This window comes from Diabrotica virgifera, chromosome 9 (genome assembly GCF_917563875.1).
Source record: "Diabrotica virgifera virgifera chromosome 9, PGI_DIABVI_V3a".
In the NCBI taxonomy this organism is placed as follows: domain Eukaryota; kingdom Metazoa; phylum Arthropoda; class Insecta; order Coleoptera; family Chrysomelidae; genus Diabrotica; species Diabrotica virgifera.
In genome coordinates this window covers 76930990-77003078 of record NC_065451.1, presented here as the reverse complement: position 1 = coordinate 77003078, position 72089 = coordinate 76930990, and the positions used below count along the sequence as shown (strand labels likewise).

Genomic DNA, 72089 nt, shown 5'->3' with positions numbered 1-72089 from the left:
TTAATCAAATTTTGTATTTGACTTATTATACAGGGTTAATCGAAAGGTGGTTTTTTATCCTAACTTTGAAACGTCCTGTGGAATAATTCCGTTTACGAATTTTTGTAAAACATTATTTTTCGATTGCAACCATGTCTCCAAAGCATTGTGTTTTTTGTTTCATGTCAAAATATGCATTGGTTCATTTTTTAGAGCCAAATGAATTTGCCACCCACAATTTAGGACATTTTTAATCATGATTATTTTGGAGTTATTTTGTAATACGACCAGGTGGCTTTGGTGACTGTTATCATGATGTCATATTGACACTTACATTTTGTTTACCTATAATTGATCATGGTTCTTAGTGTCGAAGATTGTGCGAAAGCCGTTGCTCTGGTTGAAGATGGGCGAAATTATGAATATGTGGCTGGAGTACTACACACTCATCGCTCTACCATCCAAAGGGCAGTGAAACGTTTTATACGAACTGGACAAGCGTAAAGCTGCACACCGGTATATTGACGAAATTTTAGTGAATCACGTAGTACCCTTTTCTCAATATATCGGTGATGATTTTCTATTAATGCAAGATAATGAGCGACCCCACTCTGCAATGTGTGTCACGCAATATTTAAAGGAAGTTGGTATTAATAAAATGAACTGGCCAGCGTGTTCGCCAGATCTGAACCCAATAGAGCACGTTTGTGACATGCTTGGTAGAAATATTAGAGGTCGCGAAGCCGCACCAGCCTCAATTAACAAACTTCGTTTGGCTCTAGAAGAGGAATGACACAACATCCACCAAGATGATATTCGCAACCTCATAGACAGCAAGAGCCGACGCGTCGCGACGTGTACAGTAGGGTGGAGCGCAAATTTATTTTTTCGAATTTGATTTTCGCGTGGTGCGGAATTGATGCGTCTTCCATTTTCGAATGAAAAACTTAAATGACATTTTTTCGTATTTTCAGTCTAAAAAGTGCCCCACTGCGGTTGAAATTTTAGAATTTCTTAATTTTTTTTTTTAATTTGATAGAGTCAACGATGATGTTTTTTATTCATTTATTAGAGCTATTAGAACTATAATATGAGGAAAAAAGAATAAATAGTAAATATAAAATAAAAAATATATATACTTACAAATTGAAGAATAACATTAAAATCGCTATGAACTATAGTCTCTCTTAGTATCAAACTTAGGCATCAAAAGGTATGATTTGAGCTTATTCTTAATGAATCCGTCTCTCCTCTGTGACCCACAGACGGCAGCACTTGCTTCTGTAACTAATTTGACACAACTTTCAGTGGATTGTGTGTGACACGGAATTTTTCTGATATTTCTCAGGATTTCATTTTCCACAAGCTGTGGCTCTATGATTGCCCGAGATATTATTTCGGTATTAATACTCTTCGTAAGTGGAGGTTCTGTCTTGGTTTTCCAATCTATCAGATCGATATCCGCATCCATATTTAAGGCATCAGCATCCATATTTAAGGTAGGTACCTGGAAAATACGGAAGACTCCGATCTCTGATCTTCAATATTCGCTTGCTAATATACTTGCACTCCGCAAGTTCTCTGACGTACTGTCTGTTGTCGGCTAACATTCCTAGTAGTATATTTTCTGAATGGCCAAAGAATGCATTTCTTTGTATAACTGGGTCAATAACATCCTTTAAATGGTTTGGCAAATAGCGCGACAGTTTTATTGTATCATCTAAATGTTTGGCACCAAAAATACAAATTGGCTCAGTCTTGATCTTGAACCACATAGGAGCATACACCGTTAAAATAAATGTGCTTAATATGATTAGGTTTTCTGACGGCCTTTGACTTGAGACGTATAATCTCAAAATCCGGTTCGCCATTGTCAACCATCTAGAGTGAACTAGTTTACCAGGATTTCTTTTCGCAAAACTTGCATCACAATGTCCACTATTGATATACTGACATATTTGCAGTAGATATAGTTGATCGGTGCTTAACTCTTGTGTCGATTTGGTAATATCGGGCAACGCACATTGAATTGCATCGAACGGAACAACTGGTAATACCTCACAGTTAGTAACAGCCTTGCCAATGGGACCTATGAAACCTTTTGGTCCACTTGTTGTGCCATCTAGATGTTGAAAAAGATGACTCAACGTCAGTTCATTAGCGTGTAGTTGGCATATGAGCCATTGGAGTGGACGTTGAAACTTGATTTTCAATAAACGAATAACGCCACCTTTGATTCCTGTGTTAACAGCAGTCCCATCACAACCAATAGCCATTATTTGATTTGCATCGATAGACTTGGAGGAAAGGAATGTCAGAATAGAGTTACAAATCGTTTTGGCGTCACCAGTTTTCAAAGAAATATGGCCTAGGTATTCAGAGTCCGGTTCTTTCAATATGGTAATATGCTCCTCCTGAGTCACTCTCCTACGACCATCTTCGTGTATTAACGTTTTATCCTTTCTACCATCGTAAAATAATCCGATGGTGTCAGTATCAAAAATTGTAGGTTCATCTGAGATAGTAGCCCTAGCTTTAGAACGAGCTCTTCGAACTCTGCTTCGGTCTATAACCCGTGATGAATCGCTCTCTGTAATAAGACCAATGTCTTGGAAAGCTGCAGAAATGATTGCAGCACCAGCACGATCTGAAACCCCATAACGGTCTAATGTTCTGGCAACAACCGGAAATGTGACATCAGTCATTGCGAGTGAAGTAGTGGAAATAAGTGATTGCGATTGGAAGTCCTCAATTTCATCACTTTTCTTTAATGTATCTGTCTGCTGAACATTCGATCGTGCCTTTGAAGTTGTAGGTGATTTAGAAGCACTAGGAATAGATTCCACCTCTATTTGCAAGGCTCTTTTTTCTTCACGTTGCTTTTGTTGGTGTAATCTATGTAAATTCATCTCATTTTTTTGGTCGTTTCACGATCTAAACTACCAATCATCATTTTACGGTCAGTTCGTTGGTCGATTAAGAAATTTCGTTCTGGTAGTGGAATTTTTCGGTTTCTAGGACAGTTGCAATCTGTGAACTCTAAATATTTGCAAGTAGCAATATCAAATAATTTCTTGCTATCCTCACCAAACTTGAACAGCTTCGCTTTGTAACCTTCTTCGTCCATCCTGCCTTTATAAGGTTTCAATAATGTTTTATACTTATCGTGGTAAGCTATAATTCTAGATAATATTGTTTTATGTTCTACGATTAGTACTGAAGCTTTGCGCCACATCTCCTCTACTCTGTCCGTCACAATTTCACTGGTTTTCCGCAGACAGTTTTTATACTGTCTTTTATAGTTTTGAGATACGAATATAAACAACTTCATTATATCTTTAAACGTAGGTAACACATTTTTAGGGAGCTCACTGCCAGAAGCAAATATTGGACAAGATACTTCACTCCGGAGTAATGCCATAGTTGTTTATAACAACAGTAAACGAACTCACACAAAATTTGTCACAACACTAAACTTTGACGATTAAGCTTTGAAGCTACAGAAAACGGTACTAAACCAACCGATTATCGAAACAGTACTGAATAGATAGTGAATAATTATTAATACCTACTTAGAATTGAACTGTAGTGGGAGAGTGAAGGTCCACTCGTGTGACAGGTTATAACTGTTTCTTTGCACCGTTAGGTCGGGGGTTGGCCTGCAAATTCAAAATAGACCAATTTCAGTAGCGCCGGGGCAGTTATTCTAATAGAAATAGAAAGAAGTGTTATTGAAGTTTTCGGTTCGTATCCTAAAAGCGAATTGATGCCACGTATGTAAAAAGGCAAAAAAAATTTTTATAATTTCAAAATTAAAATCACGTTGGGGCAGTTTTTAGAGTGAAAATATAAAAAAATGACAATTAACTTTTCGAATCCTTTCCCACAGTAGCATCGATTCCGCACCCCGCGTTTGTGAAAATTGTTATTTCATTTTTCCCCATATAACAGCGCTCCACCCTAGTGTACAGGCAGTTATAGATACTAGGGGAAGCAATACAAAGTTATTAAGTTATTTTTTAGTAGTTTTTCTTTGTTATTTGCGAACTTAGGTTAAGTTACACTTAAGTTGTTTTTTTTATGTTTTGTTATTTTTATCATTGTTCATTAAAACCAAGATCACGTCGTTGCTTTTAATCATTATTTAAATACAGTACTTCTGGGATGTCGATATGACATTCCTTCGATATCAGTCACCAAAGCCGCCATCGTCGTATTACAAATTAATACAAAAGATAATGGTAATAATAGGAAATGTCTTAAATTGTGGGTGGCAAAGTCATTTCAAGTGGGGGAAGAACAGTGTATATTTAAAAAATCTGACGGTTTGAGCGGGGCGTAAGGAAATAGGTGAGTCACAAAGCTTTACAAGAAAAAAGCGAATATTACGAAAAATAAACGTCAGATCGAAAAACTAAAAATTACGTGTTCAATATTTTTCAAAAATTTATCGAATGGTACCAAACACGACCCCCCACGGAGAGGAATGGGGGATAAATTTAAAATTTTAAATAGGAACCCCGCGAAATGAACAACAAATCTAAAAAGTGCAAAAAACACGTATTCAATATTTTGACACCAAACACGACCCCCCACGGATGTGAGGTGGTTACTTTAAAATCTTAAATAGAAGTGCCCATTTTTTATTGCAGATTTGGATTTCTTACATAAAAATAAGTAACTTTTATTCGAGATATTTTTTCGAATTATGGATAGATGGGGCTATAATAGGAAAAACGATTGTTGGAAATGGAAAACTAAATTAAAAAATTGAAAGTCCCCACTTAAATAGAAAACTTTACTTAACTTTTTTTGATTTTAGGACCTAATCTTCACAACCCAATAGGTCCCCATATCGCTCGAGTAACTGCAAATTTAGCATACTTTCCTCCCCTACTATATCTTACATAAAAAAATTTTATATAGAGAAATTACACCATATATTTACTTTTTTATCAGACTGTGAAATTGAAAAATTTGAAGGAACCGAAAAAAACCGTTTGGACCGAAAAAATTGGTCAGAACCGAATCGAAATATTTTAACAAAACCGGAACCGGACCGGACCTAAAATTTTGAATTTTACTAGAACCGGAACCTTTTATTTCATTTCGGTCCGGGTCTGTAAGATGCTTCAGGATGGCTCTCAGTGTTACAGAAAATTTTTTTATTGTGAAGTACTATTTTCGGTCATACGGAAAAGGTCGCTTAAACGGTCTAAGCTTAAAATGAACAATGGTTTCAGCAGGACGGATCAACTTTTTACACGGCCAGGGAGTCTCTTAGAATACTGCGCGATCATTTTGGGAAATCGCCACTCACCAGACTTAAGGGCACCCAAAGTCCTATTTAACGACAATGTTAACATTATGTCATATAGCTCTGTAACCAAAGCACTTAGAGACCAAATTTTTATTTTATTTTGAAACTACATGCATTGTTTAGTCCCGCGTAGATTTTTGTAAAGTTAGAGCGAAAGAAACATTTATTTTAAATTTTTTTAAAATACAGTCGAACCCGCTTATTGGAATAGCCTTTGTGCAAGGCAAAAATATTCTTATAACCGGGATATTTTAATAACCGATCATTGGTGGCTAGTCGAAATAAGTGTTACCGAATATACGTAATAATATTATTTACATACTATGCCAATGTGTAGTTTTACATACTATGCCAATATGTAGTTTTATTACATACTATGCCAATATGTATATCATTATATGTACCTACATAATCAGTGTATGTAAATGGTTTTAGGTCTTTTTACGTCAATAATACAGTAGTGTAACTAGTACTTATCTATGTAGGGGAAGTATGCCTGAGACGGCATACTGGCTGAGATGGCATATCGCGCGTTTTTCGTAAACTATTCCAAATTTGGTGCCTAGTGTGACAGTTTTCAGTTCCTCAAGTTAAAATTTGTCAACATTGTTGAACTTATGCATGTTAGTTTTATTTTGACAGCAGTAGCCTTTGGAATGTTAATTAAGTAGGACAAAATATTTATTGACTTTTTTTGTATCACATTATAATTCGCGAGTCTTTACACCCGAGTTAAGTTTTTAAATTTTGTGATGTTCCTTTACCTTATGCCTATCACGCCTGTATCGATTTATATCTTAAAAATGTGCTTAAGAAAAATTAGGTTAAAAAAACGGTATGATTGCAATGTTGCCTGAGATGGCATAGTAAGCAGGTGGATAAGATGGCATAGGTATGCCATCTCACCCTTATGCGTTTTTACACTGCATTAATTTTGTTATATGATTGAAGTTTGTCGTTACAGTTATGAATCGTTTTAAGAGGAATTCGAACCGACAAAATCGATTCCGTCGATATTGAGACAAGTGACGAGGAAGATGCTGCTTACATTTTTTGTAATGGCCTCTTTTCATTATCTCGTTCTCGAAAAACCTGACTAAGATGTGCCAAATGACTAACCTTGCCAAATTTGTGGCAAGTGGTCATATTCCGAATGTGCCGGTGTACCCAAGACTACAAAAAAAAATTATTTGTGACTTATGAGTCGAGATTAGTGCCTTTATTTCAAGGGTATGCCATCTTACCCACATGTATGTGGGTGAGATGGCACATGTAATACTTTACAATTTATTTTCTCAGAAAAAAACTATAATATGTACCTTGTTAAAAATTAATGTTATATTTATGTAAATGTTCCTAGCACTGACTTTGATTTTTATTACATGTCTAACTCTATCGATTATCGATTACAAAACATTTAAAAAAAAAGTATGCCGTCTCAGGCATATCTCCCCTATGTGTTAAATACCAAATTACATTACATGTATGTAAATGAATACATTAGGTAATTAATATGAAATCTATGCAATATGTAGATATGTAAATATTTTCTTATTAAACTGCATATATAACAAAATTACTTTTTTTTTTCTTCAGAAATTATTGGTAATTATAGCTTTTTCGTTGTTAATCCGTGTGGTCATCCTTAATCCATTGGTTGAATAGAAGTTTTATTGGCGTCAAGAAATGGATTGTTACATTCTTGTTCTTTTCCCTTCTTTTCGAATTTAACAAAGTCATAATTCACATCTTGCAAACAAGTAGGTACTCGCTGACTGAATTCTAAATAAACTGCTTCTAAATAACAATTTTATAACAGGCAACAGTGCCTTTGTGTAGACAAATAAAAATTATTTTATGACCCATGCATTTGTCGGCCATGCTGCCCATGCTAAAGATCGAATTGGTATTCGTAACAAAGTAATAAATATTTATTACCCTAATAATATCTAATCCAGCACTACAGGCCGTTGACGACAATTAAATTTTTAGTAAATTGTAAAAAAAATATTCTTTGACCTGCAAAATATGCTAATAAGCGGTATTATCTAGTTAGGTCCTATTCCAATAAACAGATAAATTTATTAAGGAGTAAATGGAAATGTTTCGGGAACTTGAATTTATATTCCATAAACCGGGATATTCCTATAACAGGGATTCTAATAAGCGGGTTCGACTGTACTCTTACAAAAAAACCCAAAAAAGTTTAGATTTTATTTTTCATTTTACTTGTTTTTGTACATTTTTCAATAAGAATTTAGGCGGGACTAGATATTATCTATCTACAATTACTGTAAAAATTTGGACCTTCGATCATCTAAGGAACCAGAGATATCTGACATCAAAAGCTAAAAACGTAGTATTCGGGAAATCGCAAAAACATAAAACACTCTAATAGGCTATAAAGCTACCGGTAGGTACACGGTAAGTTGAGTGCAGACGTTCAGAAAACAAATAGTTTTGTAACCATGGATATTTTATACTATGTGTTATATATCGTTGGAAAGAGAAGATTTCAGAGAACAATTTAAAATTATAACCCAAAAAACTTAAAAAATTAAATTTTCGGACTTTGGCTGCCCTTAACTCCACTCATGCTTACATATGGAAAATGCTAAAGGAGGTGGGTTTATCAGGACAAGTCCACAAAACTGATTTGACCTGGAAATGACCTTTACCTGACGTGGTAGAGCTCAACGGACCTGTTTTGTGATCAGCGAACCCAAAACCCCTAATATACTTTTTCAGAGCTATTGTGTCGATTTACCTTGATTTGACTTTGAAACAACCTTGGGCTAGACGTGAGAGGTCAGCGGACCCCGGGTTCGTGATCAGCGACCCCCAAAACCCCCTAGTCATATGGTTTCGTCAAATAGTCCAACATTTATTTTTTTTTGTAAACCCGTGATTATTTTTTAATTTGCTATATTTTTTACTTAACCCGGGAGCAGTCGCGTCGTTAGAAAAAATCATAACATTTTATCCTTTTTCGTGATAATTTTATGAAAAATTTTGCACATAACTTTCCACTCGTCAGTGCCTCGAGGAAGGGTGTAGTAATGCGTAGGTTTTTTTTCTTTTTGTGGAATTTATGGCTTTGGTGACAACCAATTAGCTTTAATAAATTGTTCGAAATAATATTTCTAACATAACAAGTAAATAAAAATGCTATAAAATAAAAATTTGTTGTAAATTCGTATTGTTAGATAAAATCTAACGCACGACCGATTATGTGACAGAACTGAGCGAGACTGTTCCCGGGTTGCATATAAACATTCCGTATATCGTGGGCATACTGCAAAAACTGACCAAGTCAAATATTGTGCTTTCGAGATAATTGATGTTGAATATTCTGTAATTTTATTTGAATTTTTGAAGTTGTACTTCTTTACGCGCGATATGAGGGTGAATTTTTATATGTTAAAACCTACGATCCGGGCGCATGCGCATTATAACTTTGTTCTGATTGGATGTTCAAATGACATGTCAAAAATTATCCAATATGGCAGCTGTAGCGCAGCTGTGGTTTGGACGGTTGACGGTTTGGTTATGTATGGTTGTTGCGTTTTAAAATTTGTGGGAAGAGAAACAACAAAGGTTAGTTAATAGTTATACTGCCTTTTTAAATAGTTTTCATATTATATTTTTGAAGTTATACTTCAAAATGTTTTAATTTATGTATGTATCAGTCCAGAAAAGGTGTGGAAAGAATATATTAGTGTTTTTAAATATATTTTTCTACAAACGTGTTAAAAATGCAATTTTTAGGACTCCATAGGAGCGTTAAAATTGCTACTTTAAGGCACTAGTGCTTTAAAAAATTTAAGGCACTGCAGTTAAAAGTGAATTGTCAAAATATTTATATTTCATTTATTAACATTAATATTAATAATACAACTTGCGCAATTTGAAAAAGGTGGTTTAAAAGGTTTTTTATTATAATTTTGCGTCTTTGGATTTGTCTTCCTTGGGCGTAAAATAATAAAACATCTATTTTTATATTTCACTTGTCACCGTGATGTATAATTATGTATATCTGAAAGGTAAGTAGCATGCGGCTTGATGGCCTTGTTGGCAGAGCATTGGACCAGAGATCAAAAAATCGCGAGGTTGCGGGTTCAAATCCCGGACGATTCATACTTTTTTCTTTTTTTTTTTTTTGAAGTTATACTTCTTTACCGGCGATAGAGGGTAAATTTTTATATGGGAAAACCTAGCGACCGGGCGCATGCGCATTATAACTTTGTTCTGATTGGATGTTCAAATGACATGTCAAAAATTATTCAATATGGTGGCTGTGGCACAGCTGTAGTTAGATTATTTATGGTTGTTGCGTTTTAAAATTTGTGTGAAAAGAAACAACAAACAAAAGTTAGTTAATAGTTATACTGCCTTTTTAAATAGTTTTCATATACCTATATTTTTGGACTTTTGGACTATTTTGGACAAGGAAAACTCATTCTAATTTGGTAAGTACCTAGTTTTTATTATAATCATATTGTAATTATACATTTGGATTAGGTTGAAATACATACATTTATTTTCTCAAGAATGCGGATTTTAGAGGGAAATCCCAAATTAGGTTCGATTTTTATTTTTAAATTATGATTTTTTGGCGTAGATTTATTTATCTAGTAGGTATGTAATGCTTTGATTTACATACTTAATTTGATTACCAACAAAAGTTCTACCAATCTTCATCTAATATATTGTTTTCTTACTGTTTTGTTATATTTTTATATTTTCTTCCACAAAATTTAAACTACATAATTTTCAAAACAATTGTCAAACAGTAAAACGTTCAGTTACCGTATTTTTCCACATGATAAATAATGTGCGATTGGACGAGTGAGTCTACGCTTCGATTACGAGTCAAAGCGGCACGAAATTCAAGGGTTCAATTCCCGATGCAAGTTTTATTTTTTATGCATATTATGATTGTAAGTATATTTGTTATATAACTTTTTTTCAGCAAATGCGTATTTAAAATTTTTGCCAACAATTATTATCGTCCAGAAATCATTTTTTCTTTGTGGCATTTTTCAATGTGTTTGTGTGCGTTTTATTCTTTTATTTTTTTAAATTTTTGGTATAGTCTTAAAAATCACATAATATGTAGTAGAAGTATAACTTCTTACGTGCGTAAAAAGTACACACACATTCTTGTTTTTTTAATATTTGGCATTGTTAAGTTTTGGTTCATTTTTGGTAATTATTGTTAATATTTTGTATTGTAACTGTTAAGTAGGTATATTTATTTCGTTGAAATTATATTATAATAGAAGTATAACTTCTTACGTGCGTACAAAGTACACACATTCTTTTTTTTAAATAATTTTAAAAGGATATGTATTTTTTCTTTCCAGGTATTAAATGGTTGAAGTTAGTGATTCTAAGTAGCTCTAAAAATCGCATTAACCTTTTTGTTTTTCGAAAAAAAAATTAACTTGGTCACTTTTTGATGTAGAAATTTGCTCAAATTTAAATCATGGTCACAAAAATATGATAATTTATCAATAATAAATCACAAAGAAAATACTTTTAATTTTATTTATTTACAGTGTAAGGCTGAAGTTTCAAATAAAAACATTTACTTTATTTTTTAAATTTGAAAATGATAACAAAAATGTAAACGTTTCTCTACTAGAATTAATCTGAATCCGAATAGGAGAAGTAGAGCTAATCTGAATCCGAATCGGACAATACTGACGGCTTTGGAGCAACATCTTCCCACTCTGGTGGTATTGACCGATACCCAAGCACGGAATTCAGAGGGAGTTGTTCCTGTCTAAACAATTTTAGAAGATCCTGCTTTTTAAGTTTAGAAATAAGAATTTCTTTAGAGTAAAATAGTAGTTGAATTTCTTCTATAAGATTTATAACTCGTTTAGTACGCCCAATTACATTGAACATAACAAAGTCTTGATCACTATAGTTGTACTTAAAAAATATATTGCAGTGTGTCTTCTTCATATCACATACATATAATTTTTAGCCAATTAACACGATTTCAGTTTTCGTCAATGGTTCTATTTTTAAGAGTACCTACATTAGCAGCTAGAGTATTTATATCAAGAAAAGCATTATACCTTAATTCGTGTACGTTATATGCATCACTTTTTTTGTTTAGGCCAGTCTAAAAATGTGTAACTAATCATGCATAGCGTTTACTGGAACATTATTTTTAGCATTTTCTATGGCACTGTACATGTAATCTACTTCCATTTAAGAATGCCCAGATTCTAAAAAAATATACTGCACAATATTTAAATTTGTTTTATGCGATAAAATGAAAGATAAACTTATATCTATTTCAGTCTGTTGATACGCATACCCAGACATAGACATTTGTATGTTATGTGTGTTGCGGCATCAAACCTTATAATTTTGCCTTGGGAATGTTTTCAGGTATTCGGTTAGTTCTTTGGAGTGACTTGGTCACATAAACTAAAAATCGATAAAAATTGACTTTGTCAGTTTTTGCAGTATACCCAGTACCCACGATATGTATTTGGCACCTAGGACTTTTCTATTGGTTCTTTGCAGCACGCGGCCATATTTCAACCAATAGGCGGCGAGGTGCCAAACACGTATACGGAATGTTATTCGGTGCGAAATTCATATACGGAATGTTAAATTTTCGTAGACCGAAAAAGACAACTTTTTATTAGAGTCAGTTAAAAGGAGATTGATTAAAATACTTGTTAATATATTATTAAATAAAAATAAAACAATTATATATTATTTGGAATGTTATTTGGTGCGAAATTCATATGCGGAATGTTAAATATTCGTAGATTAAAAAAGACGACTTTAAAGTCAGTTAAATAAAACTGATTTTAAAATATTTTGTTAATGTATTATTAAAGAAAAATAAAACAATTATTACCTATATGGAATGTTATTAGATGCGAAATTCATAAATGGAATTGTATAGATTTGAGAGACATTAGTATTTCTTTAATTGACTAAGGTTTCGCTTTCGCAGAATTTTTATTGACTTGCACGCGTTGTTTAGTATGTTTAGATCTGTTTCAGCTATTCAATTCTGTTGGTTTAGGGCTGTGTGCTACCAGACCAAAATACGTTAACTTGGTTATATGTTTGCGGTTGTATTTTAAATATTATTTATTCTATAAAATATTGTTTATTTACATAATGGATTTGCCAAAAAGTTTTCAATACATTGTAATCAACGTAAATAAATACAGAGTCGACATTAGAAATGAAGAGACATGAATAAATGGCTAAATGAATACAAAGTATATGAATTTCGCACCAAATAACATTCCAAATACTATAATTAATGTTTTTATTTGTATTTAATAATACATTAAAAAATATATTAAAATCAACCTCCTTTTAACTGACTCTAATAAAAAGTTGTCTTTTTCGATCTACAAATATTTAACATGGGTCGCGGACGTTTCCCTAACTGTCATCAATACCACGAACTTCACGCGTAACTTTGATACGAGAATTATAAAAATAATATGCATTGAAATCCAGATCCCGTAATTCGTTAAGCGTGATAAAGTGAGTACAAAAACATAATACATATTTGTTTCTTTTGTAATTACAGCTTCAATTTACCGTACATTACTCGTAGACTCTGCCGATAAGGTAAAGTCGAGTTGGGGAAAAGTCCGCACCCCATTTAACATTCCGTATATGAATTTCGCAAAGAATAACATTCCGTATACGTGTTTGTGTTACACCTCGCCGCCTATTGGTTGAAATATGGCCGGGTGTCGCAAAGATCCAATACAAAAGTTCTAGGTACCAAATACATATACGGAATGTTTATATGCATCCCGGGTTAAGTATAAGCAATCTCACAAATAAATATTATCACATGTCACATGTATGAAAATATTGTATGCAGTAAGGGAGAAAACATAATTTCCTGAATAAAACATACATACTATATGAATTTAGTATAGGTAATTAAGATAAAAGTAAAATAGAATTTTGAGAATTTTTTAATTGTTTATTAAGTTGAATTTTAATAAATCAATTATACAAGAAGGTACAAAAATACAAGTAGGTACAGTGTAAATACTTTAAGTTAACAATATTTAAATGTTAATACAAAATACAATGCAATAATCTAAACATACTTTTACAAATATTTTATAAAATAATTAACTCTCGATCAATAATTTTGGCATTAAGTAGATTTTTGACCAAATTCGTCGATAATTTCATCATTTTTAAGCTCATAAAAGCTTATTTTTCTATAGCCATTAGAATAAATGTTTCCAAGTGTTCGTGTGTTAGGTACTTCTTAACCGATTTTTTTATATATATTTCAACGTTTAAAAGCTTCTTTAGCAAGATACTTAAAATCATCCCTCATATTTTCTGTAGACTGAACATATTCATCATTAAATCGATCTTCTATAATTAAAGTATTTTGCAAAATCCTATTTTTTAATACAATCCATTTATCAGAGAGATCCACGAGTTCTTCTTTAATTGCAGTAGCAGATATGATAGGATAAAAATTTCATAATTTTTTAGTAAAGTCGTTTTTTAGTAAAATTTAGAGTGCTTATATCAACATAAAATGATGTGTATTGATCAAATCGTTTTTTTTTCGATACTTCCAATAATTCAATCAAAAATGTGCAAGATGTTTTTCAATTTTTTTATTCTGCAGAGTAGGAACCTACATATTAGATGTTTGAAGGAAATTGGAAAACCATAAATATATTTGTATGTATGAAAATAAATATTGTCTGTAGCAAACCATTTATATGTGTAGAGTCATTCATTTACTTAAACTGTATTTTACAATTAAAAAAGATTTAATTTTTTTTTTAATGTTTTGTTAATATCATTCGATTATAAATTAAAAAGAAAGTTTCTTTGTTACATCTAGAAATTTTTGTGAAAAAAACTTATTAGGTCAAACCGGCAAACAGGTGTACGTTCTCAAAAAATTGATAGTGTGTAAAAAAATTTTTATCTACTCTATCTCATATTGTGCATAAGTTTTTAGTTTGTGAAAACTGTCATTATAGATAGCAGTGCGTGAAGGATTTAAAGTGTGCGTGAAGTAACAATGTATTTTAAATGGGGTTTACTTTTTCGCATTGTTTTTGGCACACTTTCATAACGAGCGATCCACAATTATTGGGATCAAAGCTAGCCGTGAAAAACTTACGTATGTCTTGTTTTAATCTGAATTTATATCATTGGTTTATCAATTAATTTTGATTAATATTATAAAACATAAAAAATCAGTCAAAACCTTTAACACAAAATTTTAATCAAAAATAAAAAGAATTAACAAAATTATAAGTAACAATAATAAATAAAATCAAACAAATGCTGTATATGTCCACCACCAACATCTCTACATAACCTAACTTTTCTTGTTAAGTTGACGTACACTGCAAAGGTGAGGTAAACTGGAAAGTATATCTGAATTAAGAATAGACATGTAAGCTATCTCTGTCGTTATAATCAAATATCGTTAACTCGCGTTGTCATGGTGATGACATTTGAGCAATAAATTACAACAACACTTTTGACAGTTTTGTGGTTTGAAAGAAGTTTGAATTTTTAAATGTCAAAGTTCTAAAAATTGTAGAATAGAAATGAATTCCAGTGACGAAGAGTTAGTTTTTTTATTTGTTTATCGTAGATAAAATATTGTATGAAACTGTGCGTGAAGTACTTTTTGCGAACTTACGCGATATATAGCACTCGCTCCGCTGTCGCTCGTGCTCTAAACATCGCGTGCGTTCGCAAAAAGTATACTTCACGAACTGTTTCATAAATAACTATTATTAATTAGCTAAGTACTTTCAGCACATCACGTGCCATCATCAGAGCTTTCTAAAAGGATATTTAAGAGATTTTTTTGTAAAAATACAAGATTGAAAAAACTTACCGTCCTATAGGTATAAATTCTTCATAGAAGAGAAATCCTTTTCTATTAACAATATTCTTTATAGACAGGCACAAAGCCTTGCAATCTTATCACCCTTATGGTAGGGGAGCCCAAGCGGTGGATTTATTATCATATGGGGAGAAACCTGATACCCTGCAGAAGTCATCATCATCATCATCCAACCAACTGCAGAAGTACCTCTACCATATATTGGCTCTTAACACAGGGGAGTTCGTTAAGGGGGGCCCGAAAAAAAATCTATCCTTAAAAAAACTCGAAATTGTCAGATTAAAATAAGGTAAGTTAAGTACATGCAAAAGAGTGTATATTTAAAAAATCTGACGATTTGAGCCGGGCGTGAAGAAATGGGTGAGTCCCAAAGTTTCACAAGAAAAAAGCGAATATTTCGCGAAATGAATGACACATCGAAAAACTAAAAAATATGTTTTCAATATTTTTGAAAAATCTATCGAATGATACCAAACACGACTTCCAACGGAGAGGGGGGGTAGTTAATTTATTATTTTAAATACGAATCCCGCGATATTTCGCGAAATGAACATCAGATCGAAAAACTGTAAAATACACTTATTCAATATTTTTGAAAAATCTATCGAATGGCACCAAACACGGCCCCCCACGGAGGTGGGGTGGGAGTTACTTTAAAATCTTAAATAGGAGCCCCCATTTTTTATTGCAGATTTGGATTCCTTACGTAAAAATAAGTAACTTTTATTCGAAACATTTTTTCGAATTATGGATAGATGGCGTTATAATCGGAAAAAACGATTGTTGGAAATGGAAAATTAAATTAACAATGGCAAGTGCCCACTAAAATGGAAAACTTTACTTAACTTTTTTTGGTTTTAGGACCTACTCTTCACAACCCAATAGATCCCGATAACGCTCGAGTGACTGCACATTTAGCATACTTTGCTCCCCTACCATTATTAGCAGATTTGTTCCTAAATAATCTCGAGATTAATATCTTTGACAATCATTATTTGAATCACAATTCTTTGCAAAAGATCTTATATTGGGTCTAGCTATTATAGATGGAAATTCCTCAGATGCAGAAAATATTCTAGTTTCGTTCAACAATTTACATCCAGCCATAACATTCACTTTAGAAACAGAGTCTAACAATTCTATTAATTTTCTAGACCTAACATTGACTAGAATAGAGAACAAATTAAGTTTTTCAGTCTTTAGAAAACCAACTCAGACTGACCATACTATCCCTCGATCTTCTAATCATCCTTTTCAACAGAAGATGGCTTCTTTTATTGCTATATCCACCGTTTACTTAGCTTACCATGATCAGACACAAATTTTATTTCTGAATTAGATCTTATTAAACAACTTGCATTTAGTAATGATTACTCCCCTACTTTGGTTAATAACATACTCAACAAATTAAGGAATAAAAGGAACAGATCTCTAGCTTATAATGCTGCCCCTGACAATTCCAATTCGGCAGTTATCATACATAGTTTATCCTTCAGCCAATATATCCAAAACCTTAAATAACATTCCTAACTTAAAACTTTTATTTAAATGTAAAGAAAATATCAAGTCTATTTTTTCTCATACTAAAGGCAAAATTAACAAAACCTCTAAAAGTGTCATATATAAATTGTCATGTGGTGACTTTTCTGTGACCTACGTGGGTAGAACGATGCGACCTTTGACTACACGTATTAAAGACCATATAAGATCGATAAATCTAGCTTTGGTCATCATTTGCATGCATCGAAACATAACTTTAGTCCCCAAAGAGATAGTAATATCCTACACAGCATACCTAATAATAACTATACTAAAATGAATCTACTAGAATACTAGAAGATCTACAAATTGAAAAGAAAAGCAAAGAATTGAAAAGAAACCCTCAAAACTGTGTTAACACCCAGATTCAATTAAATTGTAAATTTGATCCTATCTTTAAGAAATTTCTTTGATAATTATTTTGGTTTAGTATACAGTATACCCAACAATTGCTGCAAGTTTTTTGAACATTACTTTTTATGTATTCTTGAGTTTTCTTTCATTGATTACATACAGGGTGATTGATTAGTGGCGTAAAGCTCAATAGATCCGCTATAGTAATAGATAGAAATAAAAGTTAATAACAAAAATTGTAGCCAACTTCACATTACAAAGTTAGTTACAATATTACAGGTTGTTCGATAACACAGTGGCAGACCAAACTTATGTTTTTTTTAAATGGAACACCCTATATTTTATTTTATATTCGAAATTCTGTTACCTTCTCCATCACAAAAATATAAAGGTTTGTTATGTTTAAAGACTGGATTATATGCAAAATGCATATGCATATATATGCTGCATATTTCTCATGTTTTTCATAAATGCATATGCCTTGCATATTTGGAGATTTAAGAGCATATAAATGCATATTTTGATGGGAATTTACTCTACCCCATTTAAAAATAAGGTATATATTAGTAACATCAACATCCATTAAAATAAAATGTGAAAGTAAATATTTTGCTGTTAAGCTCCTTTGTTGTTGTACCCATAAACATAATGGGCGTTATTTATAGCTGCAGGTATCATTATCCGGATATTTAAGATTTATAGACTTCTCAGAATTTACAAATTACCTAAGTAAATACCGATTATATTTTGAATAACATTACAAATATTACCTGTACTTTCTGCTGGTGTCGGCCAACTATGAATTATTCTGGGAAAACCAACCAAAACGAAATTTTAAGCATTTTAAGGGTAGGATAGATTATTTTATTTTATGAATGGTTAGTCTTAAATCAATCGCCGATTATTCAACTTTTGTGATTGCAAGTTATTGACTATACTGTGTAAAAAAATCATTTTATTATTATTGTGAAAATGCCTAAAGTAGCAAGGGAAAAATCAAGTCTTCTCAGAAGTTGGATTGGAAGTAACAATCATCTAAAAGTTATCGACAGTGAAAGTATGTTTTGCACCATTTGTGATAAAAAGGTAAGTTCTCCACTTCAATAGATTTTTAAACTTATCAAACTTCTTTGCACATCTATGTGTCTGTCTATTCTAAAATGACAAACCGTCCCATTTCTTCAAAAACTGTTTTTTAAAGTTCGCAACGGTTTGGCTTATACAGAGCGAGGTGTTGAGAGTGGCCCACCCTGTATACTACGGTACACTGACTGTACTTTATTGTTTGACGATTTCAATTTCACTTTGAGAAATAAAAAAAAATTGGGGGAGGTTTAAAAAGTTTGATCATTTTAATGTAGGTATCTATTTACGAAAACATCTAAAACATCATTATCATTATATTCCAGATTCCATGTCAAAAGAAATTCCAAGTAGTTCAACACATAAAAACTTCACTTCACCAAACTAAGCTATCAAAAAATGATAATAAACCTCGCCAGCAGATTCTACAGAACAGTTTGCAGATTCAGAATACGTCAGTTGGGCAAGAAACCTTTGCAAAGGATTTATGCCATTTTTTTTTGAACTGCAATATCCCTCTGCACAAGTTAGAACATAAATCGTGTCAAAACTTTTTAAAAACTTATTGCAAGATTAAAGATAAACCAGCTCAAATACCAAGTTCTTCAACTCTTCGGAAAAAATATGTCAGTGCATGTTACAAAGATGTGATGACGAGTATTAAAAATCAGTTAAAAGCCGAATATCTTTGGATTTCCGTCGACGAAACAACGGATACAAAGGGTCGACAAATTGCGAATCTAATTGTTGGAGTTCTTAACGACTCTGGCGATTTTAAAAACTCATACTTAATTAGTGTAAAATGTTTGGAAAAAACAAACTATGCTACAATAGCTAGATTTGTTAACGAATCCCTAACAAATTTTTTTTTACCTGATCAAGTACCATTTGAAAAAATATTATTAATGCTTAGTGATGCCGCCTCATATATGATGAAAGCTGCATCCAATCTTAAAATCTTTTTCCCTAATTTAATTCACTGTACATGTTTGGCGCACGGCCTAAACAGAGTTGCAGAGAAAGTTAGAATTGAATTTCCCAATGTAAACACCTTAATAAATAATGTAAAAAAAGTATTTCTGAAAGCACCACTACGTGTACAGGTATATAGGGAGATGCTTCCCGATATTCCTTTACCACCAGAACCAGTATTAACCAGATGGGGAACTTGGCTTAAAAGTGCTATATTTTTATCTGAACACTACGACGACATCAAAAGCGTTATTTCAAGTTTTGATCCGACTTGTACCGCTATTGATAACTGTCAAAATATTTTTAAAGAAAAGTCTATTAAAAATCAATTGTTGTATATAAAATCGAATTTCGATATCATTGAAAGTTCAATTACAAAATTAGAGGCTCAAAATTTATGTCTTCACAATAGTATGTCTATTGTTGATTCGGTTAAACAGAAAATAACAAATCTGAATGGGGAAATTGGAGTAAAAATTAAAGATAAACTTGATGACGTTTTAAACAAAAATGAGGGTTTCACTTTATTGCGTTCAATAAATAATATAATCAATTTTGGAAACTTCGATGAAAATATTAATATGGATCCGTCTCTAATAGCAAAGTTTAAATATGCCCCAATTACATCTTGTGACGTTGAGAGATCTTTTTCTGCCTATAAACAAATATTAACAGATAGAAGACATAATATTAGTTTAGAAAATATGAATCAATATATGATTATTTATTGTAACAATAAAAATATGTAAATTTGTTTTATTGTACTCTTTTTATAATATTAGTTTAGAAAATATGAATCAATATTGTAACAATAAAAATATGTACATTTATTTTATTGTACTCTTATTTATCTTGTGGTCAAAATAAAATATTTTGCCGTTTTATTTGTCACAAAACCTGAAGTTAAAAAAATATATTAAGAAATAATAATACAATTTGGTTTAAATTCAAACCTATTTATTTATTTTTATTATTTTTTATTTATTTATGTATTTAACGTAAACCATAAAATTATTCATATAAAAATAAGTGCATATATAAATGCATATTTGCATGTTAATTGTGCATATTCAGCTTGTTTTAAAATGCATATTGCATGCATATTTTAGACATTTTTTAGTGCATATTTTCCAGTCTCTAGTTATGTTGTATAGAGAATTTACAAAGTTATAACCAATTTTGTATGAAAATCGTAACAAGTACAACTCCCTGTATAAAAATAAACACAACAGCAATGGTTTATTAATGCCATATTTATTTATTGATTGTCAAAGTTTTCAAGAATTATTGACATTGCTAATTTTCTTTATACCTATCAAATACAGGGTGAGTCAAAACGCAAGTACATTATTTTCTTAGTAATGTTAAATGGAATACCCTGTATTTTATATCATTATTGAAAAGTAACATTACCGTACTTTAATTTTTATATAACATTCCCTATGTCCAAATTTATTAGTTTTCGAGATATTTTCATTTTTCAGAGCAAACTATTTTAGGTGTCTAAATGTATCTAAATTTTAAGTGAGCCATGACTGAATTGACAATTGACGATTACTGATTATCAATTCGGTAATCAATGTAACAATGTAGCAAATAAAGAAATAAAAATAATTCATTAGTAATACATTTTACAAAAAAAAAACAACCACAACATGCAACATTTTTGAAACAATTAAAAACTACTTTTTTATGTAAATGTAACAAATAAAGAAAGAAAATTAATAATAAATTTACAAAAAAATACACAAATACAACATTTTGTGAAGACAATTAAACACTACGTTTGTATGTAAATGTAACAATGTAACAAATAAAGAACGAAAAATAATTTATCAGTAAAACATTTTGCAAAACAACATGTTTGAAAAAATTAGAAGCTACTTTTAATAAAATATTTTTAATATCTATTTAATTACATAGGGTTCAAAATCACCTCCTAACACATTTATGCACGCCTAAAAACGATCATTGAATGAGCTACTTACCCTACGAAGTATTTGTAAATTAATACATCGAAATACTCTTTGTATTCCATTTTTCATCTCATCCCTTGTTGTTGGAGGTATTTTATAAATTTCATTATTAACGTAACCCCAAAAAAATCAGTCCAGTTTATTAAATTCTGGTGATTTGGGTGGCCACGCTACTGGTCCATTGAAAAATGAAAATACAGTAAAACCTGCCATATCCGGATCAATGTGGCGACAGACCGATCCGAATATGAAAAAATCCGGATATCAAGACCACTACTTCTTTTACAGTCCCTGAAACGTTTTCTCCTTCATACATTCCAGTAATCAACGCCGTCGATAACTTTCGTCGATAGACACGTTTTATAGATTCTTTAATATATTATTTCGCCATCTTTTAGTTATTCTTTTAGTGCGTTGTTTAACAGCAGGATTGCCTTTATCGGTAGATTTCGGACGGCGCAGAACCGTCCGGATATGGCAGGTTGTACTGTATCTCGAAAACTAATAAATTTAGACATAGGGAATGTTATCTAAAAATTAAAGTACGGTAATGGTACTTTTCAGTAGTGATATAAAATACAGGGTGATCCATTTAAAATTACTGAGAAAATAATGTACTTGCGTTTTGACTCACCCTGTATTTGATATAAAGAAAATTAGCAATATCAATCATTCTTGAAAATTTTGACAATACGTAAAAAATATGGCATTAATAAACCATTGCTATTTTGCTTATTTTTATTTATACAGGGAGTTGAACTTGTTATGGTCGAAGCGAAGATCGGTGGAATATGTGCATTTTATCAATGAAATTCGATATTTTTAAGATATTCCAGAAGCCGCTACAGATAAAATGTTTTAACAACCTATTAATCATTCAGAATTTCTCGACGGATATTAGTACAGTTAAAATAATTAAGACGATAACCGGACAATAATGATTTAATGAGTGAAATTTGAAGTTTTTTTTTACTTTAATGACAAAAAGAGCAAGCCTATTAGCAGAACCCAATTAAAAATTATTTTGCACATCATATTTGAAACATTATTTGGTTGAATTTTTTGTTGGCAAAAAAAAATATATTAATTTGTTTGGACTAAATTACAACTATCAACATTCACACAGTGTTGCCAAACTGAATTTTGTTATTTTGGGTGTAAATTTTTTCCACGGATCTCCGAGGGTACAATACGATTTACACATAAAATTGGTTATAACTTTGTAAATACCCTGTATAACATAACAAACCTTTATATTTTTGTGATGGAGAAGTTAACGGTTTGATGGGTTAATGGAAAAGTTTGTGAAGGATTTCGAATTTAAAATAAAATACAGGGTATTCCATTTAAAAAACATAAGTTTGGTCTGCCACTGAACACCCTGTAACATTCTAAACTAATTTTGTAATGTGAAGCTCAAAGGTGGCTAAAATTTTTGTTATTAACTTTTATTGCTATCTATTACTATAGCGGATATATTGAGCTTTACCCAACTAATCAATCACCCTGTATAAGTAAAATATTTGAAATGAATAAAAATAAATTTCGACCACGAGTCAGGAATTCTGTTAACCAAGATACGATAGTACCAAGTGGCGCCGCTAGGAGGAGCACTCCATCAATGCGTCTCAGAATACTTTAACGAAACGTGGTCATTTTGTACTCTAAACCGAGTAAGGTATGAAAAAGAAAAGAAAATAATCGTTTTCGTTTTGATTCAATTCGAGTCTCTTGCCATCCTCTGACACCGTGTTTCTTTGTCTATACCCTTTATCAAAGAGGCTATGCAAGTAGACTGAATTGAATAATCTCGAAACGAAGAAGAACTGCATATATTAAAATATCTGTAGCATATTAAAATATCTGTAGCATATCGGTTAGACTGTCCTCTAACGGGGAATGACGAAATGAATAAAAATAAATTTCGACCACGAGTCAGGAATTCTGTTAACCGAGATACGATAGTACCAAGCGGCGCCGCTAGGAGGAGCACTCCATCAATGCGTCTCAGAATACCTTAACGAAACGTGGTCATTTTGTACTCTAAACCGAGTAAGGTATGAAAAAGAAAAGAAAATAATCGTTTTCGTTTTGATTCAATTCGAGTCTCTTGCCATCCTCTGACACCGTGTTTCTGGGTCTCTACCCTTTATCAAAGAGGCTATGCAAGTATACTGAATTGAATCACATTTGATTGAGGTCGCATAGAACAGTGGTTCCGTTTGAACGCTTTCTTTATCATTTTAATGAATGACAATCCACAGCTGCTCACTTGAACTCACAATGGTTTGACGCAGCCATGTTGTCTCTGTAAAATATAAATAATTTAGATGTGATTTTATTAATTTTAAGGGGTTTTTATACCCGACATCTGTGGCTTGGCCCAGTATTTATGCATTTTAATGTGTTGTTTGGCAATTGCTATTCTATGAAGGATTTATACCTATAGGACGTAAGTTTTTTCAATCTTGTATTTTTATAAAAAATCTCTTAACTTAAATGTTCTTTTACGAAGCTCTGATGATGGCACGTAATATGCTGAAAGTACTTAGCTAACTAATAAAAAAAATTACACACTATCAATTTTTTTTTAGAACATACACCTGTTTGCCGGTTTGACCTACTTAGAAGTGTGTACAAGTTATACAGTATTTTTCAATTTAAAAAACTTATTGTCAAGAGCTCGCAGCCTCTCGGTGATTGTACGGATTCGTTTATATGGGCAGCACGCCATTGGTGCGACGGAAGGTTAAAATAAATTTCCCACTTACGATCTCTCTTTAGCGTGCACTCGCAAATGTGATTTCAACTGACTTGCTTGACTAAATAGATTAGAACAAATTTCACACTTAAATGGCTTTTCTCCAGTATGTATTTTCAAATGACTTGTTGCAGTAAACTGCTTCAAACAAATTTCACACTTGTAAGGCTTTTCTCCAGTGTACACAATCAAATGTAATTTCAAACCAGTTGCTCGACTATATTGCTTGAAACAAATCTCACACTTAAGGTTTCTCCCCAGTGTGCACTCTCAAATGTGTTTTCAAAGCACTCCAGAATGTATCTTGTAATGACGTTTCAAATGTTGTTTTTGACTAAATTGATTAGAACAAATTTCACACTTGTAAGGTTTTTCTCCAGTGTGCACTCTCAAATGCTTTTTCAAGCGACTTGTTGATGGAAACTGCTTAGAACAAATTTCACACTTGTAAGGTTTTTCACCAGTATGCAATCTCAAATGCTCTTTCAAATGTCCAGTAAGACTAAATTGCTTAAAACAAATTTCACACTTGTAAGGTTTTTCACCAGTGTGACCTGTTTTATGCATATCCAAAGAACTCTTATGAGAAAACTGTTTTAAACAAATATCACACTTGTAAGGCTTTTCTCCAGTGTGTATCCTTAAATGTCCTTTCAAATTTCCTTCTTGAGTAAATTGCTTAGAACAAATTTCACACTTGTAAGGTTTTTCACCAGTGTGACCTGTTTTATGTATATCCAAAGAAGTCTTATAAGAAAACAGTTTTAAACAAATATCACACTTGTAAGGCTTTTCTCCAGTGTGTATCCTTAAATGTCCTTTCAAATTTCCTTCTTGAGTAAATTGCTTAGAACAAATTTCACACTTGTAAGGTTTTTCTCCAGTGTGTATCCTTAAATGTCTTTTCAAAACTCCATCTCTAGTAAATTGCTTAGAACAAATTTCACACTTGTAAGGTTTTTCACCAGTGTGACCTGTTTTATGTCTATCCAAATAACTCTTATAAGAAAACAGTTTTAAACAAATACCACACTTGTAAGGCTTTCCTCCAGTGTGTATCCTTAAATGTCCTTTCAAATTTCCTTCTTGAGTAAATTGCTTAGAACAAATTTCACACTTGTAAGGCTTTTCTCCAGTATGCACCCTCAAATGGTTTTTCAAATGATTTGATTCACTGAACTGCTTGAAACAAATTTTACACTTATAAGGCTTTTCTCCAGTGTGTATCCTTAAATGTCTTTTCAAAACTCCATCTCTAGTAAATTGCTTAGAACAAATTTCACACTTGTAAGGTTTTTCACCAGTGTGACCTGTTTTATGTCTATCCAAAGAAGTCTTATAAGAAAACAGTTTTAAACAAATATCACACTTGTAAGGCTTTCCTCCAGTGTGTATCCTTAAATGTCTTTTCAAAACTCCATTTCTAGTAAATTGCTTAGAACAAATTTCACACTTGTAAGGTTTTTCACCAGTGTGACCTGTTTTATGTCTATCCAAAGAATTCTTATAAGAAAACAGTTTTAAACAAATATCACACTTGTAAGGCTTTCCTCCAGTGTGTATCCTTAAATGTCCTTTCAAATCTCCATCTTGACGAAATTGCTTAGAACAAATTTCACACTTGTAAGGCTTTTCTCCAGTGTGTACCCTTAAATGTCTTTTCAAATCACTATCCTGAGTAAATTTTTTTCTAGTGTGTGTTTCCATATGTTTGTGTAAATAAGTTTTATGAGCAAACTGCTTAAAACAAATTTCACATTTTATTTCTTCATCAGGTCGACTACCACATGTTTTGTTACATGTATGTAAAGCTATAGTTTCCATAACTTCCAATGTGTTCTTCTCCTCTCCGAGACAGCCTAAAATGAAAGAAAATATTTAACACAAGAGAAAGAAAAAAAAACAACTGAACAGAAAATTTTAATAACACGTCTCTACTGACAAAATTGTGGCAGTATGGGATTAGGGGTGGAGTGTTTGACTGGCTTAATAATTATCTATCAAATGGCAAGCAGAAGGTTAGAATTAATAATTTTATGTTAGATGAACTTAACATTGATATAGGTGTACCTCAGGGCAGTGTCCTAGGACCATTCATTTTGATACTCTACTTGAATGATATAGATGTTTGTTTATTGTGAGTTTGCTAATCTTTTTGCTGACGATACGTTAATAGCTTGTAGTCGTAGTGATTATGCTTAGAAAATGCAGTGGCAAAAATGAATACAATTCTGGAGGCTGTTTATAATTATTTAACATTAAACAAGTTAAAATTAAATGTATCAAATACAAAAGCTTTAATTATAACCAGTAAATATAAGTATAACAAAATCAATATAAACAACATTAATTTATCCATAAATGGTGAAAAGATTGAAATAACAACAATTAAATACTTAGAATTTCAACTTGATAACAGTCTTTCATTGGAAGATAATTTTTTTTACTTATTTCTTTTACTTTTAATTATACTTTTTTACAAGAGTAGCAAAAAATATATCTTTAGAAACTAGATTTACTGTATATAATTCAATAATCCAACCTCATTTTGATTATTGTGCATCAGTCTTATATTTGTTCAACCTAAATAAAATAGGGCAACTTCAGAAATTACAAAATCGAGGTATAGTCTAGGCGCCAAATAGAGGTCACCGTGTCCTTTTCAATTCTGATGGACAAACTCAACGGTTTCTTATGGATTTTGGGCTGCTGATTACGAAGTTCGAGGGTTGATTTCGATCCGAGTGGTCAAAAAATTGTTGGAGGGACGCCGGTGTTCAACATTCCTCCATGGAGAGTTTGGAGTAGTTCCAATGTCTCTTTCCAGCGTTTTGCACTTGCAGTAAGTTCAATGTGTCGCTAAGCCTTCGATAGCTAAGAGGAGAACTTTTAATGAACCGTAAGATGCTGTAATTCTGGCCTGTTGAATTGTTAATGTAAATAAAACACTTTCTATTTTGCTATGACTGTAATGAAGTTGAAAAGGGCAAGAAATAGAATTTTACATGTGAACAATTGAGTTAACAACTTATCCGTGAAAGACGCCACTACACATATATTTACACTTTGTACCGGCTTTTTGCTAATTGCGGCGTGAAGAATTCTCTTCGAAAAAGCGTAAATGAAAAGAGGTTTTTGCGTACGTTCTTAATGAGTGTTGATAGTTGACTGACTGACTGTTGCACCCCGCTCTTGCATACCGTTAACAAATTTTCCCGTTGGGGTGTTTGGGTTTTTGGAGGCGGAGATTAACATTCTTGGAAGTTTTCTTCGGGCACTGCGTAATGAAATTATTTATGGTTGTTACAGAGGCGGCGCGGAAATTTGTTGTTGGTGAAATAGAATTTATTTTGGGTGGAGAATACAGTTCTCCAACATTCCCCCCGGCGTTAGAGCCTTGTGGTCTAACCTACTCTTCTTTACCTTGATTAGGGAGAACCGAAATTTTAGAGATTGCCCTTGTGAATTGACCATCGATGGTCTTCAACTTGACCACTCAAACTTTGCCATCTTGCCCGGGCATTGTATCAACTACCCGTGCTAAAGGCCATTTTAGAGGAGGTACATTATCCTCTCTCAGAAGAACTAAGTCATTGACTTTTACGTTTTCCCTTGGTCGGGACCATTTTGGAGAATTTTGTAACCGGTTCAAGTAATCAACAGACCACTTTTTCCAGAAACTTTGTTGTATTTTTGCAATTTGCTGAAACATGGATAGTTTATTTTCCGGAATTTTTTGTAAGTTTTGCTCAGGATGCGCTGACAGGCTGGAGCCAATTATAAAATGCCCAGGACTGAGAAAGGTGTAATCTGAAGGGTCGCTGGACATGGAACAGATAGGCCTTGAATTCATCACAGCTTCAATTTGAACCATGACAGTGTAAAACTGTTCGAAAGTGAAAGAAGAACAGCCTATTAGCCTACGCATATGATATTTTGCGCTTTTTACTGAAGCTTCCCAGAGCCCAGCCCAATGAGGAGATCTAGGGGGGATAAACTTCCATGAGGTTTGATTTTCAGAAAGGTATTCCATAATGGTTTGAGAATTAGACTTATTTTGAAAAAATTTGTATAAGTCATAGAGTTGGTTTCTTGCACCAGAAAAACATGTGGCATTGTCACTGTAAATGACGGTTGGGTTACCACGTCGGGAAATGAATCTCTTAAGTGTTAATAGAAAGGAAGAAGTTGTTAGATCAGAAACAACCTCAATGTGCACAGCTTTGGTCACCATGCACACGAAATGGCTATGTATGCCTTGATTTTTGGCGCTTTTCGGAGTGAAGAAGATTTTAACAGAAAGGGTCCACCATAATCTACTCCCACTTTTTGAAAAGGTCTTGTTGTAATGGACAACCTATCTTCAGGTAAATTACCCATAAGCTGTTGTGCAGGAGCACACGAAAATCGGAAACATATGGTGCAGTTGCGAATGATTCGTTTTGCTTCCTTTAGACCATTGAGAGCCCAGAATTTCAAACGAAGATTTGAGAGAACTGTTTGCGCACCAGCATGTCCCAATCTGAGATGTTCATTTTTGATGATAAGATTGACGATAGGATTATTGGATGGGAGCAGTATCGGATGTTTTTGCAAATAGTCTATGTCGGGACAGTTCGTAAGTCTGCCTCCAACTCTGAGAAAATTAGAAGAATCTAAAAATGGTTTTAGTGACATGAAGTTTTTATTCGAAATAAATTTGTTATTTTTAAGCGCCGAAATTTCTTTTGAAAATGCATCACCCTGTATTTTCTTGATGATGAAATCCATTGCATAATTTAACTCCGCAACAGAAAGAGGTTCAGAAATTTTTTGTTTTTTACAATTAGAAATAAAACGAAATACGTACGCTACTGTACGTTTTAAGCGTGAAATATTTGAGAAACGTGAGAAAATTTTTATCCAGAAATTTTCCACATTAGAATTTACCACGAGGCTTATTTTTCTTTCCTCGGGTAGGTTTTCGAGAACTTTGTCATTTACTAGATTGGAAACATTGAAATTTTTATCTCGCAAGCATTTGGGACCTTGCCACCAGAAGTCGCTACTGAGAATTTCAGAACCAGACATTCCTCGAGAAAGAAGGTCTGCGGCATTTTGCGCAGACTTTATGTGAAGCCATGTAAAGTTTTGAGTCAACTCTTGGACAAGAGCTACCCGGTGAGCCACGAAAACCGACCACCGACTTGGATGACTTTTACACCACGACAGAGCTACTTGGGAGTCTGACCAGAGGCTGACTGAATGAAATTTTATAGATTGATTTTCAAAGATAGAAATTATTTTTGCAACAAGTTTTGAAAGAAGAACCATTGCGCGCAGCTCAAGCCTAGGAAGTGTTACCGTCTTTAACGGAGTTATCCTTGATTTGGAAGAAACTAATGCACAAGAGATGGTCTCATCTGAATAGAAAGTTCTTAGGTATACGCATGCGCCATAAGCTGCCATGCTGCTGTCTGCAAATCCATGAAGCTCAACCTTCAGAATTATTTTTTCAGAAAAATAGAAACGAGGAATTTTTAATTGTTTTAATTGTGACAAGTCCTGTAGAAAGTTGTTCCAATCGTTTAGAATAGTTTTGTCCGAAATTTCTGTGTCCCAGTGAATTTTTTGCAGATAGAGTTTCTGCATAAGCATTTTGCCTTTAACAATAAACGGATTGATGAGTCCCAGAGGGTCGAAACATTGCGCTAACGCCGATAGGATTTTTCTTTTTGTTATTGGTGGGCAGAAATTATTTTCGGGGACGGAAATTGTTATTTGGTCTTCCGCAGGGTCCCATTTTAGGCCTAGAACCTTACTGGAAGTGGAATCGAAATTTAGGTCATATTCCTGAGTAGTATTTTTTGAATGTTCTGGGTTGATTTGTTGTAGGAATATGGATGAATTTTAATGGAATTTATGTAAAGTAAACCCATGGCGGTTTAGAACAGAATTTAATTGCTGAAGTATTTCGAGCAATTCTTGAATATTATTTGACCCACATAAACCATCATCTACGTAGAATTGGTTTTCGAGAAAATGCGAGGCCAATGGGAATTGAACTTTATTTTTATTTGAAATTTCTTGCAAGACTCTCGTCGCAAGAAACGGGGCGCTATTCGTCCCGTATGTGATAGTATTTAATTGAATACATTTTATAGAATCGTGGGTATCGTCCCTCCATAGAATATTTTGTAGAAAGCGTTGATCTTTGTTGATCCACGTCTGTCGAAACATTTTTTGAATGTCACAGGAAAATATGAATTTGTATTGCCTGAAACGAACCAGAATGTCGAATAAATCGGGTTGAACCTGATACCCTTTTAATGAAATGTCGTTCAGACTTTTTCCTGTAGAGCTTTTACAACTAGCGTCCATGACGACACGCAAAGTTGTACTTTTATTTTGTTCGTTGATGACACATAAATGTGGAATAAAATATTTTTTGTCCGAATTTTCATTTACGAACGAAAGAGGTACATATTCAGCATGCCCTAAAGAAATATATGTGTCAATGAAATTTTTGTACTCGAAAAATAATTTTTTATCTTTTTGGAATTTATTTTCGAGTGAAAGAAAACGCCGTTTGGCTATAGAAAATGAATCACCCAGTAATTGATGTTCTTGTGCACTGTTTAATGGAATATCTACTTCAAAGCGTCCATTTTCAAGGATCTTTGTTGTAGTTTGAAATATTTGTTCGGCCAGCTCGTCAGCTTCCGACAGAATAGGTTTTTGAGAAAGTTCTTCCATGTTCCAGAATTTCGTGAGCAGCTCGTCCGTGCTACACGTAGAAAGTAGAGCAGCATCTCCAGAAGCATTGTTTGCTACTGTAGGTGCCGTCAAGTGAGGAGCAATCACGCCGGCTATTAGGTACCCCAGATGAGAAGCCTGCAAAATTGGAAGCCTAGGGCCCAGAGGAATTATGTCAGGAAGAATTAAGTCGTAGTACAAATCAGCCCCAACCAAGATGTCTACCTGACTAGGTTTGTGATAGGAATCGTCGGCGAGAAAAACGTCCCTTGGAATTGGTAATTTTTTTGTAAGAATGCGGAACTGTGGAAGATTGCAAGTAATATTTTCTAAGATGGCACATGAAATTTTGAAAGACTTTTTATTATAGTTAGAATGCATTTTTATGTTGACCATCTTTTTTGAAACCGAATTACTTTGGCCTATGCCAGAAATGTTTAGAGATATGTCATATGGCTTGTAGCCCAGCCTATCAGCGAGACACTGGGTACAAAAGCTATTTTGACTTCCCGTATCGAGTAACAATCGGGCCGTTAAAGGTTTCCCGTTTTTGTCGAAAATGGTTACTTTGGCCGTAGCTAGAAGTATATTTAAATTTTTTACGGACAAAGCAGAAAAGGAATTTGTAAACGGTTCTTGCCCTTGAAACGAAGGACCTTGAAAGTTTGAATTTGACGAATGTTCGCGTTCGTAATTGTTTGAATTTGTAGAAGTGGACGGACTTTCATTTTTATGGGTCGTAGAAAAAGTATTATGTTTACCCGAATTATTATTTGGTGCCAGAATGTGCTAAATTGTATTGTGGCGCCTTTTACAAACGGTACATGCATGTTTTGATGAACAATCTTTAGAATTATGCCTACCTAGGCAGTTTACGCAGAGACCTTTTGAATTCACGAATTTTATTTTGTCATCATGCTGAATGTTTTTGAAAAAGTGACATTTGTAAATTTTATGACCTTGCTTTTTGCAGAAAATGCAATAAAAGTCAGAAACTAAATTATTTGACGTATTATTTTTATCTGAATCCTCTGATGTGTTATTACTGGATGCATGATGTGAAACTTTTACGTTTTTGGCTTGCCTAGGATTTGTATTTTCCAGGCTTTCCAGAACAATGCACCTTTTTTCAAGAAATTTAAGAAAACCATCTAATTTTGGTACATCTGAATGATTTCGCTCAGTTTCAAAAAGTCTCCTTGTTGAAAAATCTAATTTGCTTTCTAGCAGGAAAACTAAAATTATATCAATGAGCTCTGTACTTGAAAATTGCAAATTTTTTAGCAATTGCATATTTTTTGTTACGGTAGTTAGAAAATTTCTGAGGGCTTGCGGTGAGCTGTTTCTCAGTGTAGGAATGTCTATAATTTCTGTTAAGTAAGAATTTATGATTGTGACCTTATTCTGATAGCGGTTCTTTAGAATATTTAAAGCAATCGAAAAATTTTCATTTGTGACTTTCAAAGAATCCACCAACTTAAGAGAATCACCCTGTAGGTAACTTTTCAAATAAAGAAACCTTTGGATGTCAGAAAAGGACTGATTTTGTATTATCAGTGTGTCGAAGAGCTCAAAAAAACTTTCGAAGTCCCCTATTTGCCCGGAATATTTGCATATGCTTATTGCCGGGAGCTTTACGGCCACTTGCTTAGCGGCAGCGACGCTCCCTGTATTGGTAATATCCAATGCTCTAATCGAATTTTGTATTTTTGACAGAACCGCAAAATAATTTTCTTCAAATATGGCACGATCACATTTTTGAGAATCGTCCAGGAATTCAATTTCATCCTGTACGTTATTGTAATCAGAGAACAGGTCTTGTAATCGACCTTCTCTTGTTTTGAATGAGAAAACATATTTTTCCGAGTCATGGTTTGCTTCTAGCCACGTTTGAATTCTATTAACAGAATCTAGAATGGAATGCTTTTTGTTTAATAATTTACTTAAACCTTTTTTGCTCATTGTAATAACTTTAATTTGTTTATTTTTGAATGAAATTATTATTTATTTTTGAATTTTAACAAGCATGCAATATTAAACCAAAAATTCAACCCTGAATAGTTCTTTAAATAGTGTTTAACTTTATTAGAGTAACATTTCGCAAGAGATCTTTGAAAATTAACTTTTTGAATTTGCATATATAGAAAAGTTTATTTTGTACGTCACCCCTGGGCTCTTGGTACTTGAATGTGGGCTGCTTTTCCTGGAATCAGCTAGTCCTTGAACACCACTTCTTGAAGTAAACTATTATCACTGTTTTTGTTCACAGAATGTTTATTTGTCCGTAGAATAAATAACGCAATCACTTTGTCTCTTGGAATTATTGTCTATTCGACGAGAATATCCGAAAAACGCGACACTTATAATGTCTTTTAGAAAGAGTTGGCTTGGAAGAAATGTTTTTTAACAAAATAATAGAATTAGATAGAAACTTGAATTGAGTGTTTTTTGGCCAGAAAAGTTCGGTCGATGGATCAAATGTGGCTTTAAGGGCCAAATTCGGCTCTTAGAAATAAAATCCGGTCTCGGAGGAACAAAATGGAGGGACGCCGGTGTTCAACATTCCTCCATGGAGAGTTTGGAGTAGTTCCAATGTCTCTTTCCAGCGTTTTGCACTTGCAGTAAGTTCAATGTGTCGCTAAGCCTTCGATAGCTAAGAGGAGAACTTTTAATGAACCGTAAGATGCTGTAATTCTGGCCTGTTGAATTGTTAATGTAAATAAAACACTTTCTATTTTGCTATGACTGTAATGAAGTTGAAAAGGGCAAGAAATAGAATTTTACATGTGAACAATTGAGTTAACAACTTATCCGTGAAAGACGCCACTACACATATATTTACACTTTGTACCGGCTTTTTGCTAATTGCGGCGTGAAGAATTCTCTTCGAAAAAGCGTAAATGAAAAGAGGTTTTTGCGTACGTTCTTAATGAGTGTTGATAGTTGACTGACTGACTGTTGCACCCCGCTCTTGCATACCGTTAACAAATTTTCCCGTTGGGGTGTTTGGGTTTTTGGAGGCGGAGATTAACATTCTTGGAAGTTTTCTTCGGGCACTGCGTAATGAAATTATTTATGGTTGTTACAGAGGCGGCGCGGAAATTTGTTGTTGGTGAAATAGAATTTATTTTGGGTGGAGAATACAGTTCTCCAACAATTGTTATAAACAATTTAATTGTTTATAATTTGTTTATAACGCTCTGACTCATAAACTAAAAGAGATAAAAAAAATGTTTCAAATAAAATTTCTTCCTTAATAAAAAACGAAGAAAAAAACGTTTACTAAACTTAAATCCAACAATTAGAACTCAAGATATTGTAAAATTAGTGCACAATGCAAATTGCAAAATAAGTATTTTTCGAAGGTTTATCGATTGTAACTCAGCTTCTACGCACGCAAACGAGCCATATAAGGTCTTATTTTAAAGCTTAATTAATAGTCTTCCAAACAAAGTTTGTTAAATTACTTTATCTTCATTTGTTTTAAAGTTATACCCGTTTGAAGTTATAATTTTCTTTAAAAAATTGTACATTAATTTGTTTATAAGTGTTTTACGCAAATTTGAGCTATAAACATTTAAACTTTAATTAACAATAATAATAAAACAACTCAAAAGGAACAATTTGAGCTTACGAAAATGTTCGTAAGTTTATTTTTGGTAAAGATATCGATATTTAAATGGCGCGCTATGAGGCGCAAGATCGGCTCACCGATTAAAGGTTCACGCGCTAACTTCTCGATGCAAATTATAATTTCTATGTATATATATGTTATCTTCATTTTTCATTTTTGAAGATCCTAATAAAATTTTATCATATAATTCTTATAATTAAATCATCATACCGCCGGCCCGGAATAAGAAAAACGTAACTGCAAATTTTGCCAATTCCTGTTTATTGCGTAACTAACTTCTAAAATACTGTATACAGATGATACAAAAGCGACAGAACTGTAACTATGTGCTGAGCCACCACAGGGTAGTTGCGTCGTTATTGAAATACGCACCATTTTAAACCTAGTTTTAGATGAAGAATGACGCAACTGTAAATAGGGTTGAAAATGGGGGGGGGGCTAAATAATTAGGATAATGAAATTCGGATCAACAGGGATGAAAATAAGAGCCATCGCTGTAAGAATAAACGGCATAAAAAATATTTAAAAACATTTTTTTGTAGGAAAAAATTTTCAGATCAAGAATGACACAACTGTAGATGGGGTTGAAAATGGGGGAATAAATTGAAATAATGAAATTCGAACCAATGGGGATGATACTTAAAGCCATCATTGTAAGAATAAACGTCATACCGATGCTCCGGACGGTTACTCTCTATGTAATCACTACATATCTGTCTGTATCTGTAGAGTAGGGAGTGTGAGTCAAGTCCCACAGCACTTAGGCCACAATTGACCCATTGTACATCCTCCCAGGGGGTTGTCGTTCTTAGTTCATTATCCATCCTGTCATTTCCAGGAAGGTGGACAAATCACCTGGTGACATCTCCCCTATATCGGCAGGTGTAGGCCAAGGCTCGCCGAACGCATACTCTCGTATTGACGATAACTCCGGACATTCACATAGGACATGCTCGACAGTTTCGTCATCTCGTTCACACCTCCTGCATAGAGATGTGTCTACTAGCCCCAGTGTGTGGAGGTGTTTTCTTAGTTGACAATGGCCAGTTAAAAAAACCAACGGTCAAGCGTAGGTTTTTCCTGGTCATTCTCAAGTACTTTTCTGATGCTGACTTCCCAAGGTTCCTTAGTGTTACCTTGGCAAGTCTACATCCTGGCCCTTCTTCCCATCTTCTTACGGTTTGCGTGTGGGAGTGACATTTGACAGTTTCCGCGATTGTTGTAGTCGACAAGCCAAAAAGATCACAAGGCCCTAAGAGTCTTAGGCCTGCTGCCCTTCTAGCCAGCTGGTCAGCAATGCGGTTGCCTTTATTTCTGTTGTGTCCTTTAATCCACCTCAGGATGATGTTGTTACCATCCGAAGCTTGGGCTAGTGATTCATGACACTCCATTACTAGCCCTGATATGACGCGTGGTCTGTTCAGGGTTAGTAGCGCTTGTCTGCTGTCTGTGCAGATTATTACAGTTTTGCCGGCTATACCTTTCCCGATTATCTCTTTTGCGGCTATGGAGATACCATCCAGTTCAGTCTGAACTACGCTGGCATTTTTGCCCATGCCCCATTTAATACTAAGGTTCAATGATCTGGAGTATATTCCACATCCTGAGCCTTCTTTCGTTTTGGAGCCATCGGTGTAGATGCAATATGCATTTGCCACGTTTGACTCCCTATGTTGTCTTGTTTCGATTTTGTAGGGTTTGTCGAAGACAAACGTAGGTTTAATTGAGTCGCATCCATGGCCCGCATGCAGCTGGGGCAGTGCCTCCAGCTCACCCCGCCAGAAACGACATCTCAATTGTCCCATTCCTACATCAAGGTTTGCACCCGCTGAGCGTAACCTCATCATCGTCACCTCTCTGACATATATGTCTAAAGGGGCAATGCCAATGAGCAACTCCATTGCAGCAGTTGGTGTTGTTTTCATGGCACCTGTTATATTTAGGCAAGCCATCCGTTGAATATGGTTTAGTTTGTTGATCGCTGTTGCCTGTAGCACTTTTGGTACCCAAGCAATGGCTTCGTAAGTTAGCATTGGCCTAATGACAGTAGTGTAGATCCAGGCGACCACCCTGGGCGAAAGGCCCCAAGTGCGTCCGACCGTTCGCCGACACTGTTCATAGGCAATATATGCTCTTTTAGCTCTACTATCTAAGTGAGAGTTCCATGTTAACTTCCTGTCAAGGGTAATACCAAGCTATTTCACCTCTTCAGAGAAATTCAGACTGCAGTTTAGAATCCTAGGGGGTATTAAGCCCGTGATCCTTCTTTTTCTGGTGAAGAGGACCATCTGTCTTTTTTGGATTTATAGACAGTGAGTGTTCCTTACACCATGTTTCTATTAGTCTGAGAGCAACTTGTAATCTCTCGCATAGTGTGTTCTCAAACTTACCGCTTTGCAAGACGGTTATATCGTCTGCATAGGCTATTGTGTAGAAACCGTTCTTGCTGAGTTGGTAAACCAGGGTATCCAACACTATGTTCCAGAGGAGTGGTGATAGCACCCCCCTTGTGGACATCCCCTCGTAACCATCCCTCTAACCAAAACGTCTTCTACATTTATGCTTATTGCTCTATTTGACAGCATACTGAATATCCATTCGCTCACGGCCAGGGGGACATTCCTGACATTGAGCTGTTGGGTGATGGTTGGGAAAGTTGTTTTATCAAACGCTCCCTCAATGTCTATGAATATACCTAGGGTGGATTCTTTATTATCCAGCGATCTTTCAATTCTTCCCACTACTTGATGAAGTGCAGAATCGGTAGATCTTCCCGAAGTATATGCATGTTGATTTGGATGAAGTGGATTATGAACCAGAACTTCATCTCTTATGTACCTCTCGCATAGCCTTTCCATCGTTTTCAAGAGAAAAGATGTCAGGCTAATTGGTCGGAAAGCCTTCGGTAGGGTGTAATCCATCCTACCTGGTTTTGGTATGAAGACCACACGTACCTCTCTCCAGTCTCTAGGAATATATCTCAGAGCCAAGGAGGCTCTGAACATTCCCACAAGGTGTGGCAAATGAATATCCAGTCCCCACCGTAGTAGGGCTGGATATATGCCGTCAGGCCCTGGTGACTTAAAAGGGGCGAAGCACGATATGGCCCATCTTATCTTTTCCTCACTAATTAATGTTCTGGCAAGATGCCAGTCATTTGGTGTGGGTATGATTATTTCTTCCGTCCAGTTTGGTGCTTTTGAAATGCTAGAACCGGGGAAGTGTGTTTTCATCAGGACCTCAGCACTTTCGCAAAGGTTGGAAGTTTTGCTTCCATCTTCCTTTGTTAGTATGCTGATATGCCGATGTGGATCTTTTGAGAGCGCTTTTTGTAGCCTGGAAGCTTGCGGAAAATCTTCGATTTCCTCACAGTAGGCTCTCCAAGCAGCTCTTTGTTTTTGTCTACAGACTTTCTTAAACTCTCTGAGGTTTGATTGATAAATATCCCAATCCTCTTTGAGTTTGGTGCGTTTTGCTTTATTAAAAGAAGTTCTTGCTGTCTTTCTAAGGTGTTCCAGTTCAGTGCACCACCAAGAGTTGGTTTTGCGACTTTCCTGGACCATCCTTATTGGACAGGATTTTTTATAAGCGTAGCTTATTTTATTTTGGATAGATACCGTGTACCTTTCCAATTCTGTATTCGTTCCTGGAGTTAAAGCCTTTTCATTCCGCAGAGCATCTTCTAAGAGGCGGTTGTAGAGTTCTACATCCGTCCTCCTAGGGTCGCGAGATTTGAGTAATCACTACATATTTTAAATATTTAAAAATTTTTAAATGAAGAATGACGCAACTGTAAAAAGGGTTGAAATAGGGGATTAAATTAAGATAATGAAATTCGAACAATTTGGCATAAAAATAAAAGCCATCATTGTAACAATAAACGCCATACCTATGCTCCTGGACGATTACTGCTCATTTAATCTCTATTTTAAATATTTAAAAATCGTTTTTTTGCTCTCCTGAGAAATTTGGCTTTTTGCAGTTACGTTATTCTTATTCCGGACCGGCGATACTGTACCTCGTATCATCTTTCATTCTATTTACTTTATCTTCTATTTTTTGTACTAAATGAGAAAAAAAAACATTAAAAACTAATATTTTACAATAGTGCAGTCACTGAAGGTTTTCACCTCCGTTTTCGTTGAACCTCCATCAATTTTCATGAAAATTGGTGAGTGGTTAGAGGATATCTCAAGGAACAAAGGTGACATGATGCCAACTTGCGTTTTTACCCTGGGGGTGGATGCCACCCCTTCTCGGGGGTGAAAATTATTTTATTAAAAATAATACCATAAGTTAATAGAGGGATAAATTATAAGCAAAATTTGTTATATAAAGTTATTAAAATAAATCAACACTTTTTGAGTTATTAAAGACCAAGGATTTTATTTTTTCGTAAAAAAAATGCATGTTTTAAATCGGTTTTTCACGTATAAATCAAAAACTATGAGCTTTTACAAAAAAGTTATTATTATTGAAATTGAAGATAATAAAAAATTAAATACATTCCTCACATAAAGAACTAAACTAATGTTAATTCAAAGGGAGTAATTGGCAATTGAATGTGTATTTTTTTCGACGAGTACTCAAATCTAAGTATTCAAGCTTAAATAACGGGAAAACGATGCAATGTATAAAATATTCCTGCAAAACATTTGCCAAAGTACTTCAGAATACCTATCAGATCAGCTCCAGAGCAAGGTAATAGTGTCAAAATTAAGCAAGTTATAATGAAAATAAAAGAACCGTTTCGAAATTTTTTAGGAAAAAGTGAAAAATAAAACATACGCCATTTCCACAAAAATTAAAATTTATAGTAATCCTTACAAAAACTCCTTTATATTAACATAAGTAATGTTTTCCATAATTTTGACCGGTTTAGAATGTATATTTTTGAAGAAAAGATATAATTTAAAAAAATCATAATTTTTAAAATTATTGTAATTCTCATATTCTTTTAATAATAACTCCAAAAATACTCAATATACGTAAAAAATTATATATAACCCAATTTTAGTTTTTTGTGTGCTAAATATTTTACTTGTTTTACTATTTCTATAGGGTAAAAAATAACCGAGATAGAAACGTTTAAATCTTAAATTTTGCTTTGAGAACCATGCAACCGGGGTCATTTAACCTTTTATTTTTAAAAAGGTAAGGGGTTTAAAAGATTAGGTTCAACGTGCTTAAATAGTACTTGGAATTTACTTTCAAACAATTTTTAGGTGAACCTGATATCGTAAACACGAACGGAGTTATTAAAAAAAAGCAATAACATTTTTTGGAAAAATTTTTAAAAGATAAATTTTGAAAAAATTTTTGAGCATAAATTTTAACGCTATCAACATGTTCGGGGGCTAATTTAATAAATATTTTTAAGTACTTTGACAAATGTTTAATAAGTTTATGTTATAAAATGCATCAGTTTCCCGTTATTTCAGCTTGAATACTTAGAGTTTTTTACTCGCCGAAAAAAATATACATTCAATTACCTATAACTCACTTTTATTTAATATTAAAAGGTTTTTGTAGTAAGGAGTTTATTTCATTTTTTATTAGCTTCAATTTTAATAACAATAACGTTTTTGTAAAAACTTACACTTTTTTAGTTATTGATGAAAAATTGGTTAAAAACATGCATTTTTCTCAAGAAAAAGTAAAATCTTTGATCTTTAAAAACTGAAAAAGTTTTGATTTATTTTAATAACTTTATATAACAAATTTTGCTTGAAATTTGTCCCTCTATCGAAATATGGGGTTATTTTTAATAAAATAATTTTCTCCCCTGAGAAGGGGTGGCATCCACCCCCAGGGTAAAAGCGCAAGTTGGCACCATGTCATCTTTGTTCCTTGAGATATCCTCTAACCACTCACCAATTTTCATGCAAATCGATGGAGGTTCAACGAAATCGGAGGTAATAGCTCATATCCACCTTCAGTGACTCCACTAGAAATATAACTAAGAAGTAAGGTTGATATTATTTGTTACTACTATTTTTACAAAAAAAATTTTTCATGCATCTGCATACAGGGAATCTAAGCTTTTTTTACATCTGCATAAGTTCTTAGAGCGATTTTTACAGTTACATGGTGGTACTAAGTCTGTTCTTATAGGCAGTAAAACTAAAACTTTTTGGGGCTTCAGAGTGTAATTATCTATATATTATTGTGTTTTCAATTTTATCAATTAAAGGCAAAATAAAAATTAAATTAAATCTTTTTTTAAATAACGCGGTCACATAAATTTGATACACCCTGTATATTGATCTGTAAATATTTATTAGAATTTAGTTTGGATGTAAGTGGATTTCTCTTTTAATGAGTTTTCCGATGAACCATTAAAGACTTTTGTGAATAATTAAAGTGAAAAGGACGATGTATTTAGGTTTAAAATGGAAAAAGATTGTTTACTACGGAAACTATAGAATCCACAGCTAGATGTAATTATCATTTTCGAGAAAAGTGGTTTTAAAAGAAAGTTTGGAATTTTAATATCTTTGTTTCAACACGAGTAAATGTTGTATAGTTCCCCGAAAGTAATTAGGATGGTCGGAATAATTTTGAAAAAGACTGTTTGTTTGTCGAATGGAAAAGATTGTTTATGATTCTTGGCAAGTTGGAAGGGGAAAAGTGGTTTGAATGATTGAGAGAGTTTGAAAAAGAAGTCATTATCTTTTTGGCATCGCTGAGGAGCAGTTCGACGTTTTCGTGAATAGATAGTTAGCAAGTACCAGTGGTTGTTTGATAGTGGAGAATAGTGTTGAAAAGTGGAACGAGAGACAGATCAAATTGAGACGAAATACCTCTTTGATTCTGTATTATTGTGAGAAGGAGAGCAGAGAATTTTTGGAGTTTTTGTTTGAATCGAGTACGTGTCAAAAGAGGCCCGGCTTGTTGGAGAATTGGTGCTGGTATGCTGATAGTTTTGAAGCTGGAGAACGGAGAGGGCTTTGATGAGTAGCCTTTAACATAGTCAACGAGGGAGAGCTGTTTTTGGGTCACGAGAAGACATCAGAGTGATTGAAGCAAAGGGCCAGTCAACCTATGTGAAAGATATTTTTATGTTCGGAAACTAAAATTTTGAGTAAAAAGCGTAGGAATTAAAATTCCAATATTTCAGAAAGTAAATAGGGAGTATAGCTAATCTTGCGAATATATAATTTGGTTTTGTTTATTTTGTTGTACCAAAGTCATCGGGAACAAACCGATAAATATTTTTTTTAACTAGAATAAATTTAAATGGTAGAAATTTCATTCGGACATCTGTGTCCACAGGTTTTAGATTTGATAGATTTTAGAGTATCGATTTTGATAAATAAAAGACAATTCTGTATTTTTATTTTATATTTGGCTTTATTTCTTTTCCCTATTTTATCCCGATTAGGATCAACTAAGAGATACTGAACCCACGAGAGAAGATAAGTATAACTTAAGATAATTTAGACATTTTCTTGATATTATAAAAAGGCACCCTAAAATTTTTTTATGCATTTTTATGTATGATTTGCGACAATTAAATAATTAATCAAATAAATAATAATATAAAATTAATAAGAAGCAGATCATAACAATATCTATATTATGATATCCCCATAGAGTGTATCTAGTCCTTTTACAGCATCATCAAGGCCAGTCAATTGTGTGTATGCCGCCACATCATAAATGCTCGTTTTATATGCAATGATGATGCTGCAAAACGATCCATTTTTATATGTGTAGGTTTTCTTTAAAGACGATCGTAATTAAAGTCCGTTTGATGTTTAATAGTTTTAATTAATAAAATAGATAACTAAATTATTGTTACTATTAACTTATCGAAATGTAAAAGTGTAAAAGTGTACTTTGCGACCAAAATTCTACGTGTTCTTATTTTTACAAAAGAAATGTATTTATCGATAATTTGCGTCTAATCAATATAATACCCGTCTTAGTATTATCCCTATGCGTCTTGTAATCAATAACACGTCTAATGTCGTTGAGATCTTAAAATCGACTAAATGTATTCGTTCCCACACAACCAAAATTCCCTTACTGCTAATCTTCCCCTTTTCATGGTTTAATTCGCTTTCGCGGGAACTAGCCTATTAGTAATAAAAATTGGGTCAAAGGGCTCTACTTTGTTATTTTTATGTCTTAAAAATAAACAGAAATTGCTCACTTAAGCTACCCCTCGATTAGATACGCCCACCCATCTGTGCATTTTAGAGCCTCGCCGACAACCGCTCGTTTCGTGTTTGTAAATACGAATAATTAAAGAAATATTATATATATATATATACAGGGTATCTTAAAAATTAAGATAAAATATTTACAATCCTACATTCGGCCATCCTGTTCGAATTCGACCCGAATTCCGTTTAGTTACCTATCCGCGACTTCATGTACTCTGCACACGTTGAAGTGCTTTGAAGTCCACCATGGTATCCAGATTTCTTTACCTCGTAACTGTCATTTGGATTCACTTGTACTACCACGTACGGTCCTAAATATTTCTTCTGCAGTTTGAGTCGTTCACCAAACTGTGTTCTCTTGATTGCCACTAAGTTCTCCTTTTTATACATTCTCGGCCTTTTTCTTCGTATATCATATCTGTGTCTATTTTCCTCTTGAATTTTGACTAACTGACGTCGACTCTCGTTTCTCATCATCTCTCTATCTTCATCAAATTGTTTAATTATCTCCTGTTCTATGATCTCCTTCATCCTCAGATCTTCTTTGTTCTTCATCTTCGTTCCGAACAGTACTTCGAACGGCGTCGACTTTATGCTTCTTTGTTCGCAATAGTCTTCGAATTCCTTCGCCGTAAATGCGGTACCTCTGTCAGATATTATACGGAGCGGATTTCCGAAATCCTTTTGATGTCTCTTCACGCATTCTAGAACTTCTTTTTTGCTTCTAAGTATACATTTAACGCAATTCCCTATACAGTGCTCGATTTTTTCTCCAAGCTTTGGAATGTAACATTCTCTTTGAATTAAATCTTGTGTTTTTGTTACAGCAAAATGTCCTACCTCGTGTAAGTTTCTAATTACTTCTGTTTGCATTCTTTTCGGAATGACTAACATGTCCTTGCTGTCTTCGTATTTAGACAGAATATTGTTTTTTATAAAGAAGTCCTGGTATGCTTCCGTCATCTTTGTCTTGTCAGGTTCGTAACTTTTGACTACTTCCTCTACATCCGTCTTTATTTTTTTATCTTCTGTATGGTTCATCTGAAAATCATTATTGACTGTCAGCTCGCTAATTATTGTAATCCTCCTTATAAAAGTATCTACTCTTTTTTTAGATAAAATTATTCCGTCTTCGGTTATTGTAACTTCTGCTTGTCTCAGTATATTTTTTCCAAGAATAATTTCAACGTCTAGTGCTTCTTTTGGAATAACATGAAATAAAATATTAAAATCCTCTCCTTGAATTTCTACCATTTTATTAAATGAACCTAAAGTTTTAACTCTCGTACCTCCTAATCCACTTAAATCTAATATGTTTTGTGAAAGAATCACGTCATCAAAATGTTTTTCAAAAATATCTTCTCGTATTGAACTAATGTCACTTCCTGTATCCAATAATGCACGTAGTGATAATTTTCCAACCTTCAATGTTACCGAGTTTTTATACCCCAAGTTAACAACATTTACATGTCCAGAAGTTGATGGTTCTTCTTCTTTCTCATTGCATCGAAAAGACCTGTGTCCAAACTGATTGCATCTAAAACATTTTACTCCCTTGGCTTTGTCAGGACAATCCGTCGATCTGTGTCCCTCAATCCCACAATTGAAACATTTTTCTTCCTTTTTATTCCTACTTTGAGGCGCTCTTCTTTCATCTCGTCTTACTTCCTCGTTCGTCCACGTCTTTTTATGCGTCTCGGTTTTAACTGACTTTTGCGTCGTCTGTTTTTTAATCAATTCGTACAGTTTAATCTTCTCTTTAAAGTCATTGAAATTTTTGGCACCATAAAGTATTACATTATTAGCAGGGTCGTCCATAATTCCCTCAATTATATACTGCATTATGACTTCATTTTCGATGTTTCCTCTGCTACCGATTTCTCTCATTTTTAGTACATACTCCTGTACGCTTTCACCTTGTTTCTTCTTCCGATTCATCAGCATTCTGTGAATTTCAGCACTACTTATTTTGTTCTCAAACTCTGCTGTCAGTCTCTTCTTCAGGAGCTTCCAGCTATTAACTCCTTTCTCTGACTGTATATACAGTTTAGCTATTCCTTTTAGAGAGCGTTTAGCAAAAATTAGCATTTGCAAATCATTCCATCCCATCAGATTGGAAATTTCTTCAAAATCAGTGATCCATTTTCCTATGGGATAATCGTCTTTTCCGTCGAAATTTTTTATACTATCCTCTACGTCTCTAAAAGTTAAGGCAAATGAATCATTCAATCTACCTCTCGTCATTTTGTTTGATTTTGATCTATTCCTCGTAAATAAATCCGTCGTCCTTTCATCATCCATATCGTCATCATTATTATCGTCGTCGGTAACGTCTTTACCTTCTTCCTCGTGATAAGCGTCTTTATCACTATTTGCGTCGTTATCTTCATTATAGCGATCGTCTTCGGTAACGTCTTTACCGTTTTCCTTGTGATAAACGTCTTTATCACCGTCATCATCGCTAGCGTCTTCGTCTTCATCGTCATTCTCGTCTTCAAGATTGAAGTCGTTCAAAAATGAACAAATACGTTCAATCACGTCGTCTTCTGAACCAGTGTAGTTCAGATCTAAAACACTGCAAACTGCTACTAAGTCCGGCATACTTAGTTTGTTTTTAATGTCTTCTATTTTTGTGGAATATTCCTCGGATTCTTTATCCCACGAAAATTTTGTGAAATTCCGCAAATTCTTTCTAGTTTGTCGCGGCAACCCTTTATCCCCGTACGCGACAACATGCAACGCTTTAACAGCACTTAATGCCCAATTTTTAAGGTTTAAACTAATTTTTGGAAAATCGTTAAGAGTTTGTTTAGACTGCATTTTAAAAAGGTATATACTTAATTAGAATACACAATAAAAAAAAATAAAAATAAAAAGATAGATTATCTTTTAACTAAAAAGTTAGATTATTTTTCCCCTGTGCAAATTGTACTTGTGAACTGTAGAATTGTAGTCGCTTTTACTTTAAAATTATCAATATTTACTACAAATACTAACAAAGTTATGAGTTATTAAAATAAATGAACAGAAACAAACAATGAAAAAAAAAACAAAAAGAAGTTAATCGTTAAATAAATTATGATAGTTCTCAACATTCACTGTTTATCGTCAAAAGTTCCAGTTCACAGCTCCTCGAAAAAAAAATAATCTTTGGTCAGATTTCTAATTTCCAGACACAAGACCAAAGTGTCTTGACTATTTTTAAAATATTGGAACAAACACACCTGATTTCTCCTTGGTAATACTGCTTGCTATGATTGCGTCTCGTCGTCGTCTTCACTGCCCAAACAGCCGTCTTTTTTGCCTAACAGCGTCGTCTACACTGTACTAGCCTGCTACTCCACCAACACAACCATTCACCAACAGTTTACAAAGTCCGGAAGTCACCAATAGTTTAAAAAAGTCCGAAAATCACCAACAGTTTCCACGTTTCCCGAACAGTCATAAACAGTTTCCAAAAATTACGTCACGTCACCTGAGTCGATTTTTTTAATTACACTTCACTTTACGGTATTTCGCGAACTTTACGACGAAATTGTCTTTCTTAGATCCGCGATTGAGCCCCCAAAATGTAGGTTTTCTTTAAAGACGATCGGAATTAAAGTCCGTTTGATGTTTAATAGTTTTAATTAATAAAATAGATAACTAAATTATTGTTACTATTAACTTATCGAAATGTAAAAGTGTAAAAGTGTACTTTGCGACAAAAATTCTACGTGTTCTTATTTTTATAAAAGAAATGTATTTATCGATAATTTGCGTCTAATCAATATAATACCCGTCTTAGTATTATCCCTATGCGTCTTGTAATCAATAACACGTCTAATGTCGTTGAGATCTTAAAATCGACTAAATGTATTCGTTCCCACACAACCAAAATTCCCTTACTGCTAATCTTCCCCTTTTCATGGTTTAATTCGCTTTCGCGGGAACTAGCCTATTAGTAATAAAAATTGGGTCAAAGGGCTCTACTTTGTTATTTTTATGTCTTAAAAATAAACAGAAACTGCTCACTTAAGCTACCCCTCGATTAGATACGCCCACCCATCTGTGCATTTTAGAGCCTCGCCGACAACCGCTCGTTTCGTGTTTGTAAATACGAATAATTAAAGAAATATTATATATATACAGGGTATCTTAAAAATTAAGATAAAATATTTACAATCCTACATATGGATATCACATATTACCTCATTTGCATGCGTAGAAGCCGAGTTACGATCAATAAAGCGTCGAAATAGCTATTTGTATAACAAGGGAGGAAAATGTTACTTTTCCTCCCGAGAATGAAGTTTACTGCCCGACGCATAGCGGAGGGCAGTAATCATTCAAGGGAGGAAAAGGCACTTTACTCCCATGTTATACATATGGTTTTTCCACCTTCCTCAAATAACAAGTCATTTTTTAATTTTTACCTAATTTATTTATGTAACTAACCAACAAAATTTATTAGAACTAAAACTAACAAGTAGGTACAATATAACTATCAACTGTCAATAATAAAACAAATTATTAATGTAAACATTGTTAAATCAAAATAACAATTTACTGTTTTTTACCATTCTGCAAAATACAGGGTGTTTTATAAATAAACGTTAAAATGTATAGATACTTCGTAATAGAAAATAGATATTGTACAGGGCGTCAATAAGTTATATTTCATGAATGAAATACCATGACGTCACTTTTACTTTTCCTCCCTAGGGAGGAAAGGTACAACTTTGCTCCCTACAATCAGGTCCGGAAAAGTATACTTTCGGTAAAGGTAGGTGGAAAAATACTTATTTGACTGTGATCCGATCTTGCGCCTCATAGCGCGCCATTAAAATATCGATATCTTGGCCAAAAATAAACTTACGAATATTTTCGTAAGCTCAACTCGTTCCTTTTGAGTCGTTTTATCATTATTGTTAATTAAAGTATAAATGTTTACAGCTCAAATTTGCTTGAAACCCTTATAAACGAATTAAAATATACAATTTTTTTAAGAAAATTATAACTTCAAAACGGTATAACTTTAAAACAAATGAAGATACAGTAATTTAAAAAACTTTGTTGGGAAGCCTATTAATTAAGCTTTAAAATGAGACCTTCTAAGGCTCATTTTCATGCGTAGAAGCCGAGTTACGATCGATAAAGCTTCGAAAAATACTTATTTTGCAATTTGAAATTTGCATTGTGCACTAATTTTACAATATCTTAAGTTCTAATTGTTGGATTTAAGTTTAGTAAACGTTTTATTCTTTGTTTTTTATTAAGGAACAAATTTTATTTAAAACATTTTTTTTTATCTCTTTTAGTTTATGAGCCAGGGCCTTATAAACAATTTATAAACAAATAAAATTGTTTATAACAATTTTTTGACCACTCGGATCGAAATCCACCCTCGAAATTCGTAATCAGCTGCCAAAAATCTATAAGAAACCGTTGAGTTTGTCCATCAGAATTGAAAAAAATACGGTGACCCCCCTGGCGCCTAGACTAGTATGCGTATATTATTAAGAATAGGCCGATTGACACCAATAAATTTAATGCTGAATATATTGAACTGGTTTTCGGTATATCAAAGATTTCAATATTTTGCATTGATTTTGGTTTATAAAATTAAAAACAATATAGCTCCCGATTGTTTTCAGCAATTTATTAATTTTCCTAATACACACATACATGATACTCAAAATAAAAATAACATATACTTTTCTAAAATGAAGTATAGCAGCTCAATGAACTCATTAATATTTACAGGTTTCAGAGAATTCAATGAATTGCCTAATGGATTAAAAGACTGTAGGACAGTTAAAAGTTTTAAAGATAAATTAAAGATTTTCCTTAAAAATATTAAGTACTATTTGAATTGGCAGAGAATGTGCACAATATTTTTTGTTTGTTTTTATTGACTTTTTTAGTTGGTGAACTTGTTGAATTGATTGTAATTTGTTATTAATTTTAAGAATAAATTAAAGGTTTTTCTTGGGATAAATAGTCATGTTGAACTGACAGTGAATGTACACAATTGAGGCGTTCTTTGCAAAAACCCCAGTTGTCATTATTTACAACATTGGAGATATTAAAAAAAAAGTTATTTAATTGAACCGTATTAAGTTTACGGAAATTCTCAAATTAGTGATTTATTATTTTGATGATTACACACAGTTTACAATATAAATAATATTATTTTTTCCTTTTGTTTATTTATGAAGGACATTTATTCATTTGACATATGGGGTTTTTGCAGGAATTTTTCATTAATTTATAGGAAAAACGATATTTATAGTAATAAATCAAAATAAAAAATGAACGAAAAATGGTGTTTACTTATAAAATCACACAACACAACTATTCGAAGGAACTTTAACCTATAAAAAACCTACTGACAGCCAAGCGATAAAGTTTCCCGCAAAAACACCAATAGTCATTAACAATTATGGTTTTGAAGGGAATTGCGCTTGACATATGGGGTCTATGCGGAATCGCCAATATTTTTGTCGCTTATATTTTGGACTACTGTGATTTTAATGGAAGTTTCTTACGCAAGGAACGTAGGTAATTAGTCCTTCAATCCATAGATGGCATAAGTCCACTTCCGAAAAAAAGGACAACTGGGGTTTTTGCAAAGAACGCCTCAATTTTCTTGTATATTTTTATTGAATTTTTGAAGTTCTTCTTTAGGCGCGGTTGGGAGTGAATTTTTATTATCCTGGGCGCATGTGCACACAGACAGTATGGAGTTCGTTACTAAATCTTTCAAGTTATGTATGTATCAGTGCAAAAAAGGTGTGGAAAGAATATACATATTAATGTTTTTAGTAAATACATAAAGAGAATAAGTAGTATTATTAAAACGTTTTTATATTTATACTTCACTCCGTCTATTTGTTACCGTGATTTGTCATTATGTCCAAGATACCAGATAAACGTGCGGTCGTGGCTCATTGGTAGAGCATTCGACTACATTTCGAGAGGTCCCGGGTTCAAATGCGGACAATTGCTATTTTTTTTGTATTGTTTTAATAAAATTTTTTGGAAAGTGGTAAGTATTAAAATTAGTTAAATATTTAAATAAAATAAAAATAAACTGTTTAAAATATATTTATTTCGTTGAAGTCATATAATGGAAGTATAACTTCTTATGCGCATACAAAGTACACCCACATTCTTTTTTGTTGTTAAGCATTGTATTGATTGATTTTATTTTGTTTATATGTAAAAAATGTATTTAAGAGGATGGGTACGTATTTTCGGCTGCAATGCTATTCAAATGGGGATTCGGTTTTTTCGAATCCTGAGAAAACTAATAGGTATTTTTGAAAAATTTAAAAGCAGAATTAAAGATTGCGTTATTAGCGAGGGCCGAAAGTATCTGAGAACTTCTATAATGTTTATTTTAATAAGTTACAGGGGTGGATTTTAATAGGTTACAGGGGTGGCTATAGAAACAAATAAAGCAAACTACGAAATACTATCAGGGCCCAGAGCACACCAAATAGAATTCTATTTTGCCTACGTCACAAAATAGAATTTCATAATGGGAGAATCGACGGTTGCTATGCAACGTGACGTCACTAAAATATAATTCTATTTGGCGTGCTCCCACAGCAGGAGATTTTAATGCTAAATTGGGCGAAAAAGAAGAAGATTATGAACATTTAATTGGCAATTATGGCTATGGGAAAAGAAACGATAGAGGAGATATGCTTCTCAATTTCATGAATGAACATAACATGTACTCAATGAACTCCTTTTTCAATAAAAAAAACCAAGCAGAAAATGGACATGAATGAGCCCCGATAAAAAGACAAAGAATGAAATAGATTATATCTTAACAAAAAATAGAAACCTAGTAAAAGACGTATCGGTATTAAATCAGTTTGACCTAGGAAGCGACCATATACTAATAAGAACAAAACTAGTAATAAACAAAAAACTAGAAAGAAAAAGAATACATGAAAAAAGATACAAATGGACATCTGAAGAAATAAAAAATAGTGAATTTAATAAAAAGATAATGCATATATTAAATCAAGTTAACATGCAGCACATAAACTCCAAAGATATTGATGATTTAAATAACCTTATAACCGAAACAGTTAACAAAAGCATTCTGCAACTGAAAAAACCAAAAACAACACACAATGAATTAGACCAAGAAATATTACAACAAATAGAAAAAAAGATCTTCTTCTCCTTTCAGTGCCTCTCCTATCGGAGATTGGATATCATTAGGGCGATTCTAATTTTATTTACTGCTGTTTTGAACAATTCGTTAGTGGTACAGCCAAACCACTCTCTCAAATTTCTCATCCAGGACATTCTTCTACGGCCTGGATTTCTTCGTACTTGGATTTTCCCTGCATTATATTTTGTAGGAATGTGTACTTTTGTCCTCTCATCAGGTGGCCTAAGTATTCAAGTTTTCTCTTTTTTATATTCAGTATCAATATTTTTTATATTCAGTATTCAGTATCTTTTTTTATATTCATGTTTTATATCAGGGAGATCTTAAATAAATCTAACAAAAAGGGAACCGCAGAATATAGAGAACTTAATAACAAAAAAGAGAAGAAGAAGAAAAATTAATAACAACAACTATTGAAAACAAATAAGAGTATGAAATGCCTCAGACCGACACTAGGACGACGTCAGATAATATCATTAATGGGAGAAGACGAAAATGAAATCACAACTAGAGAAAGCATACTGAAACGAATAGAAGAATTTTACACGGAACTCTACAGAACACATCAACAAGACGATGAAATGAGACCAGCACGGAAATTAGTAAAAAATGTTAGATCGGAAATAATGCCAAAAGTAACAATTTCAGAGGTAACTACAGCATTGGGAAACATGAAGAGAAATAAAGCTGCAGGAGAAGATAGGATTACCACAAATATGATATTAGAAGGAGGTTAGGAACTCATTGCAATTGTAACTAAGCTTATAGACAGTTGTTTACACCAGGGCAAAGTCCCTAAAAGCTGGAACAACTCTAAAGTAATCTTATTATACAAGAAAGGTGATAATCGAAAGTTGGAAAACTACAGGCCCATCAGTCTATTGTCACACCTATTTAAAATACTCACCAAAGTCATAACTACCCGACTAACAAGAACATTAGATGAATACCAACCATATGAACAGGCAGGTTTTAGGAAAGGCTATTCAACTTCCGATCACCTGTTAACCACAAAAATATTAATAGAAAAATTTAACGAATACAAGTTTCCTGTTTCTATAGCATTTGTAGACTACGAAAAAGCTTTCGACACTATAGAACACACGGCCGTAATAAATGCAATGCAAAATAGTATAATAGACAGCAGATATATTAACTTAATAAAAGAAACTATGAACCAAGCTACAGCTACATACTACCTAAATGAAAATGAATATACGAACCCTGTACCATTAAACAGGGGAGTCAAACAGGGAGACACTCTATCACCCAAACTGTTCACCTTAGTTTTGGAGGACGTTTTTAAAAATCTAAATTGGAAATATAAGGGAATAAACATCAATGGCCGCTACCTCAGTAATCTACGATTTGCGGATGACATAATCCTGATAGATACTGACCTACAAGAACTGCAAACCATGCTTTCAGAACTACACACAGTACCTTCTAAAATAGGACTGAAAATGAATATAAACAATAGTCATGCACTCCGAAGAAACGATGAGAATAATAAACAACACAGTTATAGAAAAAGTTGAAGAATATATATACTTAGGACAAAAAATAATACTAAATAGGGAAATTTAAACGGAAGAAATAAAAAGAAGAAGAAAGTTAGCATGGGCAGCATTCGGCAAACTGAACTATATACTCAGAAATTAGCAAATTCAACTACATCTTAGATCTAAAGTTTTTGATGCATGCATTATTCCGATATTAACATATGAGGCACAAACATGGACAATCACAAAAAAGAATATGAACATACTCAGAGTCACTCAACATGCGATAGAAAGAGCAATGCTTGGCATATCACTTAAGGATAGGAAAACAAACACATGGATAAGACAGAAAACCAAAGTCACCGATGTGGTACAAAAATCACTAAAATTGAAATGGGAATACGCTGGACATGTAGCTAGGAGCGATCTTAACAAATGGCACAGAACAATTCTAACCTGGAGACCATACGAACACAAAAGACCCAGAGGCAGACCTCCTATGAGATGGACAGATGATCTGAAACGAACTGCCGGGAAAAATTGGCTACAAGTAGCGTACAACAAAAAACAATGGAATAGAAGACTTGAAGAGGCTTATGTTCAGATGTGGACGTGAATGGCTAGACGAAGAAGAAGAAGACAGGGGTGGAAAATTAAGAGAAAATTTAGTGTGATTTTTAATTTCAAATATCTCATTCAAAATAAACCTTTTATTTATTCTAAGGGACTTTCGACCCTCGGTAATAATTTAGTATTTCATTCAGCGTTTAAATTTTTCAAAAATATTTATTGGTTTTTTCAGGATTCGAAAAAAATGAACACAATGTCGGTGGTAATATTTTCCAAATCTATCTTTGTCTTACAACGCACTTAGTCGAATAGAATATTGTTAGCATATTGTCAGTTAGACAGTGACAATCAGTGACAATTTTAAATATTTGACATGGCATCGAGCATATTTTGAATAGTTGATTAAATAATATTGATAAATAATTGATTTAAGACGTGAACTTAATAAAAAGTTATTTATTGTGTATTATTTGTGAAAGATCCAAGCAGAGAATACATCAGGATAATATATATTCTGTGATCCAAGTATTTTGTTGTTAAAGATGTTCAAAATTGTAAGCGTTCCATAGTAACAATATATTATTAAAAAATCACTTTCACACTTTTCCTCTTTTCTCGATTGAGTATTAGTTTTTGTTGTACCTACATATAAATTATTACAATCACTGAATACATAGTTAGTGAAAAAATTATCAGTAGTAATTGCACAAGAGCTCTGAAATTATTGAATTTTTCCCGAGTGACACTTTGACAGTTTTAATTTCACGAGCCGAAGGCGAGTGAAATTATGTCAAAGTGTCACGAGAGCAAAAATTCTATATTAATTTCAGAGATCGTGTGCAATTTGTTGCGATTATTTCATGAATAAAACTCTTCAAAACCAAAATTTAATTGTAATTTATTTATGTAAGTACAAAGTACCATTAAACACACAGTTTTTATAAATATAATATGACGATTGAAAGTCATCACTTTTATAATTTTTAAAACATTAATTGTCATTAATGTCACTGAATGTATTTTTTCGTAGCAACGAAGGGCATCTGACTTAATATGCTTAACGACGGGAGATTATCAAAAATTATCACCTTAATTTGCATTTCTGTAGCTTTCTATTGGTCAGAATCTCCTATGAATGAAATAATCAGTAGTAATTGCACAAGAGCTCTAAAATTGTTGAATTTTTCCCGAGTGACACTTTGACAGTTTTAATTTTAATATGTCAAAGTGTCACGAGGGCAAAAATTCTATATTAATTTTAGAGATCGAGTGCAATTTGTTGCGATTATTTCATGAATAAAACTGTTCAAAACCAAAATTTTATTGTAATTTATTTATGTAAGTACAAATTAGTACTGTTAAACAAATAGTTGATATAAAATATTTTACGGTTGAAAGTTATCACTTTTATAACTTTTAAAACATTAATGTCACTGAATGTATTTGTTCGTAGCAACGAAGGGCATCTGACGTAATATACTTGACGACGGGATATTATCAAAAATTATCACCTTAATTTGCATTTCTGTAGCTTTTAAAGCTACAGAAATAGCTAAATAATCACATTTATTAACTGAATTAATAATTTGCAAGTATACAAACAATAGTTATCCAAGAACATTCAACAGCCATCTTTTGAAGTTAATGATGATATTTTCAAGTAGAATGACATTCTAGTAATGTTTACATATCCATACCAGTGTGAATTTTACTACACGTAATTTGCCGTGTAAAGACAGAAAAAGTAGGGATAGCCGTAAAATATTTGCGAATTATGTACCCATGGCCTTAAGTTAGAAATTTTTTTGTATATTAGGTTACCTATTTGGAAATAAAGATATCTATCCTCTCTATCATAACATAAATTTTATGATGTCCAAAACATAAATTGAAATCAACTTTTTAGACACAATTTAATGCTACTTGTTGCAAACTACAGTGGGTGATCAAATTATTAGGGTCAATCACAAAATTTTAAGTTTCTCACATTTATAAAACGGAATAGTTCCCGAAAGTTGGCTGTATACCATTTAGTTAAATAACTTAACGTTAAGTAACAAACTTTCTGGTGTAGTTGGTACAAAATAATTTAATTCAGAGTTAAAATTCTAGAAAATCCAAAAGGATTGCATTTTTTTTAGTCATTTTAATACTTTTAATTTTATAATTTTATTCTCTTAACTCTTTTAATTTTTTTAAATTCAGTTTGTGTATCTAGCTGACACACTTCTGGTATTAACCTTTGGGTTCATTTATATATTTTTATCAACTTTGAAAATTTCCAAAAATTCAAATAATTCCTTGTCGTTGCATTTTATAATTTTTACAATACATTCCTATACCTATATGTTTGACTATAACCACACTATAACCCACACATTTTCACATTCCGTTAATTATTTTTCACCTCATAATCACATAATACATTATCTTTTCTTCCGCTGTATTCTCAAATAGTTATACCAAATAGTTATTGACTGTAATACGTCCAACTCACACAGAAATCTGGAAGCATGCGAAATGCGAAGCACGTTGCCACTAGCGCCACTGTGGGCTTGCGGTGAAACTACATTATGACAACGTAAAATTTGACGTAAACATTCAAATTTAATTTTATAAATTTTTGAATAACAAGCTAATTTTGCAAAATTAAATTAAAATAAAAATAGTTCAAACACTAGTATACAAAAACAATAATAAAGCAATTTTATAAATGTAAGGTTAGATTGCCCTGGTTATCACCGCTGACCGCTAGATGGCTTTTTTTGCTTCCTCAAATGTAATGGGAAATGTCAAGAGTTGTATGTATTACAGTCAATAGTATTTGGTTATTTACTTATACAGAATTAATATCCTATTAGATTTATACAACCAACATTACACTTCAAATAAAGTTAATTTGGCATACTCTGATTTAATTTCTCTTTTAACCGTTCAAACTTTCACTCAGACCTCTATAGACTCAATTTACTCTAGCACAATCATACTAATTCATACATTATTTTCATTGCCATTTTGACAATAATTTTGATCAATTTCGCAATTAATTGTCAATTGAAATTGTCAAATTGACGTATATTTGAGAAAAACCTATAACTTTTTTTTGGGGATGGCTGCAGGTCTAATTTTTTTAGTCTTGTATTTAATGTATTTTATCAAACACTATATTTCTAATTTTTTTCAGACTTTTCCTTAAGGTTCGTCAAGTCTATAAAATAGGCAAAATCCCCAAAAACCATCTAAAAAACAGTTTTTCGGATTTTTGAAAGTGGCGAACGTTACGAAAATTCTTATAAAAATTAGGAATACAGTGTTTGATAAAATACACAAGATTAAAAAAAATTAGACTTGCAGCCATCCCCAAAAAAAGTTATACGTTTTTTTCCGAAAAAAAAAATATTTTAATTAGAGGTTATGTACACTCAATTTACAGGTCCATAAAAAAGAGACATGTTTTGTAAAAGCCTCAATTGTGCGTGTGAATATTTTTGAAATTTAAAAATTGATTGCATTCCACCTAAAAAAGAAAAAATAAAGACGGGGTGGTGGGTTAAAATTAGGTTATTACGTATTACCACTCTTACTTGTTAATCACATAGAACTTAAAAATGAAAAAAAATTAATTCTATTAGTGAAGGAGGCTACCTTTTAATTTGTGTATCCCGTTTATAAGTGGAAACTTTGATGCGCCACTGTCGACGCATGTGCGTCACTAAAACGTGACGGCACAGTGTTCATACGTTTTCTTTTAGGTTCTACTATTTAAGTTTAGGCTCTTATAGTGCCTAAAATGACTAGCAAATTTCACCTATACCGGCTATTAGTGTAATAGCGCGCGAATTCATTCTCATTCGGCTACGCCAACCGCTACGTCCACTATTTTCTACTCGGAACGCAAAATACTCTTTGTTTATAACACTTCTGTTTAAACAATTTGTATATTTTTTCTAGCTAAAAATTTTGTTGAAAACTTTGACTTTTCTTATAAAAGATTGGTTAATTTCAGCTCATAATGTTGTTAATTAATGTAACAGTGACTTCTTTAAAAAAGGGGGCCATCTCAGCCGCCAGGGGGGTAAGACTTTTAATTTTTTTTTAAGTTGTGTATTTTAATCAGCTTTCCGTATTTTTTATTGCCATTTAATTTGATTTATTTTCCACGGAGTTATTCTAATTGTTTATAAGCTTAAAAAGTGCTATTTATTAATAAATAATTTTGAGTACATAAATGTAACTTTTTTTTTAAATTTTTTTCATAGGCTATTAGTATACATATTATCGAAGGAAATAGGCCCCAGATCATTGAAATCCAGTCAGCTAAATTAACTTAACCAGCCTCAGAAATTAGCTCGTTTTTTAAAAAATTTTATAAACAAATTCAATTTCGCAAAAACTATTAAATAGATCTGGACCATTTTTTGCACACCCTTCAAACACCATAATATGCCTCAAGTTTAGATACATTTAAACAAATTTTAATCAATAATAAAATTGTTATTAACAATATCCAAAAACAGCGATTTTGTCGTCCGTTTTGCAACTTTTTTGTTTATTAACCGATTTTCATTTAGCGTATCTAATTTGATGTATCTTTTTTGTCTGAAAAAGTTACCTGTGAACGTCAAATCTCTAAATAAACAAGTTTTGAAGTTATGAGCAAAAAACTAAGTTTGGCGTTTTTGTTGTTAATTTAAAAATTGTTCCACTAAAAAATTGATGAATCCCAAGATGATAGTTTTTTTCTAATATCTCATACTACACATTTCAACTGTCAAACCCTGTCCTTTCAGGTATGTCGAAAAAAGGCTAATTTTTTACTAACTTGATTGACCTAAAAGTATTCACTTCAAAGCTGCATTGATGAAAAACATGGCTAGTTATTAAAGTACCTAACTTTTTTATGGTCCAACATAAGCGAATGAATCTAAAAACAGACTGTTGAGAAAACATGATGCTATAGTTGGGTTTTAATTTTAGTATTTTATAAATGCTAGAATATTCCACAGGGTGATGCGAACTTTGAGAAAAAAACACAGTTTGATTTGTACACCCGGTATACAATGAAAATTTACCTGTTTAGCCACAATATTATTACAGCGATAACATATTTAAAAAATCACTTAAATCGGACAACAAAAAAAAATTTAATAAAGACAATGGACTTATTGCAGAGGCAGGTGGATGACACAATATCTTGGGCAAATAAATGGAGATTAACAATAAATCCTTCTAAAACAAAACTAATAATATTTAACCACAGAATCCAAGATCACTCTCCAACCATAAACACATGCGACAATATTATTAAACCCTCCCAAACTGTTAAGTATTTGGGAATAGAAATAGATAACAAATTGATGTTCAACCACCACACAGCAGTTATAAAAAGGAAAATTATAACTAGAGCAAAACACATCAGAAGCTTAACATACAAGAATGAGGGAATTAGTTTTGAAACAGCAGCCAATATTTATAAAATGATTTGCAGGCCCATGCTGAAGTATGGTTCTACAATTTTCTATAATTATAAAGGTCCTGCCAAAAATAATACAAAAGTGGCTGAAACAACTAGCCTTCGACAAATCACTAGAATTCGTCATCCTGATAATCCACTTCATAATCCATCAAACAGAATGCTGTACGATAAAACTGGAATTGAACCTATTAATGAGAGACTCAATAAGATGTTTAAATATTTCTCTATTAATGACAATAACAAAAATTTGATTGAGCCCCACATTGTGAAGATACCAGAGGACAGTGCCCGTAGATGTCCAGGAAGAACTCTTTTTGAAGAAATCTGCTACACATCAAGACAATAAACAACTCTATTTAAATCATCATCTGTATTGTAACTAATTGTCAGTGATATTGTGATTGCCGCCACATACAAATATTTTTTTAAATTATTGTATTGTATTAATATTAACAAAAAACATATACTGTATTAACACTAGAAAGTCGAAGGGGCCAATTTGGCCCCTGTTGCGATTTAAAGTTATTGTAGTTTTTTTATTTGAGGCAATAATATTTTTATACAGGGTGGGGCATTAGTGTGACAAAGTCCAATTACTCGTTTCTCGTACAGAGATACGAAAAAAATTATTTAGGTAAAAGTTGGGGCACACATAGTACCATAATTTAAAAATATTTTCAAATATACAGGGTCGTCACAAACTTATGTTTTTTTTAATGGAACACCCTGTATATTTTAGGTAGTTTAAAAGTTAATTACGTTTTTTTGTTAACTTCGTAGCAAAATCTACACCCTGTAGAATTTTAGTGATTTGACAACAAATTTTTATTTTATGTTCAAACGATTTTTAATAAAGTCTACTATTGTTAAACATTAACAGTATAGGGAAATGTTTAATTTTAGTATGCAGGGTGGTCAAAACTCAGAATGAGTATTTTCTGAGTTTTCTTAAATGGAACACCCTGTATTTAAGTATTGTAAGGAAATGATATTTTATGGTACTTTTTTATTTCTTAAGCATTCCCTATACCTAAGTGCTTTAATTTGTAAGTTATTCGTGATTCTTTAAGCCAAACATTAATTGTAAGAAAAATTACGTGAAATGTTATTAGGTGGCTGTGAAAATATTTAATCAAAAATAATTTTTGGAAAAGAAAATACATCATAATCTAGTCTGATCCTTAATTTATTATTATTGGATGAAATATCCAAATAAATTCGTAGTTAAGGTTGTTGGTGCGCAAAATATTAATAAAAACATACAATATTCTACCTAGTCGGCTATGACACTAAATTTCCTTAAAAATTTGATATTATACTATTTTTATAGATCCAGTTGCTTTGTTACCATTACTAATATGTATTTTTCTTATGAGAAACTGATTAATAAGATTTTGGTGCTAGTGGAATATAACAAAAATGTGCTACTAGTAATAAGAATTTTTCATCAGAAATTCCCTGATAGACGACAACTAAGAAGAGAAACGTTTAAAAATATACTAGAACGGTTTCAACGGACTGATCACTTAGACTATGATAAATCTGCTCGAATAAAAACTATTGTAAGTGAAGAAAACAGCAATTAAATGTAATCCTTAGTGTCACTGAGGATCTGTATATTAGTACAATCGTTCTTACAATCTAAGTATCTAGTCTGTTGAAACCGTTTTAGTATACTTTCAAAAGTTTCTCTTTTTGCTTGTCGTCTATCAGGGAATTGCTGATGATAAATTTTTATTGCAAGTAGCTCATTTTTGTTATACTCTCCTAGCACAAAGCCATTTTAATCCGTTCCTAATTAGAAAAATTAATATTAGTAATGGTATCAAATCAACTGGAACTATATAAATAGTATAATGTCAAATGTTTAAGCAAATTTTGTGTCATAGCCAACTAGGCAGAATTTTGTATGTTTGATTCATATTTTAAGCACCAACAACCTTAACTACGAATGTATTTGGATATCTCATCCAATATTAATAAATTAAGGATCAGGCTAGTTATTATGTATTTTTTTTCGAAAAATTACTTTTGATTGGATATTTTCACGGCTACATAATGAAATTTTACGTAATTTTTGTTGCAATTAATGTTTGCTTAAAGAATGACGAATAACTTACAAATTAAAGCACTTAGGTATAGGGAATGCTTAAGAAATAAAAAAGTACCATAAAATATAATTTTATTACAATACTAAAATACAGGGTGTTCCATTTAAGAAAACTCAGAAAATACTCATTCTGAGTTTCGACCCACCCTGTATACTAAAATTAAACATTTCGCTATACTATTAATGATTAACAGTAGTAGACTATACTAAAAATCGTTTAAATGCAAATAGAAAATTTCATGTCAAATCACTACAATTCTACAGGGTGTAGATTTTGCTACGAAATTAACAAAAAAATGTAATTAACTTTTAAACTACCTCGTATAATATTACAAAACCATATATTTTAAGAAAGGAAACATCGAGGAGAATCCAAAAATGTAAAAATATACAGGGTGTTCCATTTAAAAAAACAAGTTTGTGTCACCCTGTCAATACGGACGCCCCTGTATATTTGAAAATATTTTTAAAATATGATGCTATGTGTGCCCCAACTTTTACCTAAATAACTTTTTTTCGTATCTCTTACAACAAACGAGTAATTGGACTTTGTCACACTAATGCCCCACCCTGTATTTCATGACTTTTATTATTTTGATACAAAGCCTTATTTAAAACAAAAAAATATTGTTTACTAAATTTATTTAATAGTTTTTTTAACAAATCTACCATAGAAGTCTAAAGGGGCCAGATTGGCCCCGTGTAGGTTATTATTGTTTTCTGGGAAATTCGACGATCCTTTCTTTCAAATTCCTGTCGAATGGGTAATATTATATTTATGTATGTTTATTGTAAATGGTTACCCTTATACTGGTACTGATCATCTACGTAATAAAGATACAATTGTTGGCGAACACAAAGATGCAATTGTTGGTGTAGAGGACCAAATGATGCATCTTTATACTACAAAAGTAACTTCAAGATAATGGCCTATGTACGTGTTTTATAATACTCTTGACTTGGAAGCAATAAATGCAAGGATTATTTATAAAGAAATAACTGGAAGTAGACTCAGTTTTCGTAAGTTTATTCTTCGGCTGTGTGAATAATTATGGGCCCCATACCTTGTCTCCCGAAATCTGGAACTACGTCTAGCAACACCAGGTCTACCAACAACTATCACTGTTACTATCCAAAAACGAAAAAAATATCAGTTGAAAATATTTTGTAAAGGAAATCGTACTTCCAATCATTGCCACGGTTGTAACAAGGCAATGTGTGGCAAATATTAAAAACTGCAAATTGTATGGTGTTCCGAATGTTTTTGATGGGCAGCGAATGTGTTAAACAATAAAAGTAAAAAATAAAATTAGATTCTACCGTCTAGAGCAGATTTTTTTTCTCTGATTCTGGCCTTGGTTTAGAACTAGATAGAGCAGATTTAATTTCTTTAAACTGAGTTTTAATTGAAAAAAGAACATGGGGCCAAAATGATCCCTTCCGGTTTTCTAGGTAGGTATGCTAAGCCAGACTTTCTAGTGTTAATGTATATTAATTGTGTAAATTGGCTGAAAGACTTCGGTCGATGGCCTTTTGGTACATTGTATCAATAAAATATGTCTCTCTCTCTCGGACAACAAGTGAGCCGATTTCTATGCACCTTAGTTTATTATTCTCACCTGAGGCTTCCCCCGCTTCATTCTTCAAGTTTTCCAGATTTAAAGACGTGGATAGCTGATGCTCTGTATATTGTTGGTCACCCTCAACTACCTTGTCCTTAATTTCAGTTTGTATTTCCATAGCTAATAAAAAACAGGAATTAGATTACATTGTTAGTACACTAATTGAATCGCTTATTGTATAAAGACACGTACAGACCAAAATTGCAGTTCAAGAACAGCTCACAAGCTGTTCGTGAACTACAGCGAGCTGCTAGCTAACTATTCCTAAAGATGTTTGCACCAAAAATTAGTTTGATTTGCGAACAGTTCTATCAAACACCTCTCTGCGGTTTGCATTTCTATTGCTATATAGTCGAACATACACACTAAACTGCAGAGATTACGGTGGGCAGGGCACGTGGTCCGCATGCATGAGAATAGAATCCCCAGAAAATTGCTGAATGCAAGAATGCAGGGAAGAAGACCGGTTGGAAGACCTAAAAAGAGATGGGAAGACGAGGTCGATGAGGATGCCAGGAACTTCCTGGGAACGCGTTCATGGAAAAGAACAGCGGTTAATCGAAATGATTGGAGAAGCTTATTGAAGGAGGCCAAGGCTCAATTTGGCCTGTAGTGCCATTGGATGGATGGATATAGTCGAACATGCTTATTAGAATAGAATAGAATTTATTCATGCACAAAGTTTACACAGTTCTTACAAAAAAATGTATAAATCTCAAAATTTTAGTACAATAGAGTACAATATACACAGAGTCTGTAATTTGGAATAAACTCAATATCTCAAATACTAACTGTTGTTTTGAAAAATTCTCAGACCCGTCGATTAGTATTTCAAATTGTTCTTTTTGACATGCAATTATAATGTATACAGGGTGTCCCAATTTAGAGATATGACGTCATCGTTGATTTTCTTAAATGGCAACACTGTCATTTTGATAGCTATTTTGATAGGGTGTGTAAAGTTATACACAACTGCAAAATATCAAATTTTTGTTCTCTACCATTTACAAGATAATAGAAAATAACAAAGTTATATCTGTAATTTGGAATAAATTCAATAATTAAAATAATAATTGTTTTTTTGAAAAATGCTCAGACCCGTCGATTAGCATTTTAAACTGTCATTTTTGACATACAATAATAATGTATACAGGGTGTCCCAATTTAGAGATATGACGTCATCGTTGATTTTCTTAAATGGCAATACAGTAAAACCTCGATATAACGGACTAATTGGGGGAACGGGGTGTCCGTTAAAGCCGAAAGTCCGTTATATAAAAATAGGTTTAAAATAAATCAGATCATTTAGAAATGTGTCCTCATTATGCTATAATAAAAAGTTTATTGAAATTCTTTGTAAAATATAGCGTTTGGGATCCACGGGGACCCCGTTGTTATGCAATGTATCTTGGTATGGGCAGGGTTAAGTATGTATAATATTAACAGGACGTTTTTAATTTTTTACATTTAACCGGATTTTTGGTCCGTTATATCCGAAGTCCGTTAAATAGAGGTCCGTAATCAAACATTAATTGAAATTAAATATTCCAATTAAGCAAATACTCATAATGTTGGCCCTCAATTATTGTCAAATTGTCAATGGGCAACGTTATGAGCATTTGCTTATTTGAAATAATTAAATTCAATTATTATTGGATTACTTGTTTTTCATAACTTTTTTATTTTTTATTATATTGTAAATTTGGAACAAAAATTTGAAATTTTGCAGTTCTGTATAACTTTACACACCCTATCAAAATAACTATCAAAATGACAGTGTTGCCATTTAAGAAACTCAACGATGACGTCATATCTCTAAATTGGGACACCCTGTATACATTATTATTGTATGTCAAAAATGACAGTTTAAAATACTAATCGACGGGTCTAAGCATTTTTCAAAAAAATTAGTATTTTAATTATTGAATTTATTTCAAATTACAGACATAACTTTGTTATTTTCTATTATCTTGTAAATGGTAGAGAATAAAAATTTGATATTTTGCAGTTGTGTATAACTTTACACACCCTATCAAAATAGCTATCAAAATGACAGTGTTGCCATTTAAGAAAATCAACGATGACGTCATATCTCTAAATTGGGACACCCTGTATAGATTATTATTGTATGTCAAAAAGAACAATTTGAAATACTAATCGACGGGTCTGAGCATTTTTCAAAAAAACAATTAGTATTTGAGATATTGAATTTATTCCAAATTACAGACTCTCTCTGTATAGTAAAAGTACATATGATTAAAATAAAACAGTGATTACAATAAAATAAATAAGAAAAAAAAAATAAAGGCTACAAATAAAAATTTTAGAACTATTGTTGCAAAAATGTTAAAAATTTAAAAATCCATCAATATGTACTGTAGAATGTGTTCTCCATTAAAAATGAATACACAGTTTGGCGAAAACCTTTATGTGAAGAATTACTGAGAGTTAATATACTGACTTTCTAACATTTTTTTCCAATATATTCAGGTGCATGTTGGGATACACCTAATCTAGAGAAAGGTTGTCGAAAATTTTATTTACCTCTATAGTTGATTTTTTAACCAAGAGGAGTAAACTAAAAAGACAGATTTACACCCAAGAAAGTTACTAGAAAAGTCACCAAATTCATCTTCATTTTTCGTTGATCATAGCTTTCGGTGATAATCCATACATATTATATTATACTAACACACCGCAAAAGAGTTCTAAAAACAACTGTTTTTATATAAACGTAGACTAAAAATCTAAAAATTAAAGGAATAATGCAGAAAACCCAAAAATCTCCGATATACTTACTTAACCTATTAAATGACAGAAGTTCCAAAATTTCATAAATGTCATTAGTGTCAAAATTTAATAACAGTGTAAACTTGCCTGCGGTTGGACAAATTAGAAACAAGCATTACGGAGCGGTAAATTTGAATCACTACTCTTGGTTAAAAAACAAACAATAGTATCATGTGAGTGAATGTCCTCATTTCTATCAAACTTGAGCTTGTTTTCCTCAATGTGCAATATTAATTGGAAAATTAAAAGGCTAGGTAGTGTTAAAATATTAGGCTTCTTAAATAGTGGCTTGCAACATACTTCTTAAAACTTTCTTTTGAGCTATAAATGCCCGTTCAAAATGAGATGAGCAACCCCAAAATATTAAGCCATACTGAAGTACAGAATGGACTAAACTAAAGTAAATCATTCGCAATATATCAAATGAGACAGCTTCTCTTAAATTAGGCATTATATAGCTACATGTACTTAACTTTGCTGATACATGATTTACGTGAGTTTCCCATGTAAGTTTATGATCTAGGGTTACCCCCAAAAATTTCGTTGTAGTATAACTTTTTACTGATTTGCCATCTACATGATATGTAAATAAAAGTCAGAATTTGGAGTTAAGTTTTTTGGTAAGAAACGCATAAAATGTGTTTTTGTTACGTTGAGCTTGAGTCTATTGCGACTTGTTTTGAGTCGAAAGAATTAGAATCAGGAGGAAGGTCTAACTTATAAAACATATTTTAAACAACGTCTAAGGCCCAGTCTTTTCACCTCCAAATAACCATTTATCAGGAAGTTTATCCAGCAAATTACATGTAAATCTGTCAAATAAACCTCCGGACTAATCTAGTTATTCGGAGGTGAAAAGACGGAGCCTAAATTATAAAAAAATATGGTACCCTGTAGGCTCATTGCCCTAAGCTGTACCTATTGAAAGTTACCCAATTCTTTTGCATGCGTGGGATGTATTATACCCCACCGCCCAGTGGCGACATGTGACTTTTTCTAAAGTGTTACCAAAACCAAATGCAAAAAATCTTATTTAAAAAAATAAAGACATGGCTAAATGTATAGCTTCAATAATATCATTTTGTATAACACTTGAAACTCTCGAAAAAACAGTTGATGTTTCTAGATGTTGGCAAAATTTTTGATCTTTTTTTGGCAAATGTTAGCAATTCCCTGTAATTGCCTCGATTGTCAGAGTCGTCTCCCTCAAAATGACCACAAAATGCTAATTCTTGTTTGGCCAAAAAACATATGGTATCTATTATAACTGTGCTAAGGATATAATACTGATCTATTTTTTTAACAAACTCATTATGTTTAGCAATATTTGCTTTAAAAGCTTGGTTAAGAGAACCTTTGATTCTTGTTTTGCCAAACTGAATCAAATTGGGTTTACATCTTACATGTAGGTAACGGAGAAATTTCATGTCTCACTTTTAAAACTCCAAAACTATTTAAATCACAAACCTGGTCCACCCATTTTTTCTGTAGAAACCAGAAGACGTGGCCAACAATACACTCTATTTTTCTTGCAACCATATAACCAAGGATTTTCACTGTACCAACTAAATTTAAAATATCGAACTACTTTTTTTGATTTCTTTTTTAAATTGTTTAAAATAGGTCTCTCATTTTCAATAATCTTTTTTTTCTTCAAAATTATACAAGGAAATTACTTTTTAAGTAGTTGATCGATTACACAGCCACAATCATCCATGGTTAACTGCACGCACACTTTTATAGGTACATACTGTAACCAAATTTAACTCTGGCAACAGGGTTATTGATATACACAGCGTGCTTACGCTGTCGATCCTTCAAAATTTTCAGACACTAGTCGATACCGAGCGACAGCGATGATGTAACCATTGTAACCACAAATGAAACTGGTAACAGAGTATAATAAAGTGCAACTGAGTCACATAAACTCGCCAATATTTTCGTGTGTCCACGAGTAGTTTTCTATTTACTGAATTAGGTAGTATTAACACATATAATAACTCTATTGGTAAAAATATAGGTGAATGGAATTATTCATCGTCATAAAATATTTACTTGCAAGATTTTTAACTGTTACCAGTGGTAACACCACACCAATCCAGAATTCGCTTACCTTCATTTGTTTGTTTTACTTGGAGCAGACAGAGTTTATCTTCATCGTATTTTATTTCTGTCTTTAAAGGATATTCCTGCAAGTCATCAAATGAATCCTGTGTAATTTCAGTTTGGGGCTCCTCTTTAATCTCAGTTTTAAAGGTATCCAGAAGAGCATCATTCACCTCATTATTATCTATTTCTATTTTACACGTATTTTCACTAAGTTCTTGTTTAACTTCCATTTGATTATGTATACTTTTTGGCAATATTTTTATAAAGATAAACAAAATTTATTCCTTTTTTTGGTTCGTGCAAAGATTAAATTTGGGTTTTGTTATTGTTTTGTTAGTGGCCACTGGTGGCCACTGAAATGGAAATGTCAAATGTCCAATGTCAATGGGTGCATTCAGCAGACACAATCGCTAACTAATCGATTAGTGATTTTCTGCTGAATGCCACATAAATTGTGACATTTAGCATGTAAATCACAAATCGATTACTAATCGATTAGTTAGCGATTGAGTCTGCTGAATGCACCCAATGTTTAATGCAGAATCATGCAGAATACGATCCCTAGAGAAATTAATACGGCCAGTACTCAGAAGATGTCGATATCACAAAGAAATAATGAACTGAATTTTTTCTATAAAATATTTTTATATAATTTGTTAATGAATTAAGTATTTTTATATTGACAGTCTAAAGAAGATTATTAATATGGATAATATAATTTTAAGAAAATTTAATTACCTACCTATCTACTTTATAAGAAAGAAAAAAAATATTCTAACAAGATTTCATAAAAAGGCTGGACCATTTTTAGCAAATCAAAGATCTGAATATTTGAATTTATCAAACAGCAGGGGCGTAACAGAGACCCCCGCAGCATGAAGCTTGCGGGGGGCCCCATCGATTAGGGGACCCATGACCCATCTTGTCTTCTGATATTATGTAAACATTTGTTATTGTTATATTATTTTACGTTGTGCGTTTAACTTTAAGAATGTAAATTCAAAATAAATACGCATATTCGGCAAGTGAATAATTATCTCGTCTCTAGAACTTATCCCTTCCGGTCTTCCGATTTTTTATGGCAACGGCGATAAACCATAATGCTTTGTACGTGACTTATTGAAAGATTTGAGAATTTCAATTTTGGGAATTTTCAGAACAATATTTCTAAATCTAGAAATGGGTTTCTTCTTTACGTTTACGTTTACAGCCTCCGAGTAGTATTTCGATACAATAATAATATTATCGGCAAGCGCGGCTCCTCCTTAGGGTCAATTGGTCAATGACCCCCCTAAAATAATCTCATAAAAATACCAATTTTATTAAAAATATCTTTTATCTAAAACTTCACTCTGAAATATAAAATTCTCTCTCAGCAGTCTGCATTGGCAAAACAAATATAATAGATATAATAACGTCGCGCCTCGCGCTATACACAAGCCCGTGGCTGGGCCGTATTTTAAATTGTCTATATACAGTTCTTATGGCTTATGGACAAATGCATGTAAAATAGAAAAGAGACGGCAGATAGCAATTTCGTGGGCGAGAGTGGGAGTGACCTTTCCGTCGTATACCTCTAGTAGAGTCGACGGCCTCACGTTTAGTTAGTTACCGTCTGCTGACCGCACTTCACGGCAGGTCTATATCGATCGCGGCGTATTTGCGTAATTTATTTTGTTTTGTTGGATTTTTTTGTGATTGTAACAAAAACAAGATGAGTGTTGTTGACGAAATAATTGCCTTAAAATCTGCTGGAACACTAAATTATGAACGGCGGCTTGAGAAAAAAGAAAGTGGTCGACCAAAACCAAACATGAATTTAAAACAAACAACAAAGGATAGGGGTAAGGACATTCAAAGATATTTTAAAGAATCAATGTACAATTTGTGTGATTGGATTTGTGGCTGCAGTGTGAGAAATGCATTTTTTTGCTATCCGTGTTTACTGTTTTCGAATGACGCTGTATGGGCGAAAAATGGAGTAACTGACATTAAGCATTTAAAAGTGAAAATTACAAAACATGCCTCTTCAACTACTCATATAAATTCATCAATGAGTTACGCAAGTTTAGGACGTGTTAACATAAGACAGCAACTTGATAGTGTATATCGTAAATCTGTGCATGACTTTAATGAATTGGTATCTAAAAATAGGTATATTTTAAACAAACTAATCGACTGTGTAAAATTTTGTGGAGTTTTCGAAATTGCATTGCGCGGTCATGACGAAAGTGACAGCTCCAATAATCGTGGAATTTTTCTGGGCCTTATCGATTTTGTTTCTGAACTGGATTTAATGTTTAAAGAACACATTGAAAAAAGTACAGTATTTAAAGGAACATCGAAAACAATTCAGAACGATATTTTAGAATCAATGTTAGCCATTGTGCATACTCATATCATGAAGGAGATTGGCCAGACAAATTTTGTGGCCATTCAAGTAGATGAGACCACAGACAGCTCCAATAAAACGCAGATGATTATCATATTGCGATATGTATTAACTGGTATTGTACATGAAAGATTTTGGAAATTTGTTAACCCCCTAGGTACTACAGCACAACATTTAACTAATGTAATATTGGAAGAACTTCAATTATTAAAAATTAATGAAGCACCTGAAAAATTGATTGCCCAAAGTTACGATGGTGCATCAGTCATGAGCGGTAAACTGGGAGGAGTACAAACAAAAATTAAAGAAATATACCCAAATGCACACTTCATTCACTGCTATGCCCATCAATTTAATCTTATCCTCCAAAAAGCGGCGAGTCAACACAAACCGATAAAAATATTTTTTGCAAATTTACACGGATTTTCGTCCTTTTTCGGCCGATCTCCAAAACGTACGATGGTTCTGGATAGAGTGGTTAAAGTAAGGCTACCTAAAGCTGCGCCTACTCGATGGGCTTTCAATACAAAATGTGTTGAAATTGTATACACTTATAAAGATGATTTAAAATCTTGCTTAGAGGAAATTATTGATGAGGAGCAAGATGGTAACAATATAAATCAAGCAACTGGTTTAAAAAGACATTTGGAAGATGAGCATTTTTTATTTTGGTTAAATTTTTTCCATAAAATAATGCCCCATGTTGATATATTGTTTAAACAATTGCAAATGCGAGACATTGATGTTATATCTGTCAAAAATTGTATCCTGTCTTTTAACAACAATATCCAAATAATTAGAAATACTATTTTGGAATCAGAAGTACCAAGCACATCAACAGCAAAAAAAAGAAAAACTACTGCAGAGGATCCAAAGCGACGAACTGCACTTGAAATTTGTGATATTATTATATCTGAAATAAATCACAGGTTTAGTTTCAATGATCATCTCATGATTTCACAGTTATTCTACATAGAGAAATTTGAAGCATACACTACCAACTTTCCGCAAAATATTTTAAAAATGGTGACGGCTAATTATCCCACAGTGAATATTTCCAAACTAAAATCGGAACTTGAAGTCTTATATTGTCGTGAGGATTTTCGCAATAGTGCTGGTGCAGTAGCCATACTTCAGCTTTTTATTAACATGAATTTGTCTGAAACATTTTCTGAAGCAGTGAAGTTATTAAATATTTTGTGCACACTCCCTATGACAACCGTGGAAAGTGAGAGATGTTTTTCTACTTTAAAAAGAGTAAAAACATTCCTGCGTAATACGATGGGACAACCTAGACTTAGTGCCTTGTCTATGCTGAGCATCGAGAAAACGCTTGTCAAGAGCATTCCAAATTTCAATGAGAAGGTCATAGACTATTTTGCAGAACTAAAGGATAGAAGAATTGACTTAAAATATAAAAATATTTAAAGTAAGTTTCGTTTTAATAAATTTACAATTTATTATACTATAAATATTCCTATCTATATATCAGTCAATAACCTGTTCATACCATTTTTCCTATATTTTTTAAAAGATTTACTCTAAAAAAAGACAAATTTAATTTTCGGAAAACTAGGGTAAATAGTATTGAGTTTTATCTAAGTCTGTATTTTTTATCTAAAATATAAATGCTAAAAGATCTTTTAAATACTTTAAAAAATCAACAGTTTGAAGTTTTCAAACCAAAATGACCCCCCTGAAGATTGACCCACGAGCCGCCGCTGATTATCGGCAGCAGTTTCATCTATCCTTAATTTGTTTGGTTTGCATTTTGTGTTATTTCTGTTGTTTTACTTGTTTTACGGTTATGGTTTCATCAGTTTGGTACGCATTTATTTTTATCAACTTACTGACTACTTTTCTTGTGTAATCATTGGACAATTTCTCAACAGATAAACGATAAGATATGGAAATTATAACTCCCCTTCAGGGGAGTCAAAATTGTTTCGGAAAAAATCAAACAAGCTTATATTTTTCTAAAACATTTTTTGATAGTTTAGGTTATAGTTACTTTATGTTAAAGTAAAAAGTTCTACTCACAGATTTAGCCTCTAATAATTGTTTAAACCAGGGGTTCTCAATCTGTGGTACATGTACCACTGGTGGTACATTTCATTAGGTGCGGCGGTACACAAAACGCAAAACCACTGCCAAAATTCAGCATATTTGTAATTAATTAGATTATCTACCTCCATAGATACTTCAGTTAGGTGGTACCAAAAATAATTATAGGAATTTTGGTGGTACATGGCTCAGAAACATTGAAAACCACTGGTTTAAACAATAAAACTGTTTTGTATAATTAATTTTAAAAATATCGGTGAATTCATCATTTTACTTTGATCCAAAATGTATTTTCTTTTTGATTATGCTAAATCCGAATAGGAGATTAAAATTTAAAAATTTTAAAAAAAATTTTTAGTATGTCTACGTGACTTTGAACCATATGTGAAACTTTTTTATTATCAAGTTTACGAAAAAAAGTTATTCTTCATGAAATGCTCTGAATGGTCTTAAATCTAAGATAGAAGATACAAACATCAGAAAAAATATGAATCTAACTCAAGACTAAAGTACCTTTATATTTCACAAAATTTTAATATATAATTACATCCTTCTAATTAAGTAATTCATTTTTCTCAAATTACGGATACCCAATACCATTTTATTACAAATTATGATAACTATATTATTATTAATTTTACGAAAAAACGTTATTCTTTATAAAAAGCTCTGCATTGTCTCAAAACTAAGATTCAACCGTAATAAATCACATTTTATCAACTTTATATGAAGTAGGTAAGGTATGTCGAAAAACATGAATTTCGCTCAAGAGTAAAGTACCTTGATATTTTACAATATTTCAACTGGAATGATATAATTGCATATTTAAACATAGTTTTTAATT

At 32.8% G+C, this 72089-nt stretch overlaps 1 protein-coding gene across 1 annotated transcript; it reads right to left on the bottom strand.

Moving 5' to 3' along the window:
* Positions 1-20154: 20154 nt before the first annotated feature.
* Positions 20155-67125, bottom strand: LOC126891369 (zinc finger protein 271-like). The gene is made up of 3 exons (XM_050660545.1): positions 66794-67125; positions 61888-62010; positions 20155-25753 (listed from the first exon to the last, which is right to left on the bottom strand). Exons 1-3 carry the CDS (start codon positions 67017-67019, stop codon positions 24177-24179), a joined length of 1926 nt encoding a protein of 641 aa, XP_050516502.1. The 5' UTR covers positions 67020-67125; the 3' UTR covers positions 20155-24176.
* Between the last annotated feature and the right edge of the window lie 4964 nt (positions 67126-72089).

What these genes read in the sequence shown, in the direction of transcription:
- LOC126891369 (XM_050660545.1), bottom strand. Translation starts at nt 67,019, where the DNA reads ATGGAAGTTAAACAAGAACTTAGTGAAAATACGTGTAAAATAGAAATA. An exon ending in AGTAAAACAAACAAATGAAG is followed by an intron (nt 62,011 to 66,793) that starts GTAAGCGAATTC and finishes GTTTTTTATTAG; the next exon opens with CTATGGAAATACAAACTGAA. An exon ending in TGAAGCGGGGGAAGCCTCAG is followed by an intron (nt 25,754 to 61,887) that starts GTGAGAATAATA and finishes CTTTCATTTTAG; the next exon opens with GCTGTCTCGGAGAGGAGAAG.